Here is a 58,756-nt window from a genome sequence, read left to right as displayed (position 1 = left end):
AAAATTATTCAGTTTATTTAACTTTTTTGGGTGGTACATACAAATCCACACTTCAAGACAAGACTTTCTAGTTTTTTCCTTCTTTCACTAAAAAACTAAATAGTCTTCAGAGAAACTGATTTTTCCGGCATATTTATTTGTTTTTGGGGCAAATTTCTCTCTAATTAAACCCATTGATACTGCAAAATTGAAGTGCATATATATGCCTATTTTTTCACACACAAATTTATCTTGAGGAATTCAGCAAATCAGCTTGGAAAATGAATACAACTAACTGAAATTTGTAATATACCTTCTTCATCCCAAAGTTAATTAAGTGAGATGTCATTTCTTCTTTTTTCAAAAATCAACGATTTTAATCTCTACTAATACACATCTATATTTACTCTCATACTTTATTCTTGTTCACTATAACTCATTAAACAACTCATTTTTAATTCTCATGCTAAAAAAACACATAATTTAACGCAAGACATATGGAGTTTATTTAAGAATATCTACTCTATATTGGACCCTTGACGAGTACTCATAAACATGATTATTTAATATTTTATTGCATATATAAAAAAGATTTCCTTTATCATAAGGATAATTTTACATATATCCATAATAACTCGAATCTCGAACTTATTAGGTAAAGGAGAAATATTTTACTAACTAATTAAGTCTTGTTTCATCGTCAAGAGATTTTGGAATTGAGATTCATTTGCGCACTTCGATTAAATCGAGATTCATTGGTAGCCGACCACCTCCTTGAACAAGATTCAAAGCGACGAGAATCTGATTTTATTTCTAGAGATTTGACTAATTTTTCCAATGAAATTGCTGCATCTTGACGTTATCTAACTAAAAGGAGATTCTGGAATCAGGCAAGAAATACAGTTAGGAAGTCAAAATTAAACTAAAATTCAGTTTTTAAGATTTCATGTTTGAACATTGAAGATGATTCATTTGTTTTCCTATATAGTATTTCCCAACCGACCAAGACAAATGCATATGTGAACAAGTCTACATTCACACTGAATTGCCACTGTCCACTAGTATGAAGCAACGTATTTATCCCACATAATTGGTAAAGACTTTTTTGCCGCTAATTAAATTCCGAGGAGACTTGTAAATTGCAAAGGCTTGGAATTCGATTAGATTATTAGACGATTCTGCATATTTCTTTTCAAATTTATTAACTTACGGCACACGTTATTATATTCATCAAATTAATTACGGGAATATTGGGGAGTAATTAATAATGTTAATGAGTAGTATTAAAAAGACATGTTGTTCATCAGGTGAATAATCAATTGCTAACTAATTAACAATCTCAAACTAAGATTAAATTTTAGCTATTAGATTAGAAGATTTAGTGGTTGAAATAATTTCAAGTGGATTATATTTTTAATTAAGAAAATTAATAAATAAAATTTGAGGGTATTAATGTCAATTCTCTTTCATTAAAATCATCTTAAAACTTTAAATTTATGTAACTCTCTCGATTTAAATGATTTTTTCGCAAAAAATATATCAAATTAAAGATAATTTTTTATAAGGATTCCAACGAGATCTCAATTGCATATGTTTCAACGACGTTCGGATGATAAAATTTGATATTTTTTATTTTAGTTTTCGTAAATGTTGATAACCAGATTTTTATCAACAAATACATAAAAAAATCTCAATAAAACCATGTAAAAATCTCAATAAATATGTGTTGATATTTTCTTGTACTAGTATATTCTTATGTCATATTGTTGATATTTGTAATACACTATGTTGATATAAAAAAACATTCACGAAAATGATCATATGATAACATAATGACGATATTACCTTTTTGTTGATATTTTGTCTACTATTTATTGAGATTCGTAAGATTTAATCTCATCCACTCATTTTAAAATCTAAGAGTGGAGATTTGGTCTTGATTTTAAATTAGGGTACTTTAAGCATTAGAATAGTACCCCGATTGATCATCTCTAAATGGAGTACAACTTTTTTATCACGACAATATGATGCGACAACCTTTTTAACCTGACTTTAGGGCCTAATTAAACAAATCTAAGAATTAAATAGTTCTTATATGGTAATTGGAAAATTTTATAATCTAGATTATTGACAATTAAATAGTGCTAAATCCACCATTTTTTCTTTTTGGTTTCTTTCTTTCTTTCTCATTCTTTTCCATTTTTTTATTTTTCACTTCCTATTTTATCAATTGCATAATATTATAATCCGTGTCATTCACATTTGAAACTATTTTTAATAGATAAATTAAATATATATTTATTGTTCTTCAATGGTCAGCATCACCTTATGAATCTTATTTCACAAGGTTTTACAAAACTAAAAAACTTTTCCACATCATCAATTTCAATTCCCGAATATATTAAAGATGTTGTTACAATCATCCATGTTTGGAATGAACTCAAATCTTTGATTATTTTAGAACTAAATTCAATCAATGTTTCTGTTAATAGAATATGTGTAAGTCTGAACTTAACTAAAATATCTAATCAGACATGTACACACAAATTTTCATCATTTGGATAGTAATATTAAAGGAAAAATAATCAATTAATCATCATAAAATACAAGCATGATGTAGCCTGTAAAGGGACATATCATCATAAAGAATAATAAAATTGTGTAGGGGTCACTGATTAATTGAGTTGGCCTAAGGTCTGATAAATATATACACTAACGTGTGTCTGATTTTCAAAGGTGAATCTCTTATATATGGCCCATAAACAATAAAAAATAATTGATCATCTTTGAATCATACAACTATTATATATATAGTAAATAAATTCCTCCAAAACTACCTAGATTTCTAAGGTTTTCTTTTAGCGAAGGGACATTCTTGGCGTCTCGAATCATCCCACATTAATATCCCAACATCACATTTATTACATATTAATATGTAATAAAATACTACTAAATAAAACTAAGAAATAATACTAATATTGAAATTGAAGCTAGGGATGGGAGAAAGTAGAGGGCATTGTATTGTCCCTTTCCATAATTCCACAAATAGTGTTAGTTCAACAGTTATTGAAAATTTGAAACCAGTACTCATTCAAATCAGGACATGTGTTATCAATCAAAATAATCCCATCGCTTTCATTATCTTCATCACATACTCCACAAAATATTTCCAAGCATTAGCACCTCATAATTTCATAATCATGATTTTATTAGTTAAGTGTGGGATTAATTAGTCAAATTATTCTTTCATTCGGTAAATTTTCCATCAATATATTCCTTCATATTTTTCTAAAATAGATGATGATCCCAAATGCATCAAGAAATTATACTGGAGCAACTCGACCTAAATTAGCGAAATATAGCTGATATAAATTAGTCTATCTACAATCACGATTCACACTTAGCTAATTTTATGATGCCAAGCAAAAAATAGACTTCCAAGATTATTGATACTATGATAAATACCAATTACCACATACAATTGAAAGGATTGAATTCTACGAATTATTTTTCTGTCATATCATTACAGTTTTTCTGTCTTTTTCTTTATAATAAATCATCTAATACATGTTCAATTGAACATCACACAGATGTCATTACAAAAATGACTCTTTAGAAGATGTGCTTAGACTTTTCAATAATCAGGGGAGAAAATGAAACTTAGTTACTTGCGTTCGTCCATAAAAAATTTACCACAATTTTCTTTTTAATCTGCCTAACATTTTTTGGGACCCTCCAAATTTTTTTATTATTGTCCATATAACATCATCAATTTTTGGTGACTCATAACATGACAAATATTTTTATGGACAAGAGGGAGGAATATGTCTACTATTCAAATAATAGTAGGCTTCATGTTGAAAATGTAAGTGATGATAATACTTCTTAAACACCTTTCCTTAAACACTATAATGGTACGAATCTTTTGGGCCCAATAACATGAAATATAGCCCATAAAACCAACGAGATTCAATTTGGGCTTTTTTTACAAAATTATACAGTCCAAAAACATACACGTGTTCAACCAATTTCTACAAGTTACTTGCTCCCTTTTAGCATTTATAATGGATTTAATTTGGTTATGTAAATTTTGATATTTTTAAATGTATAATTTCATTCGTTATATCTATTGATCACCCTACGTTTGCAATAGAAAGTACTCCATCCGTATTATTAGAGTCATTTCGCTATTTTAGTACGTTCCGTAGTAATAGAGTCATTTCTCATTTTAGTAAAAGTCAACACATTTTTCCATACCTATTTTATTCTCTCTTACTTTATTCTTTCTTCATCTCTTTACCTTTTTCATTTTTCACTTTACTCTCCCTTTATTTAACTCACATAACACAATTTTTCTTAATCTCCGTGCCGAAAAGAAACGCCTCCATTACTATGGAACGGAGAGAGTATATGATAGTACATTTTATGATAATTCTAACAGTTTTCAAATGAGGCAAATTCTTATTATGCAACCTATTTGCTATATAGCAAAGGATATGGAACACACCACTAGGAAAACCAATGAAAAAAAGCGAAATTCAGTTAACAAAGTAGGGATGGGATCTATATAATTTAATTTCTACCAAGATAGTACTTTCTTTCTCCGTCCATATAAAAATAGCATTAGTAATGAGCAAACTAAATTTAGTACAACATTATTTAAATAAGAGAAAGATATTATTAATAAAAAAATTGAACATACTTTATTAAAGAAAGATAAATTTAGCATACATAAATAGAGATTATTTTAGTAGATGAATAAAAATAGGAAAATTAAGACTAATTTTCTTGAATATTAAGGAATACTAACTTTGAAAACATATATTTATAGGAAATTTATTAGCTCTTAACTAATATAGACGAGACAATGCGAAATCGAACAAAGGAATTATACTAAATATTCAATCGGATAATTAAAATTTTTTAAATAACGCATCTTTTGCAGTAGATGATGTAAGTTACAAGATACAGTAATATGTTTATTGCTGATTAAGATTAAAAATTCTAAATTAAGTAGTACTCCAGTATAAAAAAATAATCAAAATTAAAATTGCGAATGCATGAAATAGCTAAACAAAAACAACAATTGATTCCAAGAGAGAGAAAGACGCGATGACTCGCTGCCGCTTGAACTGTAGTATGTCACTGCAGCAGAAATGACGCTACCGCCAGCATTAATAGATTCCCCTTAACCTGAGCGGCTGACACGTGCACACCTGAAATGTACACGTGTACGGTGCGATTATAAGATTCCGCCTTTTCACCGTCTTCCACTAATTATTTTGAGCATCTCCGTGATCTGCAGCTTTTAAACTTAACAATTTTGACCAGAATAAAATTATTTAAAATGTAAATAATTTTATCATTTCAAATGTAATGGATCCTGTCAATTTTTATTTCTTAGTCAATGGAGAGATTTATTTTCCAATTCCATTAATTGTGCTTATATCCGTTAAGTATCAATTAGTGATTCACAGATTTCGCCTACCAAAATAATAGTGGTGTTCGTTACTCTATTTTTCTTATTACATGCAATTATAAACATGAAAGTAAAGTTTATATCTATCCACTTAAATTTCGAAGGCACCACGAAAACTGGGACTCGTTTCCGAGTTGAACCAAATCCCTATTTCTCAAATAATAATAATAATAATAATAATAATAATAATAATAATAATAATAATAATAATAATAATAATAATAATTGTCAAGTTCAGGAGCGGTTAAATTTAAAAGATTGGAGTTCATCAAATGGATAATTAAACATGATTTTAGATATATAATCGAAAGATAAGAGTCATAAACCTCCCACTTCAACAAAAATAAAATAATTTATTAGTTTCAAATTGGATGAAAAGAGAAAATAAGATTTGTTGAATAAATGATTCAATCTTTACTTTTAAGTATTATAGTAACTTGCTATAATATTGTAAAAATACCAAAGTATGCTTCTTAATCTATATTTTATTTTTATCTTGTTATAATATTACTCCATTAAAATAGAATTTAGAAACACACCATAAAATGATAAAATGCTTCTTATTTTTCATCCTAATTGATCATATTAAATTAGCAATTCTCTATTCAAACATTTTAGCCCTAAATGTAACTTTGTCATATTATAATACACTAGTTAACCAAAATATTAAAGTTGATTAAATTTTCCGATACACTAATTAATTTTCGAGTTAAAACCAATAAAACAATATCACACATTATTAGCAAAAATAAAATAAAAATTGAAAAAATGCATTCATTTAATGAGAGAGAGAGAGAGAAACTGTATGTATTCATGTGTGAACCGGCGGAGTAAACACCGGCACCGTCGCAACAAAACCACCGCAGGGCTTCAACCCCAATCCATTATACTTATAGCACTCCGCCGCGGCTTCCTCCACACTCAAATCACAATCGATCGCCTCATTAACGATTTCAGGACGCCGCATCTCCTCCTCCGCCGCATCCTCGACGCCGTCGTCGTCGTCAACGTGGACGAGGTTGAGAACGAGGCGTCCATCCGATCGATCGGCGACGAAATAGTCATGGCACCTCACCCTCTCCTCTCTGATTATCAATCTGCCGTCGCTCGTGTAGTACTTCCTCATAACCCACGGCATTGGCGACCGGTGACTGTCCGCGCGCACCAGCCACGTGATCGGCGGCGGAAGCTCCTTCTTCTCCGGCGCCGCGGGGCGCCTCTGCCTTCTGCGGACTGCGGCGACGTCCGATCCGAGATCTAGACAGCTCTCGGCACCGATGCGGTCTCCGATTTCCGGATCTGGCATGGCGATCGATCGGTAAGGCTAGGGATTTGGCGATTGTGAATTTGGGGGTTTTTGCATGAGCGGTTGAGATAAATATACAGGAATTGGGGGTGACAGCTAATCATAAAAAATCCGGGGATTGGGTGAAATTATTATTCGGATTACGATACTTGAATTAATATTAATTTTGAATGATTAGAGAATTAATTTTAGGAAGATTAATTCTCTTTTTCTTTTTTTCTGATTTGGTAAATCTTGATATTTCCGGTTGGATTTCCCTTTCCATGCCGTGATAATATGAAAATCTCTTTAACACATTACCATATTCGTTTTAAATAAGAAAATGACTATACTCAGAATTGTAATATAAATGTGCGATGTGTCTAATTAATTCAAATTACTGGATATAATCTATTGAATTTAATATTTATACATTCGATGCCTTATTTAACGAAATTACTAGTATTTCTCATTCATTACGTCTTCGCCAGCTATTAAAATTGGATTAATTTAAGTTATTGTTATGGAGTGGTATATATTTAAGAAAAATATATCTTCTTTCTCAATTTAATTGTTGCATTTTACGAACGCAACTTGTGTCATTATATAAGAAAATCATTTAGAATGAATTACATAAACGGTACATGATCTTTCACTTTCGCACATAAATGGTACCTGATCTTTATTTTATATCGTTTTTTTTACCTATTAATCACATTTTTGGTACCTGATGTACTCCCTCCGTCCCGCTTAAGATGACATGTTTTCCTTTTTAGTTTGTCCCAACTAAGATGACACATTTCCTTTTTTGGAAACTTTCTCTCTCCAATTAATACACTCAACCACTTTTCTTACTCATATTAAAATATTCATCTTTCTTTATCTCTCTACTTTAATACTTACACCCACTTTTTCTCTCTCCAATTAAATAATTTAACCAATAACTCCTAAAATCTCGTGCCGGCTAAGAAATGTGTCATCTTAGCCGGGACGGAGGGACTAATATTCATCCCAAAATACCCCCCCCCCCCCCTCCCCCGAAACAAATTCATTTTTCCATTTGTGTCATAAAGGGTATTTTGGGCATTGACAAAACTAGTACCAAAAGTGATATTATGATACATTCTCTCATTCTTCTCACTATTTATAGTACTATTATGATTAATCAATATTAATATTATTATTTTGATGTTATAAATTAATAATTAATTTATTTTTTAATATATATTTAATCGTAATTATATTTAATTATTATATTAATATTATTATTATAATATTATTATTATAATAGTAAAAAGTAGTAATAATTAATAAATAATAATTATTATTTTATATTAAATTAATAATTAATCAATATAGTCTCAGTCAAAATTTAAAATTATGAATTGTATTCATAATGATAAAGAGTTGAATATTTTTAGTTAGGTGTTTCAACCCTAAAATGAGTATAAATAATTTAATTAAAACACTAAAAAGACTGCAATTAGATGTATGTATAAAACACTAAAAAGAAAGAACAAAAAGAGGAAACATAAACCAAGGAAAAAAGAAAGAAGAAATGAAGATAAAATACTAAAAAAAGAAGAAAATGTAGAAAAAAGAAATATGAATAAACTAAAGAAAAAATAAATAAATAAAAAAATAAAAAAAAATCATATATTTGGTTCTATTTGATTGAAATTTTCAAAAATATCATCCATAACAAAAAAATCACATATTTAGTACATAAAATTATTTTTGTCATGATATATCAAAAATAATATAAAATAAAGATCAAGTACCATTTATGTGCGAAAGTGAAAGATCATGTATCGTTTATGTAGTTCACTCAATCATTTCATTTACTATCAATAATTTTGTTAAACAGTGTGCCGACTTAAAATACTATTATGATCGGTCCAATTAAAGGAATGGGCCGTTAATTTGTTTGCCTTAAGATATAAATTAGTCATAAATAAATAAATGTTCATATAAATAATTGTATATTTATAATTATTGTTGTTGTTAATTTAAATAGAGAATAAAACAAAGGACCGTTTTGGATGCATTCACATAAATTACTGTGGAAGAGGATTTCAATGAACCTGGTAGCCAGAATTTGAATAAATGAGAACTTACCAAATTCTGATTCTGACTATCATTTATCTCTGACCTCCACTTCTATTCATACTTTATTAAAAGGAAACAAAAAATGTCTTAAAAATTGTAATCAAATGATCATAATTGCACATATCATCTGAATTTTTTAAAAAAAAAATCATTTTGACGTCACTTATGATAAGTGAAACAATATTGTATTTTCAATAATATTATCGTCTGATTTTTCTGAAACATTAAACTATGATAGAATTTCATACTCTATATTTCTCGGTAATTAATAACCTTAACTTAAATTGCACAATGATTATTAACTGTAAACAAAAGTGGACAAAAAAAGGGGTATGTTGGTAGAGCATCTCCCGAGGAACAAGAGAAGAATCAGAAACAGTGACAGTATTTGGACCAATTTCCAACCATTTTGTATATCAGTATATACGTACAAATATTTATTGCATGCCATCCTAATTTTTTTTTAAAACTTTAATTAATTGCATGGCATATGGCGACGTGCACTACAGCTACGTAATCAATAAAATTTTTTCCATTTTCAGTTTTATTGTGATTGAATTTGAATCCTTTAAATTCTAGTTATCAGACTTGTGTAAACAAAAGTTTAAACCACGTTGAATCCAACTAATATGTTGGTTTCAGCCTTTCAATACGATTCATAATTATCACACTCTTATATCATTCTCATTGTTGAATAATCAGCTAGTACTCAATCATTAATTTGGATTGAGAATTTGGAATATCCGGACACATACTTCACGAAATGGTTCATGCATGTTTCGTGCCAGGAGCAACAAGATCGAGTTGGTAAGGATTAACCTTTCATTTCTATTGTAGATGATCATAAATGGCCTCTTTACCATTCTGTATAAATGTACAATTCTATTTGTACAGATATGGTAGCGGGGCGCATTCAATCCTTTTTTATCTATTATTTTTTACTTATTCATCGTGTGTAAGATTATAATACTCATTAATGAATTTATGTTTGTTGCTAGTATTAATGATCAACAGTAAAATCGTGGATTTTGATTAAATTCATCTGTCTTAGCCTCAAATCTTAAATTGAAGCCAAGAAACTAAAAAATACAAAGAAAATGGCATAAATTCGGTTTGAGGAGAAAATAGAGAATATTTGAAATTTCTTGATTTTTCATTCAAATTAACTACAAAAAAAAATGTCTCAGGAAAATAGAATTTGCACATTTACGATATCTATATAAAATACTCCACCAGAAGTTTTTCATGAAAACTTGATTATTGTGAGTTAATTTTGCACTGTTTTCAAACTTTGTTGCCATATTTTTACTCTTTAGTCTTAAGGTTATTTCAATCTTTATATTTAATATTTTCTCTCTCATCTTTTCTCTCGGTTTCCACTTTCTTCTCTCTCATATATCCACCTCTCCATCCCACAATAAGAGTCATGTTTTTTTCATTTTGATCTGTCCCACTAAGAGTATGACTCATATTTCACTAGCTTATTCAACTAATTTTTCTTTAAGTTTCTTAAAACCCGTGTCATTATTAAATAAGACTCCTATTGTGGGACAAGTGAGTATTTATTTTACTTTTTTTCTCACCCCTCCATTTTCTCCATATTTCTCAATTTTATTTCATTTTTTCTCTTTCTCTATTCCCTCTATTTTCTTCATATTTCTCAATTTTATTTCATTTTTTCTCTTTCTATATTCCCTCTATTTTCTCCATTTTCACTCATCCCTTAATTTTTTTATCCCTTCAGTTAGAGCATCCACAATGACGGCTAGCGCACCGGCTAGCCGATTCGCGTCATTAGCCGGTCGGCTAGCCGAACCATTGGAATCGGCCAGCGCCTTTTCGGTGAGAAAATAGGTGAGCGCACACCGATTTGCGAGCGCTCGCCGATGCGTTGGCCGCCATTGCAGGCTCGCGATCGACGAGCAATCGACCAGCGCTATTTTTTATTTTTTTATTTTTGAAATTTTTGAAACACTATATATACGCGATTTTAGTTTCATTTTCATTTGCACCACTTGTATTAACGAGTTCTCTCTCTCTAAATTTCTATACAAGAGCAACATCGAGCGATGGACAACAACAACGAGTTCAGTCCAGCGACAAGCGGATCTCAGACTCCCACGGTACTCGTGGGATCTGGATGGGGTAGATGGGCGGCCAGATGGGCCAAGGGTACAACAACCCTTGGCAACAGTTGATGGGGTTGATGGCGGGCGCACAGGGAGGGATGCCGGGCGGGGGGAGGTATGCCCCAGATGCCGCAGGGAGGGATGCAGCCCGGTATGCAGCCCGAGATGAAGGGGTCACCGGGGGTGGACACGGTCTATCGTCCCGCTCTTGATTTTTTTACGGCTTCGTCTCACACGTTGACCCTAGTGGAGACGCAGTTCACTGGGGGATGACCGTTTCTCATTACATGAGCTGGGATCGATATCGGGGAGGAGGGCACTGCCGTTCCAGCGGGGGGAGTAGAGGGGCGTCGTCGGGCCGCCTCGAAGAAGAAGAGCAAGGTGGTCGGCGAGTCGTCAACAGCCGGCTGTTGACGACTCGCCGACCACGGAGGAAGTGGACGGAAGAGGAGTACGTCGCCCTGTCCAAGGCGTGGTTGTCGGTTTACGACGATCCGCTGGTTGCAAACAACCAGTGGATCGTCAACATGTGGGCTAAGATTAGAGCAGCCTACAAGAGGTACTGCTCGCACGAAAAGGATTACAGCGGGGAGGAGTGCCGGAAGGGATGGGAACGCATCAGGGCCGCGGTCGGCCGATTTTCGGGGTTGTACGCCAACGCCCTCCGCATGATGAGTAGTGGGCAGACTGAGGAGGACTGCCGGAGGATAGCGAAGAGTCAGTTCCCCAAGCCAGGGGTTTATAGGGAGTTCACCTTCTGGAACTGCTATCTGGTGCTGAAGGACTCCGAGAAGTTCCGGGCGAGGGTCGACGCTGGGTGGCTGAATAAGCAGAAGCTGAACTATTCCGGCGATTACAGCGGCAGCAGCGGTGGTTCCCACGACCTCCCCCGGATGCTGAGGAGTTTCTGTCCCCTCCATCGTTTGCGACCGCACTCGCCCGGTTGGCCAAAAGCGGGCGCAACGGGCAGCGAGGGGATCCTCCCCCCTATCGCCCCAGGAGGTCCAGTCGGCAGCCCCCGTCCCCCCACCCGCGTACACCTTCTTCTCGCGTCAAAAAACGCGGGAGCAGATGTACACTGTCTTCCAAGATTGGAGGGCCGTCACTGACCTCACGGAGAAGAAGTTTCTTCACTCGATGCTCGAGAGCATGCGGGTCGATTTGGATGCCGCGAGGGCACAGATGGGGGGCTCAGATGCCACCGATGTGGAGGTCCCGGGTGGCGGCGGCGAGGATGGCGGCGACGGCGATGAGGAGTAGAGAGAGGCGGGGCTCGTGTGTGGAAGCCCAATGTTCTTTTTTTTTAATTATGTAATTTTTTTTATCTATGTACCTTTTGTTTATTTAAATGAAATGAATAAATTTTCCCGTATATGTCTCGTAAATTTAATTCCGTAATTTATCGTAAATTTAATTTCGTAAATGTAGTTGTTTTTGAATTATTTTTATTGCGGCTAGCCTGTGGCTGACCTTAGGCTAGCCTATTCGATTAAAATAATGATGTGGCAGGTAGATTTTTAGTGCTGATGACGTGACAGGGAGAGAGAGTGGATGACCTATGGCTGGCCTATTGCCACTGTGGATGCTCTTAAAACTTAAATATCCAATACACATCAAAGTAAAAAGTAAAGACCATTTTAATTTGATGAATATATTATTTCAAAAAAAAATTTGAAATAAAAGAATATTTTTTTTAAAAATTTCTTCACATGAGTATATTTTTGGACAAAATTGGAGCCATGTGTTTGAAATAATATCGTACACGAAAAAACTTTATCTTAGACACGTCCTAAAAGTTGTGTTCGTCTTACTCTAGTTATTATACATACATTTAATATTATTAAACTTTGTTCTCTTACCGGGGACGGATCTAGAAAATGATCATAGAAGGGGCAAAAATACATGTGTAGATATTTGAAGTACTTGAGGAGGGGCATTTAAAGAAGAAACTAATATTAATTTTTTTCTCCAATAAAATTTATACATAGATATGAAATTTTGAGGGATGGCATTTACCCCTCCTCCTTGCACATTAGATCCTTCCCTGACTCTTATTGTATTCGGAATGACTAATTACAATATTGTTACTGTACCGTATTTCGATATGTCGTACTGCAATTCAGTATATCGATTTTTAACAGTTATCAAATTTCGATTTGATATACCGCAGTATTGATATTATAAATATATGTAATATATATGTGGCATTCACGATTTTATCATTTTTTCGGTCGGTAAATGAAATTTCGTACCATTAACATACCAAAATCACGATATACCACAAATTTAATATTTCAATATTCTTTCCACACCTAAATGTAAATGCATAGTATAATATTATTTTATTTTATCCTATGGAATAATTCATCCGTCCAACATAAATGTTTTATACTGCCATTTTGGAACTTTCATCACTAAATATTAGTACTTCATTTCAAATTTATTATGTTTGAAAAATGCATTGTACACATCATATTTTATTATAAAATTAATGTATGAGAGTATAATTACTTGCAATACATTAACATTTTTCATCCATTTTGCTTTACATTTATTTAAATTCATGTAAAGTAAAGCAAGATATTTTATTCAAAATGGAAGGAGTGACACATAATCCAACTAATTAATATAAATATTAATAGTATTAACTAATGCACATACGCAACCATATAATGATAATTTTAAAAATATTTTATTACTAATATTATATGCACTTACAAAATCACACAAAGATTATTTATATATTAAAAAGATTTCATTACTAGTATTAATTGTTAAAATAAGTTGAATCATGCATACTCCATATTCCATAGGAAGGACATAATAGTATACGCAGTTATAGTTTTACACAATTTTGATTTCTTATTCTGAGTAATTGTAATGATATTTATTATATATTTAGATGATTAGATATACCTAATATGGAGTATGATTTATTTGGGGTTTGAAATTGTATATAAACGTGCATTAATACTTTCATCGATAAAGCTAGAAAAGTGCAAATTATATCAAACGTGCAAGGTGCGAAGCTCTAGATTTTTCCCTGGTATTTCTTTACTATATAATGTGTAAATTAGTTTATATGCCATAAATATAATTTCCTTTTAAAGATCACTAAATTTAAAAAGTCAATTCGGATTTTGCCAATTCCAATTATTCAACTATATTACGTCGTCAAACATCAAAATCTCTAAATTTTCACTGATATTCATGAGAAAACCTATTCTTCCTTATAACTATTTTGGCATGCAAAAACGAAATCTATCCATTAATTTTTCCAATATTCAGATTAATTCATAGTAGTTGACTGCTAATTCAGCCTTTGAATTCAAAGCAAAAAGAAGTTTCTTCTCTTTCGTTTAAAAGTAAAATATTTATCCATTTAATTCCCCATAAATCATTTAGTCATCGATTCATCTCCGCTACCGTTTCTTCCTCTCAATCTCCCAACTTCAAAAATTCCCCAAAATTTGATCTTTTGTGCCCCCATCACCAGTAGATCTCTCAATTCTTCACAACCAATTCTGATTCGGTCATTCAGACTAATTTTTTTGGCTTAATGAATTCGTAAAATTTTGATGAGATTCTTGAAGATTATACAGCTGAAAAGTGGTCAATTGTGGTCCAAAAGCCGAATTTCTTTTTGACATTTTCAGACAATCCCTGAAAAGTCTTGATCTAGATGTGGTTTTAGTTTCGTTGAGCTACAGGAGATGTATATTTTTGAATAAAGTTCGTGTTTTTATTTGATTGAATTTGAATAGCTGGCTCTGGGAAATTGAGGGCTTTGCACAGTTTTGAAGGCTTATTTTGATGGCTGTGGATGGATTAGTTGAGCTTAAATTTAGGCTTGCTGATGGCAGTGATATTGGGCCGAGCAAGTATAGCTCTGACACAACTGTCACTACTCTCAAAGAAACAATCATTTCACAATGGCCCCAAGGTTTATATATTGTGTTTTTCCCCTGCTTTATGTGTGTTTTGGGTTGCTCAAGTGTTAATTGTGGCTCTTGTTGGGGTTTTAATGGCAGTGCTGAATAGTTGTGTTAGATTTTATTTGAATCTGTTGCATCTTGTTATGTTTAGTTCTTGATTCATTTGCTCTTTTGTTGCTTATTTGAAAACTGATGGATGATTGTGACTTGTGAGGAGTTTATTTCGGAGAAAGGGTCATGCTAGTGTTAAGGTTATGTACTTGAACTTCAAATTAGTTTTTAACCGAATACGAATAGATTAGTTTTAGCTACGCGTTGGCTGGATCCATACCATGCTGGACTGAAGTTCGAACTAGCTCTGTTAACTTCACAGTAGAATCTTGATTTTATCTTCCATACACCTGTTATTAGCTGCGATGGGAAATCTTCTTACTCGTGAAATATAACGTGTTAGGCCGGTGAAGTTGATTAGTTCATAGGGGTTTTTAAAGTAGGCTGACCCTTTGTGTTACAGTTTTATAGTCCTAGTGATATTCTTTATAAGATTTGGATCAGAGCAGTGCTATATACTATTTCTCATCGAATTATGTCTTGATGCTCGATCCTGTCCTTCCGTGTTGAACAGTAGCAACTGATACATAGCGAAACATAACTTCACTTTAGACTCTCCAGTTCGTGTTGCCTATAACAGTGTTATATGTATGTTCTATGTCGTGTTCGCTATCAACCTCACAGAGGCACGTTGATGTTGCAGATAAAGAAAACGGACCTCAGTCCATAGACGAAATAAAGCTCATTAACGCTGGGAAGATACTAGAAAACGACCGAACACTCGATGAATCACGAACTCCTCTAAGTGAAGTTCAAGGAGACGCTATCACAATGCTTGTCGTAGTGCAGTCTCCTCTTCCAAACAAACACAGTGGTAATAAACTACTTCTTGTGCTCTTGAGTATGATACAATATGCTGAACCTTTTCTACCGATGTATGACTCTACTTTATTGTCTCAGATAAATTGCAGCATGAATCCCATCAAAAGACCGGATGCTCGTGCTCGATCATGTAACGTGTTTGGCAGGGCCGAATCAATGTCGTTTACAGGCATTTTACATCGTTTTACAAGCATTTTCCAAGCGTTTTACTTTATATGATTTCAGTTTCAGGCAAAGATGTGAATTTTAGAGCACTATATACATATATTTTTTAAATGCAACAAATTCAAATATTGTCCATATAACCAATCTTGAATTTTTCTCACAGCATTGGTATTTGGTAGGGATCTTTGGTTCAAATTGGACCGGCGGTTAAAATACGAACGTCACTAGATAGATAAGTAATTTGCATTTGAAAACTGATCTAGAATTGATCTCACAACATTTTATAAACAATGTTTCATCAATGTTTTTAACTGGTACAAAAAGTTTTTTTCATAAATCGTAGTAGTATAAAAAGTTTCACTAGTGTTTCAAGTTCATACATTATTATACAAAAAGTTAATACAATAAACAAGAAGGAAAAACACTTATGAAACATTTTGTGCAAAATGAAAACTTTTCGTATAAATTTAAAATCTGAACCACTTATCAAGTGTTGAACCAAAATCAGAGTACTATAAAAAATCAGAGTACTATAAAAAAACTTTTTCCCGTAGAACTTTTTAAAGAGTTGCTTTTATAAAAGTAGAAGTTAAAAACAGTTTAGTAAATTCTAATTATTGACAATGGCAATAAATAGAATAGAGAGAAGGGGGAAGTGAATCTAACCACATAAAATAAATGAAAAACATTAAAAATGAGAAAATAAAAAAAAAGAAAAAAAAGTATAGAATCCAATTGTGATTCTCATGAACTCATAGAACGATTCAAATATTACACGAAAACATCACCCAATCTAAGTTTTTCCAAATCAGGACTCCTACGTCAATTCATCTTCAACAATTTCTCAATTCATCTCTAGAATTCCGTCGAAAATCGTAACTAAAAACGTGAGAAACCGACTAAATCAGGTGGGGTTAGCTGGAGACGATGAGCAATCTGAGGGCTATATGCAGGCCCCACGCCGTGTTCGCTTCCATGGCGTGTTGCTACAGATCGATGGGTAGGGTTTCGTCGCTTGAAAAGCACAGCCGCAGCTTGGGACGGCCGCCGCCGCCGCCGCCGCGTTATATCGCGGTTTGGTTCGATAGGTTGGGGGAACAGAGACCGTATGAACCGCGGGTGAGGCAGAATCGGCAGAGGAGAATGGTTGCTACCAAGGCTTCCAATTGGACTGATTCCAAATCTCCCTACGAAACCCTTGGTAACCTCTTTTCTTTTTCAATTTTGCTCTGTTTGTGTTATTGTCCGATCGATATATTTTGGGGATTGTGTTGTGAAAATTTCTGCAATTTTATCACGATTGATTTACAATATCTGCAATTTTTCACTCAGAATTGGAGAAGGATGCAAATGAAGAGCAGATTAAGGTGGCATATAGACGATTGGCTAAGTTCTATCACCCTGATGGTTTGTCCCTAATCTGCTGTACCTTATTCTGTTTTACTTTTTTTTTAATGCCCTATGTTGTGATGAATATGAAATTTGAAGACATAAGAAAATTGGACTTGCTATCAGTTAAGAAAATTAAAAATGTTCTGGTTTGGGGACCTTAAATTAGCTGAATGAGGTGTATCTTTGACGAAATAGCGATCAACGTGTAACCAGCGAATATACGCCGGTCACATTCTGTTGTTCTTGATCATAAACTGGAAAAATTCATCAACAGTTGCATACTCTGATGTGTCATAGATTTAATGTTAATATCGATGTTGTGGTTATATATAGTTCTACAAAATATGAAGTGAAAAATTCTGCTTACCTCTGAAGTTTTTTGCATTAGTCATTAATGCAAGCTCCTCGAGGAGCATGGATCATCTTCTTAAAGAAATTTGATTCAGTCACTAAATTTCAGATAACAGGTTCATTGCGAACTAAACTTATCATTCTATGACCTCTACTTTTCATGTGTTGCAGTTTACAATGGGAGAGGGACCTTAGAAGAAGATGAAACAGCAGAGACTCGGTTCATAAAGATTCAGGCTGCATATGAGCTTCTTATAGATGAGGAGAAACGGAGACAATATGACACTGACAATCGTGTGAATCCAATGAAGGTAATATTTGTTATTTGCCCTTCTAACTCTCCAGTTGTGTCAATAGATCTGCATAATGCTACAGTTCCTTGCTTCTCTATGTTAGCAGCTTCCTTTGTCCAACCTTTAATCCCATTCAACTTCTGTGAGAGATTTAAATTTAAATATATATAAAAATTATGTCATCTGTTCAGAAAAAACATTAGGCTGCTTAAAAGCGTAAAAAATGTACTATAAAGGTTGAAACTTGAAAGTTGTCAATAATTTTATAGTTAGTATTGTGAGTGGTACACATTGTGTGATTGGAAAAGGATCGGGCGAGAATGACAATTGCAGGAGAGAAATGTTAATCATTTTCAGCTCTTTGAACACAGTAATCTATGGTGGATGCATCTCGTTACTTATGCCTCCCCTCTGTCCCGTTAAAGAAACCGGGACTCTTTTCAGTAGCTCATGTTAAAATTATTTGCATTAGTCTGTTGGATATAATTCAGGCTGTTGAGATTGTTCAGAAATTCTAGCTAGTCAAGTTCTTTAGCAGCTCATGTTTTTTGTTTTCCTTTTCACTTCCCATTTTCCTCACCCACTGAAATTTTATAGGCATCTGAAGCATGGATTGAATGGATTCTGAAGAAGCGAAAAGCATTCGACCAAAGAGGTGATATGGCAATTGCAGCATGGGCCGAACAACAGCAACTCGAACTCCATCTCCGCGTACGCCGACTTGCTCGTTCAAAGGTGCGTCACCGCTGCATTACCTAGTCGCTGATATTAAACCAAAGTATTGTGTTGCTTAGAAACTGTGCTGTTTGATTCGATATTCAGATTGATCCAGAAGAAGAAAGGAAGATACTGGTGAGAGAGAAGAAGGCTTCAATAGAGCAGTTCAACAACACTTTAAGAAGACACACGCTCATCCTGAAGAAAAGGGATCTCAATCGCAGGAAGGCTGAAGAAGAAAAGAAAAGGTTAATCGGACAGCTTCTAGCAGAGGAGGGCCTTGAACTTGACAATGATGAAGATAAGTAATCCTACCTAGTTATTCTTAATTTGCATTTACCTAGATATACGTGTGTATAGAAGATGAAGCACAACTTAGTTTGTAAGACGCTTCCCACCAACCACAAGGTAAATGAGGAACCATTATTGATCCTCTTTAAAAAAAAATGCATGTACTATATGATTTACTGTTCAAAGCTATGTAACATGCTTGTATATTTAAATAAAAACATATGTATATGATTTACTGTTCAATGCTTTGTTAGCTCTAAATAGTTCAAATACTTTTATTGTACTTATCAGTAATAAACATCAACATTTTTTGCTAGACCAAACATGCAAAAAGATCCATCATAAAACAACCGAATATTTGTTCTGGTATTTACACGTCTAAGTAGACTCAAAACTTGTCTCATTTGGCAACATTTCTTCCGCTTGAATTGCCTAGGATTCCATGACTAGTCCTACAAAACTGGCTAGGCTAAAGGCAAAAGAAGTAGCGACAACAACAACGAGAGAAATGAACTGTCAATTAGATGGGACGTGGTAGTATTTTCCTTTGCACATGCAGCGGTAGACGATGGGGCATGACTCCACCGCGCACTTGTTGAAGCTCACCATCACCCTACGGCAAGGGCTGCACGCTCCACACGCGTGTGAGCAGTCGGGTAGGCTCGACCCTGTCGGGTAGAGCTCCATACCTAACTCTCCCTCCTGCCCATTTTTCTCACCCTTGTAGTTGGCATCTCTACTGTGGTGGGCATCTGTGAAATAAACCAACAATAAGTTAAATGTGACAATGTATAACTAATTTAACATAAAGAAGAAATAATATATACAGGGATTTTAATTTACAATGATATGGCCTGAGAGCTTGACCACAGGGAAGCAACAAGAAAAGAATCAAAACGATACTATAAGTTGGCCTCATTTTTATAGAAACTTTCTTTCTAATGTCACAAGATTTAGATGGGAAATGAAGGTGTTGAGCATATATGAGAAGGAATTCATTTATAAGATATATTGGGGTGGAGAATTTAATGTTGGAAGGATGTACAATCTGATCAACTTCACATGAAAAGGGTGGGAGTTTTCCAAAGTCACGAGTTTTGTTCATGTCTTATAAAATGGTCTAAAAATTCAAAAATAAATGACTATTTTACTTTTGGTTTGAATAAAACCATAAGCATACTGTATTAGGATATTAGAGGAGATGTATTTCGCGTTTAATTTGAAATATAAGGATAACGCAAAGCACATTAATTGTGAGGAGAGAGAGATGAGGAGATTCACGTGGATGTGTTCACTGTCAAATTGTGGATTCAAACATGATATGGTAAGTACACTTATATACGACATCAACACTTTCTCCACCAGTCCCCTCTTAACGGGCATACTGTCGACGATTTGAGTGACATTGGAAAATAGAAGACATCCGAGTTTTCGCGAGGGGGCACGACACATTGATATCTTTGTTGTACTGAACTTGGTATGTTTTCTCGGTTGCTTCACTTGATTGGTGGAGTGATGCGGGCGACTGATACGATATCGTGACAAGGATCGACGGCGAGGAAGCCCGGCGATCAAATTCAGGCTGCACGGGAGGAGACCTCCTCCATCGGACAGTTCGTCAGTTTTTTGAGAGAAAAATAAAGAGAAAGCAAATTTGGGAAATATCTTATCATTCATATTAACTGTGTTGACAAGTTCCCTTTTTATATCTAGACTCTAGGGCGGTTCGACCTCCTATCTCCTGGGAAAGAACCACAAAGAAAACCTGAGATAGAGCTTATAAATACGCTCGACTTCCTACTCTATTACATTAGATAAAAGAACATAACTAACTATAAATAACTAACTCCCTACTTAGTCTTGGAAACGGATTGGAGCATAGAGCCAAGGACCGAACATAGCTTCTTCTGCAGAGTCATCAAGGCTGTTCTGATGTTGTGTTCTTATGTTCTTGGACTGAGTTGGTGGTTGTTGTTTTTTAGGTGTTGTTTACTTTGAGATGCAATTTTGCTTTGGTTGATTGTTATGGACGAACTCTCTTGCTCGGTCTTTGGTTTTGAACCTATTTTTGAATATGGCATGATCACTCCATGACAACACAAAATTAACATTTGTGTTTATAATAAAATAAACTGTGTACCGCAATACGATATTCCTAAAATTGTGTGTTTGTAATGGTGTGATGAAAGAAATGAATGATCCGAGGGCTCCTCTAAGTGTTTCCAATTGAGCATAACGAATTCAACAAATCCATATCACAAAGTATTATTTATTGTTAATTGGCAAAAATAACATCAATTGAATCTTCAAATAGGAGTATATATTTCCCCAAAAAAATTCATAAATCCATACAAAACTATATAGCGTTGGAGATTAATTACACACCAAAAAAAAAGGAAAAAAAATCATCCGACTAACTGAATGTCGCCGAGATCAAGCTGCGCGGCGATCTCCTCCAGCTGCTTCTTGACGCTCAAATCGATCAATTTGGAGCCGGAATTCCCATACCGGATGGTGATTCCGGCGAGCAGCGACTTGTCGATGACCGTCTTGAGCTTCACATTCTTCGCGCCGGTCAGCTTCTGCACGCGCTTGGCGATCTCCGCCAGATGCTGCGGCTCCAGCTCCACCACCGACGCCACCGTCGCCACCTCCGTCTCCGACAGCCGGTTGGCGATGAGCTCGAACTCCGCCGCGATCTCCTTGATCAGATCCACGCGCTTCATGTCCACCAGGATGTTCACGAAGTTGGCCACGTGCGGCTGCAGCTTCAGCGAGCGGGAGATCTCGTCCGCGATCTCCCGCTTCGCCTCGTCCCGCACGGTCGGGTTCGTGAAGTAGCTCAGCACCGCCTCGTCCGAGAACACCTCGGACGCGAGCTTCTCCACGTCCGCGGCCGTCGCGGCCAGGGTGCCGTTGGCCAGCGCCACGTCCGCGAGCGCGCTGGCGTAGCTCCCGGACGCGGTGTTGGCCATCCTGGCCCCACTGCGGCCGCGATTGCGGCCGCGGAGGAGGGGCCTGAGGGTGAGCCTTGTGAGCTTGAAGTTTGAGGAGAGGGAGAGTTTGGTTGGTGGCTTGGATTGGAGTTGCGCCGACGGTGGGGAGCGGGAGCGGAATGTGATCGGAGTTTGCTGTAGGGCGGCGGCCATTGTAGCGGCGGCGTGAAGAGTGCGAGCAAGAGAGGGAGTTTTGAATGTGTGGATATTGAAAACTTGAAATGGGGGTTTAGGCGGGGAATAGACGGATGGGATTGGATGTGGGAAGAAACGGACGGTTGATATCGGAGTGACCATCTAGTGATTGTCATGAAGATTGCATCTTATCTCAAGTCGAGGAAGGAAAACGTGACACGTGGATGATATTTTTGCACTGGATCACAATTTTTTAGTCTTGAATTATAAGTATATTTTGATTTATGTATGAGAGTTCCGTTAAAAAATCAGCATTGGACACATTTTGAATTAAATAATGTTTAATGTAGATCAATACATATTCCTTCTTTACGTTAAAAGTAAAAACTTTTTTAAATCGATATAGATTTTTAACGCAATGAAGGATATTAAGAAAAATAATGATTGATACTCCTAGGGGTGTAAATTCGGGTATCTGAACCCGAAATCTCAAAAATATCATACCTAATACCCGATTCGTATGTGAATTCGGGTACCCTAATACCCGATGCGGGTATCCGAACCCAACTAATCGGGTACCCATAAACCTGAAATTATTATATTTAAAATTTATTCTTTTATATAAATTAAATTGTGACGAGAATAGAAATTATTAAAAATCACACGATACATATACTATTTATTGACTATAATTCTATATTATATAAAATACACACTAGACGAATAAAAACTACTTAATTTTAAAATAATATTTTCTTTTTGGTATAAATTGAAACATAAAAGAGATTAAAATAATTTTTTAAGACATTAAATGAACATGTAAATAAAATGGAGAAAGTATAACTAATTAACTATATATTTTCAAAAGATAACAAATAAGAACCTAAATAATTCAACATGCATGAACTGAACACGAAGGTAAAGAAGAGAACATACGCCCAAAAGAGAGCAACAGCAGTGGCATGAAGGAAACTTGAAAAAGTGAGGCACACAAAAAATTTATAAATCTACATGTGATTAAATAAAGTTACCCTAGATTTACCCTACTGGCCATAGGCCCTATACTAAATAAAAATATTTATCACAAATACATAATTAATGGGGTTTAATCGGGTACCCTAATACGGGTTTCGGGTACCCTAAACCCGAAAAATCATAACATTAGCTACCCAAACCCGTACCCAAACCCATAATTTCGGGTTTCGGGTACCCAAAACCCGTCGGGTATTGGGACTGGGTCGGGAATACCCGAAATCCGCGGATTAAATTTTCAGGCCTAGATACTCCCTCCGTCCCACAAAGATAGTCGCACTTTGACCCGGCACGGGTTTTAAGAAATGTAATGAAAAGTGAGTTGAAAAGGTTGGTGGGATGTGGGTCCTACTTTTAAAGTATTAGTTTTATAATAAAATGTGAGTAAGAATGAGTTAGTGGAATATGGGGTCCACTACCAAAAATGGTAAAAGTGAAATGGGACAAATTTTGTGGGACGGACGAAAATGAAAAAATGGGACAATCTTTGTGGGACGGAGGGAGTATGTTATTAGGTATAATGGATCTCCTCTCATTAGAGAGAAACGCTCCTTAAATAAAAAAGTTCTATTTTTAAAGGACGGACTGAAATGAAAATAGTTTTCATTCTAAAAAAACAGGCTAAAATTTTAATAGTTTTCTTTTTTTATATAGGACGAATAAAATATTACTCCCTCCGTCCACAAAAAATAGATCACTTTTGCTATTTTGGGACGTTTACAAAAAATAGATCACTTTCTAAAAATGAAAAGTTTATCTCTCATACTTTTCCCACTTTTTCTTCCCTATCTCATACTTTACTCACTTTTTCTCTCTATCTCTCTTACTTTACCTACTTTTTCTCCTCATCTCTCTTACTTTACCAATTCTACATTAAAACCCGTACCGAACAATAATAGATCTATTGTTTGTAGACGGAGGGAGTATTTAGGATCAAAAGCTAATAAACTTATAATGTATGGAACCAATAACACATAAAACTTTATTCATAATAAAATATCAAGTGGTTGTGGTTTGTAGTTTTGGAATTAGAACGTGGAGAAGACCCTATCAGGGGAAAAAAAAAGGACAATGAAACCAATTGAATTTATAAAATGCTTCTCGTTAATCTAATAAATTAAAGCATGGAAGGCTTAAATAGATAATAAGAAGGCCTAATAATAAGGGTTGAGGACTTGAGGTTAATGAAAGAACGGCCCAATACACATTTTCCATTTTACTGATGCATCTGACTAGGGGTGGAAATAAACCCGATCCGAAAAAATCGGGTATCCAAACCTGATAATCATCTAAAGATCTATCCAAAATCCGACCCGATATATTTTCGGATATTCCAATACCCGCCCCGGGTATCCATACCCGACGTATCGGGTACCCAAATACCCGACTCTTTATATGTGTTAATAACTAATAAAAAAATTAAAATTTTATATATTAATATAAATATAGAAATATTTAAATTGACTAATATCTTTAATGTTGCATTTATTTTGTAGTATAAAAAATGGATCACTTTTATTTTAAAATATATGATTAAGTTTATGGGGATTGGTTATGCAATATGTAAGTAAAATTAATAAAAGCTACGCATTTAATTAAACAGTCAAAAGTCATATAAAAGTCAAAATAATTAACTATAATATAAAAATCATATGAATTGGTTATGCAATACGTAAAACTTGAGAGTTTGGAGAAGTCGTGACCTAAAGTAAGAGAAGTTGACCTATTTATATAAGTATAGAGAAAGTTAACCTAATAAGTTGTAATTAATAAATAAATTAGCCTAGCTCTTGAAGCCCAAAATGGCTAAACCTAATTTAAAAATTACTTTAAATAATAAATTGAATATTCGGGTATTATCCGATACCCATTCGTGTTACCCAATACACGATTTATCTTAAATCTCAATACCCAATCCCATATCCAAACCCATAAAATTGGATATTGGGTATCCAATACCCGGCGGATATCAGGTCGGGTGCGGGTAAACCCAATACTCGATATCCGTATTCCCACCCCTACATCTTACGTCTCTATAATAAGCAAGTATACTTAAGTAATGCTTAATTTTTCCAAAAAAAAAAAAAAAAACTACTAATGCTTAATTTTTACCCAAAAATGATTATCTTCAATATTGAAATTTTGAAAAGAAGACGTAGATAATGTCCACAAATAAATATGCATTGATTTAAAATAATTTTAATGGCGCTGAAGTTACGGTCTAGGAGCATAACGGGCCGATGTTTTGCATTACAAAGGGCCCATAATATATTAACTGTACAAAGGCCCAAAATAATTTGGGCATGGTATCAAAATGTATTAAAATATGAAAAAAATGAATGGTACAATTTTTGGTCAAAAAAATGATCAATTGCATTAAAGAAACGAAAGAAACTATTTCCAAACCAATTGAGTATTTGAATTTAATCATGAAAGTGAAAGGAAACAGAAAAAATAAATAAAATTAGGTGGAAATATCAAAAAACAAAGATAAGAAGATAGAAAGAAAACATCTAAAATTAAATAATGAGAGAAAATTTGTGTGACGCTGAGAAAAAAAGAGCTCTTTGAATATAAGGGGGTTGGGGAATAGGACATGTCCAAACAAGTGGGAGCCCCAAAGTCTTGATTATTAATTGAATGTCTTACCAAAACTTGACTATAAACTTTCATCTTACTAAATAATAGTAGTAGATATATGTGTGTGTGTGTGTGCTCACACGTGTGTATAATACATACATGTGTTTGCAAGTTTAATATACAAAAATATACTACTCCACAATATTTGCTATATGGATGTCCTCCACGGATTAGGTTTTTTTTTAGGACATGACCCTACATTCTTCTCTATATTTCAACCAAAACTTCCATCAGTGCAAGTCAAGTTGTGGATTTTACTTAAGCTACAATATATACACATTTTTCAAGTTCAAATAAAACATATTAAATACAAGTGCAAGGGTGTATGAATTGTATTGTATCTTAATACAAAAAATAAAAAGTGCAAACTTAATGATAAATCGTTTCCTTTCCTCAATTTAGAAAGGAAAATTTGGAACACAACTCCCAAATTTCCGTTTCACCAATAGCCGATGCTTGAACCCTGAGGCGATATAGTACTAATAATAATATTAGTATTTTCTTCGTTCTATTCAATATAGTCACATTCTTCGATTAACATATAAGATTTTTAGTATAGTAATTGAAAATATTAAAGTATTGAGAAAAGTATAGAATGAGGAGAGAGAAGAAATATGATTTATTAAAAAAAGATGAGTGTAGTACATTAATATTTTAGTAATTACTCAATTTCACGTTAATAGAGTAATTTTTTATTTTGGGAAGTTCCAAGTTAATTGAGTCATTTTTATTTTTGACAAAGAATAATTATCCCTTTTACTTTATTCTCTCTCCCATCTCTCTTACTTAATTCTCTTTACCTTTTTTCACCATCCATTTAACACATTATTCTTAAATTTCGTGTGAAAAAGAAATGTTTCTATTAACGAAAACGAAGAGAGTACTTCGTAATGTTTTCAGGATAGCAATTTAGAATTTCATAATTGTTAAATATAATTGAATTACGTTCAAATAATTTCTTAAAAAATTAAAAGTAGTAGTGTTTTTGATATAGTGGAGAACAGAAGATAGGGCCCTCTTTAATAATACTCCCTCCGTCCTGCTTTAGGAGTCCCGGTTGAGTTGGACACATGTTTTAAGAAAGAAGTGTTTGAGTGTGTAATAAATAAATATTGTAGTGGATGTTTGGACCCACTTTTAATTGAGTGTCCGTTAAATAAATGTTGTAGTGGATGTTGAGACCCACTTTTAACATTTTTTTATTAGTTGTAGTGGATGTTGGGACCCGCTTTTAACACTTTTTAGGTATTTTTTATTAATTTATCTCAACCGGGATTCCTAAAGCGAGACGTCCAAAATTGATCAACCGGGACTCCTAAAAGCGAGACGGAGAGAGTAGAACTTTATTTCTCAATGGGGCTGTTATATTCAGTCTGACCAGTCGTCATGTTTATTATACATTTATTAGTATTAAATTGAAAATAATATTTGGCGTGCCTCAACTACTTAAACTAGTCCCTGTTATTTAGGGAGGAAACAAGAATCAAGACTATGAGATCCCCTAATTTAATAAATTCATTCAAAAAGGAAGAAATAATTAATTAAATAATCAGCGTTAATGGGGATAATTAGTGTCTTTGTTTGATAAAGATCACACATTCATAATATACATACAATGATACACACACAATACATATATATACATTTTTTAAGTATATGAATGAATTAATTTGGACTAGTAATCTTTGTATTTTCTATCATTTGTCACGAAAAGCAATATCACCGTAACTGACATAAATATATAAAACTCATTACTCCACTGCTGTATATTCACATGTATTGCGCCACATATTAAAAAATAGTATGAAGTAGCTAGAAATAATTAATTTTGAAAAGGAATTTGACTAGAATTTTGTTTGAGAAAATTTACTTTGATATATATTCTTAATTCTTAAAATACGGCGTCATTGACGAGGGCACAAGGCATACACCATGTTATATTCCATGTCGCTAAACCTGTTTTTCATCAAAAAATTAGTGTATTTTTCATTTTAAATAGAGTTATTTTATTAATATAAAGCTTATTTTTAACTAATAATATATTTTCTTTTCCTCTTTTTTTTTCTATGATTTTATTAATTTTGCATTAAACTTGTACGGTTAATTAAGTACTCAAAATTTTGGTAGTAGACGAAGATGGTATCTAATTAATAAACGCAAACCAATAATTAATTTTATTATGGACTAAGTGATTATAATTGGAAACCACATGCCCACTAGCGCAAGTGGCCATTTTCTAAATTTGTTAATTCACAACCAATCGTATTATATTATATACTATATAATTAGCTTTCGTCGATCATCTATTACATACGTTGCGTCATATCAACTTGCATCCATTATAATAATAGTAATATACTAACTTTATCTTCAATAGTTGCATCGAGTCACGAGAAACATTTATTCAATTAGTTACCTCAATGCATAGGTAAAAATATAGGGGGATCGGAAAGGTATTTTATTTTATTTTATTTTTTAGTTTTCAAGTTTGGAAAATTTTAAAGTATTAAGAAATTTCCGGTTAAATCTATATAAATTATTTGTTTGTTCTATGTAAAATTTTAAAGTATTAGGAAATAAAATAAAATATACTGATATATTTTTCACCATAAATAATTTTTACAGGAGGATTTCTAAAATAGACTTTGTTTGTTCTACCCTTCTATGTGAGATATTGATAATGCAAAAGTATATATTGGGATTTCCAGTTGGATTTAGCATAACTAAAGTAATGGAGTAAATAAAATTGAGAAGAAAGCAACTTTTGATTAAAGTTATTCTATTTATTTAATATTCCATGTTGTTTCCCAATCTACTGCAGAGAGTATAATGCAAATCGCCACAAGACCAATCAAAAGAGCATAAAACAAATAGAAAAGAAAACATATTCATTTCCCAAGGTCCAATTACAAAGTAAAGATGCTTTATTCATCAATAATAATAATACATGATGCTTCTTCCTTTTGATCTAATTAAAGAACATCGAAAGTGAACATGAGTAGTACTACTCAATAATTAGTGTTTGCTTAAGTTTAAAGTACAAACAGTACAGTTTGAGGCATTCTAGATTTTAAATTATTTGTTAAATTCTCTGTCATTTTTGTATTTTAATTGACAGTACAATTATGTACACAAGCAAGAATTCATCATGAATAAATACATTTTATGTGTGTGATACTTTGACCTTAATTAAACAGCCACCCAAATTTAAAATCATTTGAATTTTGAACCTTTGTTATCTCCACTCGTTAGTATAGTTCAGTAGTTTGTATGGCTTAAATTTGCTTAGTATATAAATATATAATATTCCATACTGTAAGTGGAGAATTAAGAGCTCCTATTTTAGTCATTAGGGTTGGATTAAGTTTTATACACTTTGGTGGAGTTCGGTTGTCATGACTAATAATTATGAGACTATCCATCTAGGATTAAGTTGTGGGATTATTTTAGTTGGAGGGAGGAGACTATGACTAATTATTATGAGACTAACAATCTAGGATTAAGTTGAGGGGGTAATCATATGAACCAAACATGATACATATTTAATCATGAGATTTAGTCTTGCCAACCGATAGATATTTTGGTTCGAATTCATGTATATTAGAGCATCTCCAACCATTCCACTAAACTCAAACTCATTTTAGTGTAAATCTCACACTAAATATTGATTTTACTCCAACCATTTACACTAAACTCAAACTTAAAAGAATATTCTCTATATTATGCTTTTTTTACTCACAAAATTTGAAAAACTTTTAGGTATTGGTTTAGTGTAAACCTAAAGATAGGTATTTTTTTCTCAAAAACCAAAAATAGGATTGGTTTTTGAGTACTATTGGAGCTAAATACCTATCCCATTTTAGGTTTTAGTGTACCATTGGAGATGATTTTAAAACCCTAAAAAACCAAAATCTGAATTATGCTAGTATAAAATTTGCGAACTTCAGTTCTGATTTTTCAGATTATCTTATATTTCGAATCGTATTTTATTCAATATTGTAGATTTTTGAGTAATTTAGTTCAATTCAATTTTAATTTTTTCATTAAAATTTGAAAATTTTAATTGGTTCAAAGAATTCAATCCAAACTCTAACACCCATTCCTAGAAGAGGTGAATGTCTACATGGGAAGGATAAAAATATACTCCAATTATTAATAAAATGAAAAGTAGGATGCCTTTTTGCAAGAAAAATACTTATAAATTGAAAAAAGAAAAGAAAAATAAAATTTGGAATCAGAAAAATAAAATTATGTGGTGTTGCATTTGGTGAACCCTACTGAAGCCATAGTGGGTATAAAATTAAATGGTCCCACAGCCAAAATTCATTTTCGTTGGCCCCAAACTTCACATTACCTTCTCAAGTCTCAACCAATCAGTTTAACTTTCAGAGAGAGAGATATATTATTCGAAACTTTAGGAGCAAAATGAATACATGAAAATCTAACGTCATCTAGTTAGCGCCAATCCAAAATCTCTTTCAGAAAGTTATATCAGCATATTTTTTTAATTGAATTGGAATTCTCAAAGAAATAATTAATTGTAAAATTAGATTTACTAGCTTAATTAGACTTCAATATTAACATTTCAACATCGCTTTTACCATGAAACTGTTAGAAACTTACGTCACAATCCAATGATATTCGACTTGGGCTCTCAATGATGTAAAAACAACTTTAAGTAGCTATCAATACAACTATTCATACATCTATTATTTGTTGAAAAATGATTGCATGTTGGCCCACATTAAATTACTACTCTAGTAGTGGCCAATTTATTATGATTATATGGTGATTTTTTCCAAAAAAAATAGTTATGTTTCTATTTTGATCTATTCATAAAAATCAATCCATATTTATAAGTTTTTTTATACCAAGGATGAGTCTTATTTTAAATTAATAATATTTTAATAAATATTTTTTCTTTTCTCTCTCTTTAGCCATTTTAAATTAAAACTTATATTGTAATACTCCCATTCGTTACCGAGATTATTTTTTATAAACGAAGGAAGATATTTAATTGTGTAGTATAGTACTTAGTGTGAACCATATTTTTCTTTTACATGTTCCTCGGTTTATAAATAGGAATATCAAGAAAACAGAGATTTTAAATAAGGTAAAGTAATGTGAATTAAAAAAAAAATTGAAATGTAAATCTCATTATAATATTAGTTATACTAAGAGAGACGAGGAGAGAGAGAGGAGGATAATTATAGTTAAAGTAGAGTGAGTAGATAACAATCTATATTATTAAATTGATATAACTTCTAAAAATAGAATCCACGTATTTTTAAGGAACGGACGAAAATGAAAAGTGTACATATTTTTATGGAAAGAATGAAATATTACTTTTAGAATGGAATGAATTATGGAAAGAATGAAATATTACTTTTAGAATGGAATGAATTAGAGAAAAATGAGACACATTTATCATTTACTATCATTTCTACATTCTACAATAAAATAATTTTATTAGTTAGAAGTTACTGTGTACCTTCAAGTCTTCAAGCCATACATGCAAGATTTGGATTTTGTAAATTGATTTTAATTAATTGGAAGCATGAAATAGCTTTACACCAAAACTTTTCCCATCACCTTGAGAGGTGAAAATACAAACACAGCCCCAATTTACATGCATATTCATATACCCATCCAATATGGATACATACATACATACATACACATAGATGCTAGTTTTAGCCTATCTGCGCCGCCGTCACCTTATCGCCGCCGCCGGCGGTGGCGGCTTCCTTCTTCGCCGCCGTAATTGAACACTTATCTTTTCTCTCGTCCTGATTAATTTGCTGCTGCCTGCACTCTAGACTGCAGAAAGCACTATCACCTCTGCAAAAAACAATCATCAATTAACACAAAATCTGGAAAAAAAAATAAATTAAGATGATGATCAATTGATTACAGATATATGCGATTCAGATTTAACAGATCGCGAATTTAAAAAGTGATTGATGTAAATTGTACCTGTACATGAAGATATCGTGGCCAGGGACGAGGCGGCGGTTGCAGAAGGAGCAAGCCCTCAGAAAACTAGCAGTTTGAGCGTAATCCGCCGAATTGCGCCGCTGGAGCCTCGGAGCAGCCGCGGCGTAGTGTTGATTTAGGTCGCCGTTGAACGGATTGTGAGGATCCGACGGCTGATAGAGCTGCGCCACAGCTCCGCCGTTGAGATCCAAGGTGAATTCGGTCATGCTCGTAGTCCTCTTCATCGGCGGCCGACCTCTCTTCCCCACCATCATGTCTGCTCTAGAAGCTTCCCTCTCACAGATATACGATTCAATCGAGGCGATTTGAGAGAGAGAGAGAGAGGGAGAGTGCAGAGAAGGGGAAGGTTGGGGAAGATAACGAAGAGCCAGAAACGGGGGAGGAGATCTGAGCCGTTGATTTGGTTTCTGATTTGAGAATTTTGGGAGATGATGAATTATTGTTGTGGGAGGCCACGTCAGCGCTCGTTTTATTTTATTCCTATTTTGGAGATGGATCAGAATTTGGAATCTTTGGCGATTATTATGTGAATAGACAAAATATAAATGTACTCAATAATTTTATTTTTATTAAATATTGGTAATACAGTCAAATTAGTTTTGTATTTTATACATAATTTATGTATAGATGATGTTGATAGATCGTCTAAAATAAAAGGAAGTTATGGGAACATTGGTGGATCTTCTCTAAGTAGAGACATAGAAATTATGGTGGTTAAATAGTAGTGATGTTTAAATAATAAAACTCCTTATTATTTCCTAGAATGGAAATAAACGCTTAGAATAGGATGATTTGAAAGTACTATCAAATTAGTGTAGTGATGATCAAAACGTCTGTGATTTAAAATAAAATTGAGAGGTTAGTGAAAAAGGAAATTGGCCGAATTCAAACTTGTTTTATGGAGCTGTACTATAATTAAATACAATGTGAAAAAGAGAGGTGGTATATGTTCGTGAACCATCAATCAAATAAATAAGCGAGGTTATGCTTTAAATTTTAGTACTACTATTAATGATCTAAATAAAATTATATAATAAAAAGCCCAATGGCGGAGCCTGGCCCAAGAACCGCATTTGGTCCAAACGGACTGGCCCGTATATTTACATTCCTAAAGGGCCTAACACACCAAAACCAATAATCTCCCCAATCATAACTATCTCAAAATAGATTACAAAATAAAAATAGAGGAAGATTGACGTCGGCTGCCGCGACGCCGTGAAATGGCCAACCAGAAATCAACACTATCCCGTCTTTGAGAAATATTTGAAACTACACGACTTTTAATGCACAATTAATAAGATAAGAAAGACTTAGAAAAAATGATAAAATAAGAGAAAGAAAAAATAGTAGAACTAATGTGCGTGGATTTTGAGGTCAACTTCCTAAAATAGAAAATTTAGAAAAATTCTATTTAGAAATGACGGACTAAAATAAAAATAATTTTTATTTTTAAAGGACGATGAAGATATCTATGGTCTATGGAGTAAGATATTTTTGACTTTTTGTTCGGTCAAAGTTATTTTTTTTACTTAATGCATTAGTGTCTATTTAAAAGTTTATACTACTGTTTTTAAGAGAATGTATTTGAGTAGTATTTTAGTTCATTTAAAGTCAACTATTTCCTCCGTCTCATTTCTTTTTTGTTTTGTCCAACAAGGATGATCCACTGATAAAAATGAAAACATATTTATCTCTAATTTATTTTCTCCTTTTAACACAAAAAATATAACTTATCTTTCTTAGGACGGATGGAGCAAGACACATCTGTCGTACTTTCGACTTTACCAGGAGCATTGAAATAAGAATTAAGAAGATAAGCATTTGATATACAAACAACTCAAATCACAAAGTCAATGATAAGAGATTTGACAAATTCAACTCCCCTCCCTAGCTGTCAAGAATCTCACAACTAGCATTTAACATACTAAAACCTAACATGTTTGACAAACTGATCAATATATACAACAACCTCATCACTTAATCAAACACACATCAACCAAGTAAAGGAATGGAATTGAAGCATTTCAGCCACATCCACGGCCTGGTCTTCCACCAGACGTCGCCAGGGTCCGAGATCCACTGCTCCGGCTGCAGATCCCCGGGCTCTGGCAACGTCTTCGCCTGCTGGAAGTGCAACTACTTCTTGCACGAACACTGCTTCCGCGCAAGCCGGTCCCTCACGCACCCGGCCCACCCCCACCACCCCCTCACCTTGGTCTCCTATCCCACCTACCCTTCCACCCAATTCTTCTGCAACTCTTGCAACCTCGTTGGGAGCGGCTTCTGCTACTGCTGCTCGGAATGCGACTTTGACGTCCACGTTCATTGCGCACACGCGGACGCGCCTCCGCTTCTCTCGGGCTCTGCTAGCGTCCCTCTTCCTAGTTTTAATGGGGCTCATCATCCCTTCCCCAATTATGTCCCTTCCTAGAGTTGTGTTGTGTTTTGTCTCTGAGTATTCATTTGTATCCATAGTTTCTTTCTCTAATTAATGCTACATTATATTTTATATGTGTAGTAAATAATTGTTTTGCTTTTTTAATAACTAGTTAAGCTAAATTTTTCAAACTTATTTTTGGAATTTTCTTATGGCATGCTAGGGAAGAATAATTGTTGTGTAATGAAGTGTTATTATAGTTTTAATTAAATTATTGTAATATTGTCGTCGAACTAACAAATTTATTAATCAGGAAAATACGATATTATTTTTGGACCCAAATAAAGGCGGCCCAATCAACAGCCCATTATGAATTCCCTAGTCCAAACAAAAGCTACTACCGTTCCAGATTCAACTATATATAGATTTGTTTATTAATAAATAAATGTAGTAAATAATTATCTTAAGTAAATTATTATCTATTTTTTCAATTTTAATTCACCAAAAAAAATTAAGTTAATTTTAAATTTTATTTACCACAAGATCAGAAATTTAAGATTCAATTAACAATTAACTTAAAACTTAAGTATACGAAATGAAGTTAGACCAACAAAAATGATTTTTTTATGTGTTCACTTATTTTTTTAAATCTAATCACGCATTCATTCAATCAAATTGGTCACTGTTCGTGCATTGAAAGAGCTTGCTATAACAATTAAAATTCTTTATCTGCATCATCATATTCAGAGGAATTACAACGCTGTCCATAACCAGCCCAAATCCTTCCCATTGGGAGGGATGGGATAGTTAAGGGTCACCGTTGTAGGTGACCCATCGCAAATAGGCCTAACAATTTTTTACACGACACAATAATTTTTTTGATAGGAATTCATACGAAATTAATGAGTTTGAGTCAAATATTTTTTGGTTTATGTCCTTATCAGGTTGATTTGTTAAGAACCCAATAATTTCTGGTTAGGTTCAGTTTGGACGCAGGTTGGATACAAATAACCCATAATATTATTATTTTTATTATTTTTTAAACAAATTATGCTTTATTTTAATTTTTTTTATTTCTTGAAATCAGGTTTAAATAGTGTAAAACAGATTTTATTTTAAAAATTGTAATATCATGTTTTAATCATATAATAACAGGTTTGGGTCGTTATCGGATAGTGTCAACCCATATTATACCGTATCGTTGCCGGATTTGTGTCAGGTACATGTCATATTCGGGTTTGAAGGTAGCAGATCAGATTCGTGATTGGGTCGACAGTTTCCTTGGCATGCCGGGTTCTGGTATAACCTTATTGGGTTGGGTCGTTATCGAGTCAACCTGATAACGACCCAAACCGGATTATTTGCCAACGCTACTTGCGAGTCAACATCGTTTTTTTCCGTTTTAAAATTTCTCCACTCCCAAATATTACTATTATTTTTCCCTTTTTGATTTTTTCATTTTTTAACCTCCAATTCATAAACTATGGAGGAGAGGTTGCAACTTCTGAGCAAGATTGCTACGGTGGGGAAGATACTCATCCAGAGTCGTATCGCCAGAAATCACTGACGGGATGCGGAGAGTGGCGGACTAGCTTCGTATCTCGTCCAGGTCCTAGACAAAGTGACGGTGGCGGCCAGAGAAGGGTTGCTAGAGCTGTCTACACTGGGCCTTCAGTTGTTTGACGCAGATGCTAAGGCCGCAAACAATCAGTCAAAATTGGAGCGAAAGGTATCCGACATCTCATCTGAAAGGAAATGCTCCCATTTTCATTCTATGGCTTTCTTGCAATAGTATTTTTCTGCCTCATTGTTATAAAGATCTGGTTATCTGAGGCCAAAGACAATGAGGGAAAACAAGAGAAAAAGGTATCCGTCATCCCCTCCTCTGAAAGGGATAAAAACTCCCATCTACTAGGTTATAGAGGTGTTGTTGCAGCAGGTCTTTTTCTCCTCATTCTTAAAAAGATCTTTTCACTCGAGTTTGGGAAAGCTTGTTTGGATTTCATGGAGAATTTTGCTCCTACTTTCTTCTATAGGTTTTTACATTTAGTCGAGCAAACGTATACGAAAAAACAGACGGATGCCAAGGACATGTTAGAAAGTTGGTCGTGGATGTAGAAGGTGGCACGCGTCACCGCCGACATTATCAAGCACTGCGTGACCACCTCTGAAAGCTCCGGTCCTCCTCCGGGCCCCGACGGACCTCTCACGGCACCAACTTCCCCCCAACAGCAGAGACCCTACCCTTTCGTCAACACCACTACTTCCAGCTCTACCGCGGTCCAACCCGCACGGCAACGCCCCTCCCCTCCTCGCCAGAACGCCCCCTTGCCGAATCGCCTTATTGGGTTAGGTCGTTATCGAGTCAACCTGATAACGACCCAAACCGGATGATTTGCCAACGCTACTTGCGAGTCAGCATCGTTTTGTCTGTTTTAAAATTTCTCCACTCCCAAATTTCAGAGTGAGTCGATATTCAAGTTATAATTAATTGTAGTTTTAGGATTCCATTATATAATTTTGATTTTATCAATAAAAATGTAAATTTATAATTTTAATATAATATTTAATTTAAATTAAATTGATTGTTAAAAATAAAATTGAAGTAGTGAGACCCAAAAATATTCAATAAAGCTCCAAAATTATTAATGTCAAGAAAATGCAATTATCAAGCTCAAGGGCTTGAAATTGGTAAATAAAAACCAATACAAGTACCATATGTAACTAATTAAATAATTGAAAAGTAGCAACTGATAGACAATGAGCTTTTTCGGGATAAATATTTCTTTAGCATGAAATTTACACTCCAAGTTAATGATAAGTAGGTGTAAAAGTTTTCCATGAAACAAGAAAAATGTCAAATCTATTCACCACTTCTTACTATATCCTAACTCTAAGGTATTCACCAACATACCTATTATTCAGTTAAAAAATCAATAAATTTACACTAGATCAAAGTTAACCATTCATTTCTATGTATTTCGCTTTTGCCAAATCGAGAGCAACGGTATAAATCAGGCAATCGAAATAGAGGACCGTGAGCATTATGTCGATAACGCGAACTCCCTCAGGTAGGAAGCCAAAATTTCAGAGTGAGAGGATATTCAGAATGCCAGAGAAAACTATATCTGGGTTTAAGGATTTTGTTAGAACATCCATTGAAGCAGATATTATATCATTCCCGCTATGAACTTGAGAATAGTCTATAATAAAGAATCACATATTAGCATACGTATATTGAAATATGCTATATGATTTTGGCCAAAAACAAATAATTTACTTGAAGAGAAATGCTAGGGCAGTATGAAGCATCAAAGATGTGAAAATTTGAACAAAGACATTGTTTCTAAATGTCCTAGTGATGTGTGGACAGTCCAAGCCAATCCATGACATTGCTGCTAAATCTATGACACCATTTAAAAGCTTACAACAAGAATCTATGTCTATGTCACACAAGAGGAGGAAATCCAATGCAAAATTATACTCCCTTCGTCTCCAAAATTCGTCACCATTTGATCCGGCATGAGTTTTAAGAAATGTAATAGAAGGTGAGTTGAAAAAGTTAGTGGCATGTGAGTCCTACTATTATATATTAGTTTTAAAATAAAATGTGATTGAGAATGAGTTAGTGGAATATGGGGTCCATTACAAAAATAGTAAAAATGAAAGGTGACAAATTTTTAGGGATGGACGAAAAAGGAAATAGGTGACAAATTTTCAGGGACGGAGGGAGTATTAGGCACGCCACTTCGTTTCAAAGACAAATGTCTTAAGTTGGGGCACCTGAAAATAAAACCAACTTACTATACCAAAATATTGCAAAGGTGTTGATAGAACTATAAAGTACTCCCTCCGTCCCACTTAAAATGAAACATTTGAAAATTGGCACGGGATTTTATGTAGTGTTGTTTTGTGAGTTAATGAAGAGAGAGTAAAGTAAGAAAGATGAAAAAGTAGAGATATAGTTGTTTCCATTTTAGGAAATGTTTCATTTTTAATGGGACAATCAAAAAAGGAAAACGTTTCATTTTTAATGGGACATGGGGAATACAATAAAAAAGATTGATCATATGAGGTAGAAACGAAACACTTTTCAATTTTTTATTTTACTATGATGCAACATATCATGATGAATAGATATTCCCTTGTATTTAGTGCATAGGGTAGCATCAACGATAGTAGGGATGTCAGTGCAACCTGCAACCCATCTATTGACCCGAAGAGCCAGTTAAATTTAGAGGGTTAAGGTTGGAAATTTTCAATCCGATAAAAGTATAACCTGATTAGCCTCCACCCAGTTAGTCTTCAACCCGAGAGGGGGGTTAGACCCGAAACCCGATGGGCTGAACCGGTGGGTTAGACCTATGTACGATTATTGTCTATTATTTCTTCATGTTTGATATTTATTTCGACAATCATTAATTACATTTATAATATAAATAATTATAAAAAAACCTCAATTTAGTTATGAGAGAATAGTGTTTCTTTGTTTTGTTATACACTTCTATATGGAATAAAGAACATAAACAATGATATTTGTACAGTGTCAGCAAATGAACTTTGAACATTATTTAAGTTTAGATTTAATAAAATGGGACATAAATATAAGAGCATCCGCAACGCTGCCTCGTTGCGGACTCGGTCTCGTCTCGACGAGACGAGACGGCATCGAGACAGCGTTGCGGCTCCCGTCTCGTCTCGACGCCCGACGCGTCCCGGCGAGGCAAGCCTCGAGCTCGCGAGACACGCGCCCGGCGCCACGTGGCGCGCGCGGGCTGCTGGCGTGACGCCCACTCGCCGACCCGCGAGTGGGCGTCGGATTTATGACGTCATAATTCAATTTTTTTTTAAATCAGATTTTTCAAAAAAAAAAAAAAATTAAAATAAAAAACGGTAATATTACCGTTGAACGGTCATATTTTTATTTATTTATTTATTTTTATATATATTCTATATATACTCTTCTCCATTCTCCATTTTACACACAAACACACATCTATTCTCTCATCTCTCTTTCTTTCCTCTCCAATCACTTCTATAAAATCATTCCTTTAATTTTTCTTCTCCCAAATTTAATCAATTATGGATCCATTTGAGCAAATGCGTCGAATAATGGAAGAATCGCTAGAAGCAGATCGACGTAGGGAGGAGGAAGCTGCCGCGCCTCCTAGGCGACGCCGGACATACATCCACCGTAACCAGGAGGAAGCCGCCGCAAGGTTGGAACGTGATTACTTCAGTCCGAACCCGGTGTGGGGAGATATCTACTTCCGTCGCCGTTTCCGTATGTCACGCCCGCTATTTTTGCATATCGCGAATACATTGGCGGCACGGGAAGAGTTCTTCAGAGAAGGGTTCGACGCTGTTGGCCGTCCTAGCCACACGACGCTCCAGAAATGTACTGCGGCGATCCGTCAGCTTGCTACTGGACAAACGGCGGATGCGTTCGACGAATACCTGCACGTCGGAGAATCCACTGGGCGACTTTGTTTGTTGAACTTCTGCAAAGGCGTCCGGGCAGCCTTCACTGCCGAATTTCTGAAGAAGCCAACCACCGCAGATTGTCAGTTTATGCCCCGTCTTCACGAACAAGTGTACGGATTCCCCGGGATGCTCGGGAGTGTCGATTGCATGCATTGGCAATGGAAGAATTGCCCTGTGGCGTTGAAGGGGTCATACACGAGCGGCCACAAAGGCACCCACCCCACCGTTATACTCGAGGCCGTCGCCGACTACCGGCTATGGATTTGGCATGCGTATTTCGGGGTCCCCGGCTCGAACAACGACATCAACGTGCTCAACAACTCCGACCTCTTCGCTGAAGTTCTGAATGCTAAAGCGCCGGCCATCAACTTCGTCGCTAACAATCGCCAGTATAAAATGGGGTACTATCTTGCCGACGGCATCTATCCGAAGTGGCCAACCTTCGTGAAGACGTTCAACAGGCCTACGGACGAAAAACAGTCTCTTTTTGCGCAGAAGCAAGAGTCTGCTCGCAAGGATGTGGAGAGAGCGTTCGGGGTTCTCCAAGCTCGATGGAACATTATCAAAGCCCCGGCTCGACAGTGGTTTATGGAGAATATGGTCGACATCATGTATACGTGCATAATCTTGCACAACATGATTGTCGCCGACGAAGGACCTGAGGCGGGAAATTGGTTCGACCCTGAAACCCCGGGAAGCTCAACCGCAAGTAGTCCGCCTCAAACGGGAGTGCATCCGTCTTTGCAAGAGCGGTTGTCTATTCGGGCAAGGACACGTGATTCTACCGCCCACGCCCAACTCCAGGAGGATCTAATGGAGCACATTTGGGCAAAATTTGGCAACCATTAGATGATCGTCACTAGAGAACTCCTTCTTCTGCTTCTTTGCCTCCATTTTTTTTTATTTGAGTTTAAGTGTGCAATTTGTAATTTCTAGTTTTTTAATTATGTCTTTTTTATTTTTTTAGGTATTTTAAATTGTAATTTTATTTTATTTATAATGAAGTGTGTTTTTTATTAATTGAATTTGTTGGAATTAAAAATAAAAAATGAAATTGAATGAATAGTTAAGAGATGGTTTAGAGATGGAGGGTTGCAGGTGCTGTCTCTTAGTTAAGAGATGAGCTGAAAAGTACAGTAGGACCCATAAATAGTGAAGAGATGAGACGGTTAAGGGACGGATAAGAGATAGCGTTGCGGATGGCCTAAGTTTCATGTTTTACTTTTTCATAAGTATATTATTTTTAGAAGCTCACATTATTTACACATCGTATTTATCATAAAACCCTACCTCCACTCCAAATATTGTGCATGAGCAGTTAATCCCCATATTAAACCTCTGTCTCCTTTCATTGATTATATCAAAGTTCATACAGGTACGATGCCAATTTTAAAAAATAGAGACCACAAAGGAAATTATAACAACATTTAAGTTAAAAAATGTTGTTATCTCTATATTAAAACACAATTCATAATAATCATATCTTGTTTCTTTCTACACATAAAAATATTTTGGGTAAGTACAAAATTAATTGGGGAAATCATTTTTCATAAATAAATAAATCTAAACTCAAAAGTTGTGTAATAGTTCAATGACTAATACTCTATGTACAAGCATTAAGTTATACCTACTAATCAGAAATTACAATTCATTGGTTGAATATGAAGTTTTGGTTATTTTGCACGTGTAGAACATGAAAAAAATATTAGAAGTTGGGATCTAGTCCAAGTCTAAGGCAACCGGCTGTGTTAGTAAAATCTATTGCGTAAGTGGGCAGTTGGAAACTTGGAATTATGGATGGAATTTGTATAATCACATTGTAACCTAAAACCACATCAATAGAGTTAGGTGGTGTGTCTAGGAGATCTTCTAAACCAAGTTTTTTGTTAGGTAGATAGCTTTTATTTTTTCCGAAAAATAGATGCATGCATTTTGTTAGGTAGCTAGCTTTGTACATTATTTATTTTAAAATTGAAGTATGGAGATTAATCACTAGACCTATTTCTACCTTTCATAATTATGTTTATATTTTATAAATTAATTAACAACAACAATGAAATATATACATGATTTATTGAACTGATGAAAATTATTCTATACTACTATCTTTTTTCCAATTACAAGTAAAAAATTGTACAATAAATTTTAATCTAAATATCCATAGGGTAAGAAATATTATACACAAAATATGGTAAATTCAGAATTAACAAAATACTACTCCTATAAAATAATGTAGAATTACTAACTAAGTCCCGTTACAAAAAATGATATTTCTATATCTTAAAAAGCTTTCAAACCCTATTCATAATTATATTTATATTTTATACTACCTCCGTCCACAAAAAATATATTACCATTTTAGCTCGTCCATTAAAATTAGACTAATTTTAAATATAAAAATTTTTAAACAATATTTTGAAACATAGTACCATATATTATAATAATATGTATTTGACAATTACTAATACTACTTTCACCACACATTTCTACTTCTCTCTCTTAATTTACTTCTCTCTCTTAATTTACTGATTGCGTGTTAAAAAAGTGTTACTTATTACTTTGTCCGTTACTTATTACTTTATCCATTTCTTTTTATGAAAGTAGTACTAGTATTTTATAAATCAATAAAAATCATAATCAGTCTCTAAAATTATACAAATCGAATATAATTAGAAATCCACATCTAAAAGTATATCTATCTCCATAAAATTATAATCAGCCTCCCTCTTCGAAATTGGCAAACTAACACTCCACTAATCACAGTCATTATATTCAAACATTGGTTGGCTCCCTTCCCCAACCATCATTTTGTAACACGATCAAACCATTTGTCAATAGTATAAAGTTATATTTTGAAGTCTAAATTTATTTTTCCAATTAAAAAAAAATCACATTTGGTTTTATAATAGCCGTAGAGTAAGAAATACCACACACAAAATATGGTCAACTTCAAACTAAATACAAATAATGTAGAATTATATATTAAATTCTATTATAGCAAAGACATTATTAGAGCATCCATAATAGCAATAGGCCAGCCACTCTCTCTCTGCCACATCAGCAACACTAAAAATCCACCTGCCACATCAGCATTTAACTCAAATGGGCTAGCCTTAGGCAAGCCACAATAGAAATAATTCAAAAACAACTACATTTACGGAATTAAACACAAAATACGGAATTAAATTTACGACACATATACGGGAAAAATTCGTTAATTTTATTTAAATAAAAAAAGTACATTAACTAAAAATCAAAAAAATTATATAATAAAAAAAAATCCGGGCTTCCACACACGAGCCACCGCCCCACTCTACTCCTCACTAATTTATTAAAAAAATACATTAAAAAATGTTAGTATGCCTTGAATCCGTTATAGTTTGCCGCTAGCGAACGAGGGTTTCTGTTTTAGGTCTTAATTTTGTATTGGACCTAGTTGTTGTTGTCCATCGCTAGATGTCGCTCTTGTACAGAAATTTAGTGAGAGAGAAAATCGCGTTTATATAGTTTTTCAAAAATTTTAAAAAAATTAAAAAATAGCGCTAGCCGATTGCTGGCCGATCGACACGCCACAATGGCGGCCAGCGCCATCAAATCGGCTAGCCCACGCCGATTTTTTCGCCGATTTTCGGCTGACCGATCGCAATGGTTCGGCTAGCCGACCGGCTAGCGACGCGAATCGGCTAGCCGTCATTGTGGATGCTCTTATATCTTACTCCCTTCATCTCACAAAAGATGTCACACTTGTGGGATGGCACGGGATTTTAGGAGGTTTTGTTTTGTGTGTTAAATGGAGAGAGAAAATATAATTTTTATATTAGAGAGAACTTTTTCCAAAAAGAGATATGTGACATCTTTTGTGAGATAAATTAAAATGGAAAGTGTGACGTCTTCTGTGGGACGGAGGGAGTACTTTGAAGGTTGTCAAATGTTAGAAAATCTTTGCAAATAATTTTCCTTACCAAACGAAGGTGTCGGAATCTATTACCGAACGAATAGCATATTCGAAGCACTTATTCTTTCTCTCAATATGTAGCATTCAATATGATACTGTAATTTTAAATTACTTTAATGATGTCTTAATTGAGAATTTTATTCTGCCATATTTAATACTCAAATTATTTTCTCACACAAAAACACACCCAACAAATAGTTAAGAGTCAAAATCAGACGCCACACGCCCCTTTTTTGTGTCCATTTGCCGCACCAAATCGCCAGCTTCATTCAAATACAATTACAAATAAGAGAGAGGCCATTTTTCCCAATTGTTGAATTTGCCCCTTCCTTCCCTCACCACCAACCCTTCAATTTGTACGTTCAATTATAACTCACATCAATACTTCTTCATCTTTCACTCATTTCCTCAATTCGCATGCAACCACCATTTTTCCGCCGTCAACTTTCTTGAAATTCACTATTTCCTCGGTTCCATCGAACACCCCTTTTGATTCTTGATACATAAAGGTGAGATCTTTATCTGTTTCTCTCATCTTTTCTTGCATTTGCCTGATTGTTCTCTTGATTTTTGTTGTCCCCTGTCTTTTTAAGGTTAAGCTTTCGATTTCACTTTTGTTTCTGTTATTTATATTTGGTCAATCTTTAGTTCCAGTTTTAGGATTTTAGATAAAAGAATCTGTTGGTGGATCTAGATTTTAGTTGTTGGTATAATTAGGTTGTGATGTTTTTTCATTTGATTTCTTATTTTTGATAATCTTCAACTATGATTAGGTTGTGATTGCTGATTTAGTGATGTTCAGTTTCAATTTTGATGTTCTTGATTACTTGTTTGAGAAAATGAAAACTCTCTTAAGTTTGTGGGATGGTTGACTGGACTAGGTTATGTTTCTATTCAGAAGATTATGATTTGCAGGAACTCATTTTGGTGAAATGCGAGAAATTTTTGTGTTTACTTTCACCCGATGATAATTGTCATCTAGTATAATATGATCGTTTTAGTTCAGTAAACATCGTCTAAGCTCGTTACGTTTTGTTCCATCCAGAATGGCCTCCGCAGCATTTCACCAAACAGTTGTGACTCTTCAGTCTCGCGGTTACTTTAGTAACTCTTGCCACGATCGGGATAATGGAATCGCTTCATTTAGGTCAATTTCAAAAGGCGTCAAGCTAGATATTACTCTGACAAGAAGAGAAACTTATTCCTCTAGGAGGAGACAAGTCGCTGTGACTCAGGCGTCGGCCTCACACTCCACAACAGTCCCTGACCCGGTTTTGTCCCCATCAAGTGGCACCCCAAGCGACTCCAAGAAGAAATCAAGTAATGCGTTCTTCAAGTTGGCTCACCAATGGGAAATATGACAACCTTTTTTTGTTCTTCGTGATATTATTTCTAATGTTTTGTTGTTCAGGTGAAGCTGCACTGATTCTGATCAGGCATGGTGAGTCTATGTGGAATGAGAAGAACCTGTTCACCGGTTGTGTTGATGTGCCACTCACCACGAAGGGGGTGGAAGAAGCTATAGAAGCTGGTAAAAGAATCAGCAACATACCAGTCGACATGATCTATACTTCTTCGTTAATTCGTGCACAAATGACTGCTATGCTTGCAATGACCGAACATCGTCGCAAGAAGGTATTCCTTCAAATTAATGAAGTCCTTTCTTCAATAAATATGGTATATCTGTTAATCTGAATTGCAGTTGACGATACAACAGATATTGCCTTCATTATCTTCTTTGATATTTTGGAGATGGTGTTTGTGGTTCGTTTGTGCATTGGTTAAGCAAAAGTTTCATGCTCTGATGTGTCGTAATATACAAAGATCTTGACTACAAACACTTTTCTGTATGCAGGTTCCAATCATTTTGCACGATGAGAATGAGCAAGCAAGAGCATGGAGCCAAATCTTTAGCGAAGATACTAAGAAACAATGCATCCCAGTTGTAACTGCTTGGCAGCTAAACGAGAGAATGTAAGTCACTTATCCAACTTCAATGCTGCCGTTGTGTTGGTTGCATTACATGACACCTGACCCGTGAGTTACTCTATATGTAGGTATGGAGAACTACAGGGCCTGAATAAGCAAGAAACGGCTGATAGATATGGGACCGAACAAGTCCATGTGTGGCGACGCAGTTACGACACACCTCCTCCAAACGGCGAGAGTCTGGAAATGTGTGCTGAGAGAGCTGTGGCATACTTCACTGAATTTGTATGAAAACTTTTTCAAAATCTCTGTATATACTCGTCTAATGCTTATTTAAGGTGCTGTATTAATAACTATTTGGTCGAACAGATTCAGCCTCAGCTTTTGTCTGGGAAGAACGTGATGATTGCGGCCCATGGAAACTCACTTAGGTCCATTATCATGTATCTGGACAAGCTGACTTCTCAAGAGGTGGGAATGAGATCGAGGGAATTTGGTTTAGTTACGTGCAACTATAAAAACTCTATGTTTCTCTTATCAGGTCATCAGCTTGGAGTTATCAACTGGGATACCGATGCTTTACATTTTTAAAGAGGGTAGATTTATTCGCAGGGGTAGCCCCGTGGCACCAACTGAAACTAGTGTTTATGCTTACACTAAGGTATGTGACTTTTTTCTCCGCCATTCTTAACGAGATCTTTGTTTGTGATCATGCAAATGATTGTTGAAATGCTGTCACTTTCTCTACACAATTACATTGATTCTTTTTGGTGAGATGAACATACTAACTGCAGTACTTATTAACCAAAAAAATATGCGATGGGGTACTGGTTGTTCGGGTGGAATCTATTAAACATACTGACTGCGTTACTTACAAAATACTGATTTTGTTGAAGAAGGATATCAATAAAAAAGAAAAAATGTGCTTATCACTCTGCTTTTTGGCTAAGAAAAGCTTTATATACTCTTTTGATTTCCTACCACTGAAATGAAGTGGATCAAAGTCATTTCATTCATATCTCCAACTAGATTTGGATGCTTTCATCTATCCTATGTCAAACCAGACATGATTTTGTTGCTATCTAAGTTGTACTAATGCATCATATGATCAGTGGGGGCCTAAAATTATGGACTTCATAATTCATACTTGCCTTATATAATAATAAAGGATTATGTGTGAAATTTCCATATTTTTTTGCTTTTTTCTTAACTTATTACTTGTATGAGGTCATCAATAATAAAAGTTCACTCTTCTTCCTTTTGGCACTGTAATGCAGAGTTTGGCTCAATACAGGCAGAAGTTAGATGAAAAGTTCCAATCCTGATGGAGCTATGACTTCGAGTATATTGTTTTCTGCAATAAATTTCTTAGTTAAGAAATCAGAATCCTGGAAGATGCACAGGCAACCGTGCATGCCGTCTGTTTCTTCCTTCAACCAGCTTTAGTGTCGTATTCACTCGATTGATTGTTGTATCTGAACCTACAAAAACTTATAAAAAAGGGCACTCTGAAGAGTGTTATACCATTTAGTTTTGCACTGTTGCAGAACTTGTGTATTAGATCTTATTTTTTTGTATATTGGTATTGGAACTCCAATAAATGAAACGTTTGATGTGTCTTACATTAGATTACAACATTAATAGCGCGTTCATCGCCCCCCACGCCTATGTAGAGGGTGCCCTCATCGATAACCAGGGCTCCATCTTCGTCCGCATGGCTAAAACTCTCACATGGATTGATATCAAATCCAATATCTTTAGTCTCTCCCTGACTCAATGCCACAGTCTCGAACTCAACCAACTGTCTCCTTGTACCACCACTTCCGGGGTTGTTGCTTCTAACAAACAACAACACTGGATGCTTACCAGCCATCGAACCATGGTTGGTGACTCTCACTTGAGCTGAAAACTTGATGCTCTCGCAGCCCTCGCTCCCCAGTTCAGACACAGATATCGAACCAGATTTCTTCACGGCCGATGAACTGTTCAGAAAGAGGCTGCCACGGCTGACTGAGATTAGCTTGTAAGTGTAGTTTGTGTAGCTGAGTCCATAGCCGAATTCGTACACTGTCGGACCAGTGTAGAATCTGTAGGTTCGCCCCGGATAGCCTTGAGACGGATCAGGCCTCATCCTCATATCCGTCATCGCCACCTTGCTGAACTCTTTCGGATACCAAGTAACCGGTAGTTTCCCACCTGGATTGTTGTCTCCAAACAGAGTCTGAGCCACTGCAATCCCTCCGGCCTCACCTGGATACCCGGCCCACAAAATGCTCCCGATTTTGGGGTTTCGCTTAGCGAAGGAGACATCAACAGGGCCTCCACATAACAGCACCAGCACAACCGGCTTCACAGCAGCTTCTGCAACAGCTGTGATCAGATCCTCTTGATGCCCAGGCAGCCCGAGCTCGACCCTATCGAGCTTCTCCCTCTCCAACGACTGATCCAGCCCCATAACTAGGACAACGCGATCCGCCTCCTTCGCAATGGCCACTGCTGCATCAGTTGAAACTGAGGTGCAGTTGGAAAACTCACAGCCTTGATCAAATTTGGTGGGAATGTTGTAGAGATTGTCGAGTGCTTGGAGGATTGAGACGGTTTTGCACGGATAGCCTTCGTAGTTTCCAGTGAAGATGGCGGAGGAGTTGGAGTTGGGGCCGATGAGGGCGAGGGACTTGGTGGAGGTCTTGGAGAAAGGGAGGAGGGCGGCTTCGTTTTTGAGGAGGACGATGCCGGAGCGTGCTGCCTCGAGGGCGAGGTCTTGGTGGTCGTTGCTGCAGACGGAGGTGGCGTTGATGGAGCCGTATTGGAGCTTTCTCGGATCGCCGTTGAAGTGGCCGAGCCTCATTCGGATGGAGAAGAGGTTGAGAAGAGCTCTGTCTATGTCTGACTCTGATACTTTCTTCTTTTCCACAGCTGATTTTGTGTATTTTAACAAATAGCTGCCACAGTTCACATCCATACCTGGGAATTTCTTGTCAAAAATTTGTTATACTTATTACTGTTATGTACTCCCAATCAAAACAAAACATGTTTTATGCACACTAAAATAATTTAATTTTTAATTAGTTGAGACTAAATAACACAGTATAACATTTTTAATATGATAATTATAAAAATAAGTATCATGCACATGTAATACAAAATAGTAATATCTAGTCAAAACAAATTCAAGGTACCAAAAAGACAAATATATATGAGAGACCTTTATAAGAAAAAGGAAGCAACTTAAGTGGCACCACCACCAATTAACAAAAATGAAGTTGATGGAAAATGAATTATTAGTAAAATGAAATCCAATTTCTAGTTATTAAAAATGAAATTGGTTGATAGTTTCTATTCGATTTTAATGAAATAAGCTAAACGTAAGGACATACTCCCTCCGTCCACGAATAGAAGTCCTGTTTTTTCATTTTAGTCCGTCCTCGAATAAGAGTTCCGGTTCACTTTTACCATAAATGGTAATAGTGTTCCACCTTCAACTAACTTATTCCACTCACATTTCATTTAAAACTAATATATACAAATGGGACTCCTATTCCACTAACTTTTTTCCACCCACTTTTCTTAACATTTCTTAAAACACGTGCCGCCCATGAATGAGACTCTTAATGATGGACGGAGGGAGTATAAGTTACTAACATAGTACTAATCCAAATCCTACACGTTGACATATGCATAGGCAAGAAAATAAATTTCTAACCACGTGGAGCTAAAACAATTATTTGTCACGGAATACATAGTGGAGTATCAAAATAGGAGTGTAAGACAACAATATATTGGAGAAAAAGGACAAGATATATACCAGCTTTAAGCACGGCTGCGACTGCATCTTCTGGTTCTTTGGCATAGCCTTGGGGGTCATAAATTATAGCAACGGCATCGCAATCCGATGCAATGTACCTTATCGAGAATATATATTTTGTTAGGTGATTCAGATCATTGATAGATGATTTTACATAATAATTTATGTAAAATTTGTAAGAATTTATGAAAGTGAACATTTGAAAAAATAGGCTCGGTTGGGGCTTAGAGAATTCGAATTTACCCTTCAAATCCCCATTGTTGGCGAGCTGTTGCGGTTAAAAGATTTCGATCAGCGCAGCTAGGAATGCCATTCACGCGATTATACGCGCACATTATGCCGCTTGCCTTGCCCTGCTCCACGCACGCCTTGAAGGGCGGTTGGAACGAATCCGCCATATCCTGCTTCGTCACCTACAATCAAAGGTGGACACACAAATTTATTTTGATACTTACAATACATTCTAAATTTTGAGACAATAATATGAATAAAAACCAAATACTTTAGGCTGGTGGGACAATAATTTTCATATACTATATGAATGAAATTTTTTGAGACGTTTCTATTCGGCTGTTATTTTTGCGAAAATAATACATAGTAGGCTTATGCCACCTCCTTGCTAAGTGTACATGTTCGGCAGCCCATGAAATAAAATACGAGATTGAGAGTAACTTACTTTGGCATCGAAGCGATAGCGATCGATGCCCTTCCAATTGTCCAAGTCGTGCGCAGTGTAGTGCTTGCAGCAAGCCGAGGCCATCAGATTTCCCTCACTCATTATCTCTCCTCCTTCAAAGCTATCCCCCTGCAGCCCTCTAACGTACGCCACCGCGTACTTTCCCGCCACCAACGGATCTTCCCCGGCCGTCTCCTGCCCTCTCCCCCACCTCGGGTCCCTCAGGATGTTTATATTCGGCGCCCAAAACGTCATCCCCTTCCCCTGCCCGCCGTTGAAAAACGCCCTGCTCTCTTTCCCAATCGCCTGCATTTCACTCATATTTTATTAGTTATAAAATTAATATATAAAAGTAGGACTGTCATATTAATTTTTTTATTTATGATTCTTTTTTACATTTCTTAAAACAACGTGTACCTGTGCAATGCGGTACCAGAGGGAGGAGTCGAAGGAGGCGGCGGAGAGGATGATTTGGGGGAACATGGTGGCGGACTTGATGGCGCCGCCGAAGCTGATCCCCTTCCCGTGGCGGGAGACGCCGTGCAGCGCCTCCGACCACCACTCGTAGGCGGAGACGTTGAGGCGGGGGACGGAGGGGGCGTTGTTGACGAGCTGCTGGACTTTCTCATCGAGCGTGAGCCGCGAGACGAGATCCTTGGCCCGGGCCGCAACGGGCAAACTAGCGTTGCAGAATGGCAGCGAATTAGTTGAGGGGTTTGATGGATCACATGAAAATGGGGGAGTGGCGTCGGATTGTGCTGAATTTGTGTAGAGGAGTATCACAATGATGAAGAGTGGGAGGTTATGGGCTCTCATTTTTTGAGAATTGATGGAAAGTGGTGTGATTTTGTCCTATTTAAATGGTGCAATGTGATTGTGCTAGGACTATAGATTCTATAATTAATGATTTGTAATTTTATTTAGTGGGCATGATAATAATATCGATTGAATTTTAATGATAATAGAGTGGTAACATAAAGTTAATTTGGGCTGCGTTATTAAGATTTTGGTCATAGTTTATATGATAGGAAAGTCGTCTAATAAAGTCAATTTGGAATGCATTTCACGACAAAAATTACCAATAACATCAGCACTACTGATTATCATCTTCTTCACAAGTCAAATATATTTATTTGCTTCGGAAAATTATCTTATCTATACGTTAGGTGAAGAGAGTGAAATAATATAAAAAAATATACTTATGGAGTATTATTATAATATTTCATCAGTTTCCATCACAAAAGAATACTAAAGCGTCAGATTGTTAATCCATTGTACGAGTTATTCGTACAGAGGGTTCGAATCCCTCTCTTTCCGTTTATTTATTTATTTATATTTTATATATTAAAATTTTATTTATATATTTTTTTCAATTTAAAAAAATCTTAGTGAAACATGTGAGTGGATAAAATCCTAAGAAAATTTAAAAATGAATCAAGAAATCTTTTGTATTTTATTGTTCATGTCCATGAGTATTCCACAATTTTAGACATCGGGGAATATTTTGTGTGTCTAATTTTATTTAGTGTTTAAATAAGTACTCCTACCACTTTTTTTGTCAATTCTAAATATAGGTTATATTTACCTCACGACTATTTATATATACATCACTCTAAATTTGATGTTGGTTATTAGTTATAACAAATGTTAGTGGATACTTCTTTTTTTACTGCAGAAAGAGTCTCATTACTAGTGTGACAAAAAAGGTTATTTTTGGCGGATAATGAGTGGTTGCAAGACTAATTAAAGATCGAGTGTGTTAATCTATCCTTAGCTTCTCTAGTTTGTAGGAAACTGCACAATGCAGCAGTTCGTTTCTCCGAATCCGCTCGCCTCCATCGGCACCACCACCTCCAAGCATTCGCTCATTTGCTGGATTGAAATGTAACACCATATCATAATTAATTTAGAATGACTAGTGAATAAAAATTGCATACACTAAACTTTGAAAAGCATAGATAATTTTTGGAAGACTGAGGGAATGTGGTGTGAATTTGTCCTATTTAAAATGGTCGAATGTGATTGTACTAGGACAATAAATTTTGCAATTAATGGTTCGTTATTTAGTGGGTATGCAATGGGAAAGTTGTGTGAATTTGTCCTATTTAAAATGGTCGAATGTGATTGCACTAGGACTATAGATTATGCAATTAATGATTCATTATTTACCGGGTATGAAAATTCCAACGATGTTAGTATCTATAAAGGGGTGAGGTTAGTATCTATAAAGAGGTGTTCAGTTGCCAATATTAAATCTCATGATTAAATATGTATCATGTTTGGTTCATGAGATTGAATTTTATAACTTAATTTTAGATGGATAATCTCATGATAATTAGTCATAGCCTCTCCCCTCTAACTAAAATAATCTCACAACTTAATCCTAGATGGATAGTCTCATGATTATTAGTTTTGGCAACCGAACGCCACCGTATTGGTTTAATAGGAGAGTAACCCATAATGAATGGATAGTCTAGAAAAGTCAATTTGGAGTACTCCCATGATAATGAATGCATTTCATGACAAAAGTTACCAACAAAATATAAAAGTAATATGCCTTGGAATTTATTTACTTGGGAAAATTATCTATTATATTATTATAGATAGATATGACATAAATAGAATATAATACATAATATTTCATCACTTATCGTCAGAAAAGGAATATGTTTAAAAACAATATCCCACCATTCTTTTAGTCTACTGAGGAATATTTTGTGGGTCTAATTTTAACAACTTAATTAGTATTGCAATATCATCTTTTATTATTGCTTTCATTGCTGCCTCCAACAAATCGCTACATATGCATATTACTCTTTCCTTTTTATTTTTCCTTTTTTGTCCGTTTGTCAGTAAATGTCTTATTTCACTTTTACAATATTTGGTAAGTGGATTCTATATTTCACTCATATTTTATTATAAAAACCAATATATAAAAAGTAGGTCTCACATTACACTAACTTTTTTATCCACTTTACTGCATAAAATCAAACAATTTAATTTCTTAAAACTCGTGCCGGTCAAATATGAAACATTTAATTATGAACGGAGAAAGTAAACTCTAGAATGATATTTTCTATGGTGTTTAATTTTTATATTAAAAAATAATTAACATTCACATTTTTAAAATTTAATTGGGACACCGAGATTAAAGAAAATGCTCCAACAAAAGGAGTACAGATAGAGTATTTGTAAGTGACTGAAAAAATAATAGAGTATTATGATGTTTGGACGAAGGATGAAAGCAATGTTTTAAAAATCGGATCGGCCGGCGAACCGATGTCGTTACTGGTTCACTGGTCGAACCATTGGTTGAACTGGAATACTATTTATATATATATTTATTTATTTATTTAGTAGTAAATAATAAAATTTAATTAAATAAATATTATAGCATTATACATTTAATAGTATTATTATATAAAACAAGTCTTGTGTATTAGTAGAATATTTATAGACATTAAGTTTAAATACAATAAAAATCCTATAAAATCCTACATCTACCTTAAATAAGAGAAAAAAAAATGTTAACAGCAAATATAAGTGACGCTAAGTAACTTTCAAGAATAAACTATTTTTTGCTATATAAACATATGGAAAGTAATAAACAAATACTTTGAAAATAGCTCCCCTACCTAATACCTACACCTAAAGTCTGAATCCCTATTGCTGCAAGCCTGCAATGAATCCCTATTTTGAAATGACCGAAATTTCTGGAAATGAAATACACCTCCCACTCCGCCCACTCCTTGCACATGTTCTCAAATCACAATGTTCTCAAATCACAATCACCATTTTCCTTTTGACTCTCCATCTCTCTCTCTTTCTATATCTCATTCTTCTTAAAATTCTTCTCTATGTGTGCCAATCTCCACTCTTTCTTCTTCTAGTATGGCAACCACCACAAATCCGAAGATCTATGTTGCCATGACGCAGTGATGGACGGGAATGAGAAGGCTGCGGCACCGTGAAGCTGAAAGAGGGCGGCACTGAGGTCTGAAAATGGAGGGAGCGGCCAGATCTGGAGGGTGGGCATAAAAGATTTTTGAAAAAGTTTTTTTTTTTAACTCTAAAACCGGTTTCCGGTTTAACCGGTTTAACCGGCCGATCTTATTGGTTCGTTGCGGCTCAACCTATAAACGATTTTTAGAGGTAAACCGGACCGGATAATCTGCCAGTTCGCGGTTAAACCGGTCGAACCGGCCGGTCCGGTCCGATTTTTAAAACACTGAAAGGGATATAAATGAGTGGAAATACAGGTGAGGTGGAAGATTGATGATGTGAAATTTTTACTAAATAAAATAAAATAAAATGAAATAGTTTTGATTGCCAAAAGAGTTATAGTCTGTTTTGAATTTTTTGTTTATAGGAATAATCAGAGAAATTCAAAGGTGTGTGTATTTGTATTAAAAAAATAGTAAAGTTTGAAGAACTCCTATTTTAAAATTGAGGTATTTACAAGAAAGTACGAGTAACGAAATTTTGAATGGGCCGTGGATTGGAAGGATAAATGGGCTCATGTTGTGGAAGGGATGAATAAATGGGCTATGATCTCTAGTAGGGTAGATAACGGGTTTTTTGATTAAAATTGAGAGGGCAAAATTTGATTTTTTTATGGTAATCATATGAGACTAAAAAAAATTGGGGATAGAACTGATTCCACTGGCTTAAATAATTTATGGTTGGTTATTTGAATATTTTTGTGTAGTTCGAAAATGATATTTTTTGTCAGAGTAAATAACTTCCACATAAACAAAAAATGGTATTTTTTTGTGCATAGTTAAAGATAATTTTCTTCAAATTAAGTGATATTTATTTACACAGTAGATGTATATATACTATTAGAAATGTGAATGTTAAATAAACATTCAAGAGTAGTAATAAAATGCAAATTCTATATATTGTACAAATTCCAAATTATGATCTGGATCGTTAGAAAATATCAATAGATGGCAAAATAATAGCAACAGAAAATGTCAACACAATTTCAACACAACATCAACCGTTGACACTGGGTTGACATTTTTTGTTTGTCTGTTGATATTTTCTAACGGTCCAAATTATAGTTTGAAGTTTATACAATATTTAGAGTTTTCATTTGATCACATCTCCATTTGTTAACGTAATAGAGATGCTTGTAATTGGATATCAAATTTTTTCCAAGCATAATTTTTGGCAACTTTAATGCATAATTGGTATGTGTTTATAGAATTAAAAATAAAATGATTAATGTCGAATAGTTTTGAATTTTTGAAAATTTTATTTATCCAATCAACAAAAAGAAAATTAAGCGAAGCATAACTTTCATCACTTTTTTTTGTTAAAAAAGATCAATAATACTTCATGTTTATTAGGTAAAACTGCCGGTAGATAGACTACTACTTGGTTCAGTTGTAGAAAGTTAGTACCCCTTGCTAAAAGTTGCTGTTACCTCCGTCCCAGCTCAAGTTATTAATGTATTTTTAACTATTGTTTTGCGAAGATATAATAAATAGTTAAAGTGGCAAGAAAGTAAATAAGTTTCTCCAAACATGTGTGAAAAAGTAGTCAATCACTTGAGATAGGACATAAGGAGTACATCATTCTTAAATTGTAAAGTAGAAATATTACTAGTAAGTACTACCTTCGTCCCCCAAATTTTGAGACACTTTGACCCGGTACGGATTTTAAGAAATGTAATGGATAGGGAGTTGAAAAAGTTGATGGGATGCAGGTCCTACTTTTAAAGTATTAGTTTTATACTCCTTCCGTCCCAAGATAAGTGACCTACTTCTTTTGACCTTGAATCGTTGTTATCCGTCTGTCTTTAAGCGATTTCAGTGTAGATTCCGTCGATTGTGCCCAAGTTCTTGCTTCTCTATCCTTGATCGATATCATATTAGCTTCTTTTCCTCCGATCTTCGTTCTTCATAATTTTCAAATTTGGTAGGTTCGTTGATGCATGCATTGCTGAAGGGGACGTGTGATGTATGCATCGTAAGCATAGTAGGATGAAGTATGTGGAATAAAAGACAGAGGAATAATGGGCACAAGTGGCATCCGATTTGGCATTCAAGGGAGGGCGTGTGGTGTGAGGAGTGTGCTGATAACAGAGGGAGACGGACGTTGGTGGTTATTCACGGAGAGGAGGCGTGGCAGACGGCAAGTGAAGCTATAAAAGGAAGGGGACCACTACCTTGTTAAGCATGTCTAATGTGTGATTGTTCTTGGCCTAAGGATCGTAGATCCCAGGGATTAGTTAACTTGTTCTACTGTTTCATTGTCATTTTCTGAGCTTTCGTTATCAATATATTCCAATTCCCCCTACATTCTCGCATTTAGATCTTATTACTATTTTGGGAGTGTGTTGTTGGGTGTGAGTACGTGTTTGTGAAGAAATCCTGGCTCATAACCCATCAAGTGGTATCCAGAGCCGTCGGTTCCCGGACATGGCGACGCCGAGTACGAGATCGATGACGGAGGCGGAGAGGAAGCTAGCGGAGGTGGTCGATAAGCGAGTGGTTGAGGTGGTGAGCGAAGTAATGGATCGACTGGTCGAGAGGCAGGATCGTTTGGAGGGACAGTTCTCGGAGATGTTGCACGCCATTACAGCGATCAATGGGCAGCTCCAGAAACAGCCTGTGAAGGTGGAGGAAGGAGAGGTACTGGTCGGCGGCGGAGGGGGAAATGCAGAGCCGCAGGAGGAATGGGGAAGATCCACACGTTACGAGTTTCCGAAATTCGACGGTGATGGGTTTGAGGGGTGGCTGATGCGGTCGGAATTTTTCTTTGAGGTGGCAAAAGTGCCGGAGAAGGAGAGGGTGCGTGTAGCAGCCATTCACTTGGAGGGAAAAGCCCTGCAGTGGCATCGAGGGTTCATGAACTTGCAAGGGGAAGCAGGGTATAACAACTGGGAGTGTTACGTATCAGCTTTGGGAGCTTGCGTCGGTGCACAGGCATACGAGGACCCTCTGTCGGATCTGAGGAATCTAAGGCAAACCGGCTCATTGCAGAACTACATGGAGGCGTTCGACGAAATCTATCCTCGAACAGGTATTCGCGAGGATCAGGCCCTGAGTTTCTTTTTGTCTGGGTTAGTCGATGAACTTCAAATGCCTGTCCGGATGTTCAAGCCAAAGCGGCTGGCAGAGGCATTTTCCTTGGCAAAGCTTCAAGAGCTCACTGTAAAGGCTTTGGGAGGAAGGCCAAAAGGAGGTTTGGTTGGAGGGCAATCGGGAAACGCTGGGTATTTCAAACACTAAGTCCTTAGCCGTGACGGCTACAACCTCAAAAGCAGGGGGGTACTCGGGATATTCAGCACCGCGAGAACAGAACCGTGGTGGAAATATGCGACCTCACCTGACCCCGAAGGAGATGGATGAGAAGCGGGCGAAAGGGCTGTGCTATTGGTGCCCCGAAAAATTCTCGGCAAACCATGTGTGCTCAAGGAGAAGAGCATTTGTGATGCATATGGCAGAGGAGGTGGAGCCAGAGGAAGAGGAGGAGCCAGCTGACGAAGAAGCAGAGGAAGGGACTAATCTAGAAGAGATTCAATTATCTCTACACGCTATGTGGGGAACAACTGCACCCCAAATTATGCGAATCCGAGGAATGAGCCACGGCAAGTCCTTGAAGGTGCTAGTTGACACCGGAAGCACCCACAACTTTCTTGGCGCTCGCATGGCGCAGAGACTTCAGTGTGCAACCATAGAGGTTCCCCCACAGGCGGTTGAAGTGGCCAATGGCCAGATGCTCCAGTGCACGCACAAATGTGGGGAGTTTTTGTGGGAGATGCAAGGTACCCAATTTGCTGCAGAGGTATTTATTATTGGTCTCGAAACGTATGATCTAATTCTGGGGGTTCGTTGGTTGGCAACATTGGGCAAAATCTGGTGGGATTTTAGTGATATGAGCATGATGTTTGAGCTTAATGGAGTCGAAGTGCGGTTGACAGGGGAGAAAGGGGTATCACCGAAGAGGCAGTTGCAATATATCCATGTTTGGGGGGAGCAGATAGAGGGAGATGAAGAGGTTAAAATCAGCCAAGTAATGTCGGCCGTAGAAGGGGAGGATATGTCCTGTTTCAGTGCAAATCAAGAGGAGTTGTGGCCGGCCTTGTGTGAAATTTTGCAGGAGTTTGGGGAAGTTTTTGAGGAGCCGCGGGGGCTGCCACCACAGCGTGAGCACGATCATCGCATTACCCTTAAGCACGGTGCCGAAGCAGTGAATGTAAGGCCATATAGATATGCCAATCAACAGAAAGATGCTATTGAAGGTATGATAGCTGAGATGTTAGAGGCAGGGGTGATCCGTCCTAGTCAAAGCCCTTTTGCAAGCCCCATTGTCTTGGTGAAAAAGAAGGATGCATCGTGGAGAATGTGCATGGATTACCGAGCTCTTAACGCTATAACCATCAAAGATAAATACCCGATCCCGGTGATTGAAGAACTTTTGGAGGAGCTGGGATCGGCTGCCTGGTTCTCAAAGATAGACCTCCGGTCAGGGTATTGGCAAGTTCGTATGGCCCCGGAGGACGTCTATAAGACAGCATTTAAGTCTCACGCTGGACATTATGAGTTCCTAGTCATGCCCTTCGGCTTGACTAACGCTCCGGCAACGTTCCAAAACCTCATGAACACGATCTTCCGAGAATTCTTAAGGAAGTTCGTGCTGGTATTTTTCGATGATATCTT

The 58,756-nt window shown here is 35.6% G+C and overlaps 8 protein-coding genes across 8 annotated transcripts; 3 read left to right on the top strand and 5 right to left on the bottom strand.

The window, feature by feature from the left end:
* Positions 1-6,159: 6,159 nt before the first annotated feature.
* LOC125191800 (uncharacterized) lies at positions 6,160-6,856 on the bottom strand. Its single transcript, XM_048089219.2, has one exon. The coding sequence runs from the start codon at positions 6,762-6,764 to the stop codon at positions 6,270-6,272; it is 495 nt and encodes a 164-aa protein (XP_047945176.1). The 5' UTR covers positions 6,765-6,856; the 3' UTR covers positions 6,160-6,269.
* A 7,455-nt stretch (positions 6,857-14,311) lies between these two features.
* Positions 14,312-16,154, top strand: LOC125196177 (membrane-anchored ubiquitin-fold protein 6-like). The gene is made up of 3 exons (XM_048094584.2): positions 14,312-14,924; positions 15,671-15,841; positions 15,928-16,154. The coding sequence occupies exons 1-3, from the start codon at positions 14,795-14,797 to the stop codon at positions 15,981-15,983; spliced, it is 357 nt and encodes a 118-aa protein (XP_047950541.1). The 5' UTR covers positions 14,312-14,794; the 3' UTR covers positions 15,984-16,154.
* A 595-nt stretch (positions 16,155-16,749) lies between these two features.
* Positions 16,750-19,301, top strand: LOC125196176 (Chaperone DnaJ-domain superfamily protein). Its single transcript, XM_048094583.2, has 5 exons — positions 16,750-17,215; positions 17,347-17,421; positions 17,929-18,068; positions 18,648-18,785; positions 18,873-19,301. The coding sequence occupies exons 1-5, from the start codon at positions 16,942-16,944 to the stop codon at positions 19,074-19,076; spliced, it is 831 nt and encodes a 276-aa protein (XP_047950540.1). The 5' UTR covers positions 16,750-16,941; the 3' UTR covers positions 19,077-19,301.
* Positions 19,302-19,383: 82 nt separating this feature from the next.
* LOC125196178 (protein EPIDERMAL PATTERNING FACTOR 2-like) lies at positions 19,384-20,080 on the bottom strand. The gene is made up of 2 exons (XM_048094585.2): positions 19,902-20,080; positions 19,384-19,810 (listed from the first exon to the last, which is right to left on the bottom strand). The coding sequence occupies exons 1-2, from the start codon at positions 19,975-19,977 to the stop codon at positions 19,575-19,577; spliced, it is 312 nt and encodes a 103-aa protein (XP_047950542.1). The 5' UTR covers positions 19,978-20,080; the 3' UTR covers positions 19,384-19,574.
* Positions 20,081-21,356: 1,276 nt separating this feature from the next.
* Positions 21,357-22,276, bottom strand: LOC125192752 (ATP synthase delta chain, chloroplastic-like). The gene has a single exon (XM_048090384.2). It carries the CDS (start codon positions 22,205-22,207, stop codon positions 21,464-21,466), a length of 744 nt encoding a protein of 247 aa, XP_047946341.1. The 5' UTR covers positions 22,208-22,276; the 3' UTR covers positions 21,357-21,463.
* A 9,111-nt stretch (positions 22,277-31,387) lies between these two features.
* On the bottom strand, positions 31,388-32,198 carry LOC125193154 (FCS-Like Zinc finger 5-like). The gene is made up of 2 exons (XM_048090899.2): positions 31,838-32,198; positions 31,388-31,702 (listed from the first exon to the last, which is right to left on the bottom strand). The coding sequence occupies exons 1-2, from the start codon at positions 32,110-32,112 to the stop codon at positions 31,555-31,557; spliced, it is 423 nt and encodes a 140-aa protein (XP_047946856.1). The 5' UTR covers positions 32,113-32,198; the 3' UTR covers positions 31,388-31,554.
* Positions 32,199-43,913: 11,715 nt separating this feature from the next.
* On the top strand, positions 43,914-47,225 carry LOC148929421 (2,3-bisphosphoglycerate-dependent phosphoglycerate mutase 1-like). Its single transcript, XM_089056792.1, has 8 exons — positions 43,914-44,183; positions 44,720-44,994; positions 45,086-45,309; positions 45,530-45,648; positions 45,732-45,888; positions 45,973-46,074; positions 46,145-46,264; positions 46,881-47,225. The coding sequence occupies exons 2-8, from the start codon at positions 44,721-44,723 to the stop codon at positions 46,926-46,928; spliced, it is 1,044 nt and encodes a 347-aa protein (XP_088912918.1). The 5' UTR covers positions 43,914-44,183; position 44,720; the 3' UTR covers positions 46,929-47,225.
* On the bottom strand, positions 47,161-50,920 carry LOC148929420 (putative beta-D-xylosidase 7). The gene is made up of 5 exons (XM_089056791.1): positions 50,502-50,920; positions 50,085-50,390; positions 49,652-49,821; positions 49,409-49,506; positions 47,161-48,567 (listed from the first exon to the last, which is right to left on the bottom strand). Exons 1-5 carry the CDS (start codon positions 50,898-50,900, stop codon positions 47,228-47,230), a joined length of 2,313 nt encoding a protein of 770 aa, XP_088912917.1. The 5' UTR covers positions 50,901-50,920; the 3' UTR covers positions 47,161-47,227.
* Between the last annotated feature and the right edge of the window lie 7,836 nt (positions 50,921-58,756).

This window comes from Salvia hispanica, chromosome 4 (genome assembly GCF_029641045.1).
Source record: "Salvia hispanica isolate PSC_SH4W2 chromosome 4, Shi_PSC_v1, whole genome shotgun sequence".
In the NCBI taxonomy this organism is placed as follows: domain Eukaryota; kingdom Viridiplantae; phylum Streptophyta; class Magnoliopsida; order Lamiales; family Lamiaceae; genus Salvia; species Salvia hispanica.
Note: the sequence above shows the minus strand (reverse complement) of the source record. Positions and strands in the feature narration are given on the sequence as shown.

Bases quoted from the DNA above. Each gene is read 5' to 3' on its own strand.
- LOC125191800 (XM_048089219.2), bottom strand. From the start codon at position 6,764: ATGCCAGATCCGGAAATCGGAGACCGCATCGGTGCCGAGAGCTGTCTA.
- LOC125196177 (XM_048094584.2), top strand. From the start codon at position 14,795: ATGGCTGTGGATGGATTAGTTGAGCTTAAATTTAGGCTTGCTGATGGC. The intron at 14,925-15,670 runs GTTTATATATTG...TTGATGTTGCAG, and splicing joins CATTTCACAATGGCCCCAAG to ATAAAGAAAACGGACCTCAG. The intron at 15,842-15,927 runs GTAATAAACTAC...TTATTGTCTCAG, and splicing joins TCTTCCAAACAAACACAGTG to ATAAATTGCAGCATGAATCC.
- LOC125196176 (XM_048094583.2), top strand. From the start codon at position 16,942: ATGAGCAATCTGAGGGCTATATGCAGGCCCCACGCCGTGTTCGCTTCC. The intron at 17,422-17,928 runs GTTTGTCCCTAA...CATGTGTTGCAG, and splicing joins TAAGTTCTATCACCCTGATG to TTTACAATGGGAGAGGGACC. The intron at 18,786-18,872 runs GTGCGTCACCGC...TTCGATATTCAG, and splicing joins GCCGACTTGCTCGTTCAAAG to ATTGATCCAGAAGAAGAAAG.
- LOC125196178 (XM_048094585.2), bottom strand. From the start codon at position 19,977: ATGAGGCCAACTTATAGTATCGTTTTGATTCTTTTCTTGTTGCTTCCC. The intron at 19,811-19,901 runs GTAAATTAAAAT...TTTATTTCACAG, and splicing joins AGCTCTCAGGCCATATCATT to ATGCCCACCACAGTAGAGAT.
- LOC125192752 (XM_048090384.2), bottom strand. From the start codon at position 22,207: ATGGCCGCCGCCCTACAGCAAACTCCGATCACATTCCGCTCCCGCTCC.
- LOC125193154 (XM_048090899.2), bottom strand. From the start codon at position 32,112: ATGATGGTGGGGAAGAGAGGTCGGCCGCCGATGAAGAGGACTACGAGC. The intron at 31,703-31,837 runs GTACAATTTACA...TGTTTTTTGCAG, and splicing joins CACGATATCTTCATGTACAG to AGGTGATAGTGCTTTCTGCA.
- LOC148929421 (XM_089056792.1), top strand. From the start codon at position 44,721: ATGGCCTCCGCAGCATTTCACCAAACAGTTGTGACTCTTCAGTCTCGC. The intron at 45,889-45,972 runs GTATGAAAACTT...TTGGTCGAACAG, and splicing joins TGGCATACTTCACTGAATTT to ATTCAGCCTCAGCTTTTGTC. The intron at 46,265-46,880 runs GTATGTGACTTT...ACTGTAATGCAG, and splicing joins GTGTTTATGCTTACACTAAG to AGTTTGGCTCAATACAGGCA.
- LOC148929420 (XM_089056791.1), bottom strand. From the start codon at position 50,900: ATGAGAGCCCATAACCTCCCACTCTTCATCATTGTGATACTCCTCTAC. The intron at 49,507-49,651 runs GTAAATTCGAAT...ATTCTCGATAAG, and splicing joins CAACAATGGGGATTTGAAGG to GTACATTGCATCGGATTGCG. The intron at 48,568-49,408 runs GTATATATCTTG...AGAAATTCCCAG, and splicing joins CGCAGCCGTGCTTAAAGCTG to GTATGGATGTGAACTGTGGC.